The sequence below is a fragment of the Somniosus microcephalus genome, chromosome 6 (genome assembly GCF_052327205.1).
Source record: "Somniosus microcephalus isolate GS21.2 chromosome 6, FLI_Smic_1.0, whole genome shotgun sequence".
NCBI lineage: Eukaryota > Metazoa > Chordata > Chondrichthyes > Squaliformes > Somniosidae > Somniosus > Somniosus microcephalus.
Window position 1 is genome coordinate 38,302,390 of NC_140992.1, and position 72,089 is coordinate 38,374,478.

General features: G+C 48.1%; 1 protein-coding gene across 1 annotated transcript; it reads left to right on the forward strand.

Moving 5' to 3' along the window:
• Positions 1–9,579: 9,579 nt before the first annotated feature.
• On the forward strand, positions 9,580–51,863 carry LOC147115625 (receptor-transporting protein 3-like). The gene is made up of 3 exons (XM_085990051.1): positions 9,580–9,889; positions 48,486–48,665; positions 51,539–51,863. The coding sequence occupies exons 2-3, from the start codon at positions 48,490–48,492 to the stop codon at positions 51,861–51,863; spliced, it is 501 nt and encodes a 166-aa protein (XP_085846177.1). The 5' UTR covers positions 9,580–9,889; positions 48,486–48,489.
• The last annotated feature ends 20,226 nt before the right edge of the window (positions 51,864–72,089 follow it).

Genomic DNA, 72,089 nt, shown 5'->3' on the forward strand with positions numbered 1-72,089 from the left:
GTCCTTGGCCTCTTGTACTGTTCCACGGAAGCTCAACGTAAACTCGAGGAACAGCACCTCATCTTCCGATTAGGCACTCTGCAGCCTTCCGGTCTCAATATCGAGTTCAACAATTTCAGATCATAACCTCGGCCCCTATTTCATTTTTACTTATATTTTTCCACTCCTTTCCTCCCCCCCCCTTTCCTTTTGTTTCTCTCTCACACCTGGCAGCTATCTTTTGCCCTGCCAGTACACTTTACACCTAATCCCAGCCTATTACCATCTCGTCTAGCTTCTAATCTCTTTTACTTCTTTTGGTTCTTTTATTCTTTTGTCCGATCGCAGCCCTGCCTTCGATCTAGTTCCTTTTCTCTCCAGTTTTGAAGAAGGGTCAAACCCGAAACGTCAACTCAAATTTCTCTCCACGGATGTTGCCTGACCTGCTGAGTTTTTCCAGCATTTTCTGTTGTTATTTTAGATAGTTAAAAGCTTGTTAAGCAAGGTTTTACCCCTGGTTGGTGCCATCCAATGTCAGACTGCTCTCGTGCAGTCTCAGATTGATGGCACGCAAGCACTGACTGCTGCCCTCGTCGCTGGGTCGACCGCAGTCCACCGGGGATCTCACGGTGCTGCAGCAGGCCAGCAATCTGTGCTCGAGCAGATTGCTCCGGATGCTGTGGTTCTGCCCCGGGGGAATGCCAGTGTGTCGATCAAGCAGGAAAGTGCTTGTGATGAAATATTCCACTCACCACTGCCTGTGACTGAGATCGGTTTCAGTGTCATTTCCCTTCCCCCAGACCTCATTGTATTGTGTACTGGAATGTGCTGTATTGTATACTGGAATGTGCTGGAATGTGCTGTGTGTAGGGCTCCACCCATACCTGGCCCCGTTTGTAAGCTAGCTTCAGTCTGGCCTCAGTCTCCAGAAGGAAGACATCTCTCTCTCTTACGTGTTACTTTCTAAGTTAATAAAAGCCTTGTTTTTGTTCTGCTAACTTCGAGTCTCGGAATTATTGAGGCACATCAGTGCTGTCCTCTCTCAGGATGACAGCATTCCTGCTGCCACCACGGCCACTCCACCATTGCACTTGCCACAGCCTGTAACCCAGCCAGCCCAGACAGCTGCCGCCCATGCAGAGTTGGTGCAGTCTGTAGCCGGGCCCTCCAGGCCCAGAGCTGGTCAAGGGCATCCTGCAAGGCCCTCTGCAGTCTCTAGATCTGAGATTCAGCAGCCTTCAGCCAGCCTTGCTGCAGCCACTGGGGCCCCTTTATGGAGGAGCAGTAGGGTTGAAGTGCGGAGGGATGGAGATCACCAAGGAAGGCCCAATAACTGAAATGTTTGCACTAAATGGGGGGAGTGTTTCTCAGACATTTGATTGTGTTTGTAAACATGTTGTTCAATCTGTTACGATGTTCTCGCGTGCGCTAAGCACCAGTTGTTTGTTAAGAAATTGTATTGTTTGTCTGTTACCAGTTGTTGTTAATAAGATACAGTTGTTCACATTAATAAAAGTGTTGTCTCTATGTTACAAATCTGATCATCTTTGTCACTGCAACCTTGGCTGCTGATAGGGGCTGAGGCGTGGCTGCGATGATGTGGCTGTGGAACCCCAGTGCCAAGTGATGCCTCACTCATGAGAAACGCTGTCAGATCAGGCGTTCACGGAGGGTCCTTGCAGAGGCAACGTTGCACAGCCCCCTCCCACGTTGTTGCAGCTCTTCCTCCTCCTCCTCCGCCTCCTCGAACTCCTCTTCTCCCTCGTCCTCCTCCTGAGGAGGTCCAGTCATCTCTGGTGGCAATGGCTGGGTCCGGAGAATGGCGAGGTTGTGCAGCATGCAGCAGACGACTATGAACAGCGACACTCGATCAGGGGAGTACTGCAGGGCTCCTCCAGAGCGGTCAAGACACCGGAACCGTTGCTTCAGCAGGCCGATGGTCTGCTCAATGAGGTTCCTGGTGGCACTAGGCTTTCATTGTAGGCAAGCTCACCAGGAGTGTTGGGGTTACGGAGCGGTGTTATCAGCCAGGTGGAGAGTGGATATCCCTTGTCCCCGAGGAGCCAGCCACGAGCTTGATGCAGGGATTCAAACAGTGCTGGGACACCAGTCTGGCACAGGATGAAGGCATCATGGCTGCTGCCAGGATAGCGGGCATTCACAGCGAGGAAGCGTTGTCGGTGGTTGCACACCAACTGCACATTCAGGGAGTGGTAGCCCTTCTGGTACGGAATACCTCTGCATGTTCATGAGGTGCCCACGATGCCACGTGGGTGCAGCCAATGGTGCCCTGAACTATGGGGAAACTCGCTATTCTAGCAAAGCCACATGCGCATTCATGCTGTTTCTCTCAGCTCAGGGGGAATGCGATGTACTCCCTTCTCCGTCTGTACAGAGCATCAGCGACCTCCCGGATGCAGCAATGGACTGCGAACTGGGAGATGTTCGCAATATGCCCTGTCGACGCCTGGAAGGAGCCACTGGCGTAGAAATTGAGGGCCACTGTCACATTCACTGCCACCGACAGAGACGTCCTGGTCCTGAACCCAGGCTCGAGCTCTGAATCGCAACTTCCTGATACACTGCTCCTCTGAGAGATAGATATATGAGAATTGTTCTCTGAATATCCTAGGAGGGTAAGGTCTTGTGTGGAGAGGCCTGTTGGCCCTCCTCCCTCTGCCCATGTTTTGCACTCTCTCTCTCTCTCTCCGCCTCCGCTGTCTCCGATAACGAAGCTGGAGGTCGAGCCCCCGTGCCATTACAGCCCCCATTAAATCTTCAAGTGTTGCTGCAGCAAAGGTAACAGAAATGGGAACCTGACAAGTTTCTCTGCCAACTAACAGTCCCTCGTGTGGAAGTGTGAAGTCCCTCCAAACACGTCTCTCCCTCTCCGAACGTGCGTAGGCAGAATGGTTTGCCGACGGGAGAACACAGGAAGTGCATGCCTTTAAATAGCGCTCCCCCCCCCAGTTCCCAGTCGACTGTGCACCGTCCCCCTGTAGCTGTCGTTCCTGCCACCAGGCACTGGAGCAGGGGGCGCGACCCAATTTCACGTCCGGGGCGCTGCGCGCATGGATGACGTCACAATCTCCAGGCCCAGAAGATTGTGGCGCTACTGTTTAGTGCCGCCACTAACCGGCAGCCGAATATCACGAGCGGCGCTACAATCACTGGACAGGGACGTTAAGTGGTTAGTGCCCTGTTAGCGCCCGCCCGGAGGCGCTAACGGGTGGCACTAATCAACTGAATTTCGCCCCCTTAATATTGTGATATTACATTGTCCCTTTAAAAAATCTATTAATTTCCCCAACTCTGTTGACTTAGGCTTATTTATGGGTGAGGAAACTGAAACTGAAACTAAAACAAAGTGCTTGGTGAACTGCAGTTATCTGTTTTCAGGCAAATAGAAATTAAAAGTCTTCCATCAAGCCCAGGAAAGGGAGGGAGAGGGAGAGGGGGCTGGAAACTGCGTGGAGGAGAAGATAGATTCCTGGTGCAGCAGCAGGATATGAAAGCTGCTGCTGCTTCGGCTGCTCTTTCTTAAAGGGGCAATGACAGCATCGGAGGAAGATGGCAACCTGGGTGACAAGGAGGGTGACCGCATCAAAAAAATGAGCAGCAAGCTTCAGTGAGCCGGGCCTTAATGTCCCCGTAATTGAAATACAGAGCAAACAGTGGAATGATTGTTTAATCATCTTGGTTGTACTGGAATGTGATAGCTGCTATTGAACTGACAGCACCCTTCGATCTTGTGATTGACTGGGGTCAGTAAAGGTGACCAAGAAAAGAAATATCTGAGGATCTATTGCTATCTCTATGGCAACAATCTGGAGACATCTTGTAATTGGACGGTACTAACTAACCGAAGAGTTAATAAAATGATGGTTTTGGGCACCTCTTAAATAAATGCTAAATGCTTAAACAACAATTGGGGGGAGAAATTCGGTATCGCCCCATTTGGGGCGCCATTATCGGTGCAAAGTTTAGCACCTGGCACGAATTATCGCCTCCGACTGCAAACTTGGCCTCTATCGCCCCTGGAGGTGATTGGAGCGCTAAATCAGGGGCTACACACCTCTCTTAAGGCGCTAACGCCGAGGAGCGAGGCGCTACCTCAGAGCGCTGGCGAAGCTCAGGTGATGTCAGTTAGCAATGGAACACAGACAGACTGGTGCCATCCAGTTCTTATAGGGGAGGGTCGATCTTGCTCTCGAGCCACACCCTGCTCATTGCAGCCCTGAATCTCAGCCTGGAGAGACCTGTACATCAATTGTGCTGGAACCAGTAATGGATAGGCCCAGGGAAAGAGCTCGGCGCTTCAGCGACCGGGCCTTGGTGGCTCTGGTTGGCGCTGTGGAGCGGTGATGGGCAGTGCTCTACCCACAGAGTGACAGGAGGCCATTGCCCCACGAATACAGAAGAGTCTGGAGGGAGGTGGCTCTGCATGTCTCCTCGAGGAGCCTGGTGCCGAGGACCTACACCCAATGTTGGAAGAAGTTCAACAACCTCACTCGGGTCGTCAGGGTAAGTGGCTGCTTTTCAATAACTCTACATCCCTCCATCTCAACTTCACTCCGTGCCCAGAGAGTTTAAAACCCCCAAATGCCCAACACTCATCCAAGACCTATGGCCATCTCATAAAACACACACGCACATTCCACACCTTGCATACATTAAGGGCTATTCAACTATGGGAGGCACATCAGGCAAGCACATGGCTGCATACATTAAGGGCTATTCAACTATGGGAGGCACACCAGGCAAGCACATGGCTGCACATTTACTCAGACGCCGTCCTTTTTCTTGCAGGCCAAGCAATCTCATAACAGGCGGCAGCAGCAACGCACGAGAGGAGGACCGGTTGACCTACACACCCTCAGCGATTTGGAGGCACGCATGCACAGGATCATTGCCAGCCAAGTCATAGGTGCCGTGGCTGCTGGAGAGGTCGACCCCCTTGGGGACAGCAATGGTATGTTCATCAGCTTTCTCTCCTCTCTCATTCCACTTGCCCCTCAACACCAGCCTTTTACACTTTCAATCCAACTTACTAAATGTCTCCAGTCCTTGCTCCCTCATTGCCCCCCTGTCCTGACACTAAAGCCAGTCTTGTACCTCCCTGCTTTCAGATAGTGAACCACCAGCTGACCAGCCTATCCCTCAACCAACCAGTGGCAGCGACGCCCCAGGCGAGGAGGAAAAGGAAGCCAGAGCCTCACCACCTGCGTCTCCTGAGGGAGCCCATGCCGACATGGGACCACATCTTCCCTAGAGGAGAGCGGGGGGTAGGGTCTGATGAGGGCGAAGCTCTGGGACCCAGCGGGCTACAGCAATGTCATGGCAGTAGGGAAGCTCGGGACCATCTCCCCGGAGGGCGGGTAGGGAAGCGAGTCCTGCTGCACTGGACTCAGAGGAGGACCGCATCATCGCGGCCATGAATAGCCAGGCCTTGAGCATGCACACTGAGCTCGTGGGTGCAATGGCAACGCAACGGCTTAGTGCTGCAATTCTGTCATTGGCTGGTGCCATCCAGTCTCAAACTGGTCTCATGCAGTCTCAGATTGATGTCACGCAAGCACTGACTGCTGCCATCCTCACTGGGTCGGCCACATTGCCCCGGGGCTCTCATGGTGCCGCAGCAGGCCAGCAATCTGTGCTCAAGCAGATTGCTCCGGATGCTGATGTGCTGGCCCGTGGGAGTGCCAGTGTGTCAGTCAAGCAGGGAGGTGCTGTCCTCTCTCAGGATGACAGCATTCCTGCTCCCAGCACTGTCACTTCCCCATTGCACTTGCCACGGCCTGCAACACAGCCAGCCCAGACTGCTGCCGCCCATGCAGAGTTGGTGCAGTCTGCAGCCGGGGCCTCCAGGCCCAGAGCTGGTCGAGGGCGTCCTTCAACATCTGTAGTCTCTGCATCTGACATTCAGCAGCCTTCCACCAGCCTTGCTGCAGCCTCTGGGGCCCCATTGCGGAGGAGCAGTAGGGTGGGAAGGGGGGAAGTGCGCAGGGGATGGAGATCACCCTCGAAGGGCAAACAGTAGCAGGTCTAAATAAATGGTGGGAATGTTTGTAGTAAAGGTCGAGGTTCGTGTGATTACATTTGTTTACTGTTTTGCCGTTTATCCCCACCTTGTGAGAACCAGTTCTGTTAGTTCATGATTTGTTGTGTTTGTTTCTAATTGTTTGTCCTGAATAAATGACACATACAGAGTTTGTGAAAGAATAAAGTTGTATTCAAAATGTACATTTTTGGCCTTTGCAATCATTCCAACTTTGACCGGCAATAGGGGGGGCGGGTTGCTTTCCATCATGTTGTTCTCCATGCCAGAAGCCATCTTCTAAGTAGGGGCCTAGAAGCAGCTTCTTATCAGCCATTGACGGACGGCCCTTGCATTGGCAACATTGTGTGCCTCCCTCCCACGTTGGTGCTGCTGCTGATCATCCTCCTCCTCTTCCTCCTCCTCCTCCTCAGGTGGTGCACCAATCCCTGGGGGCATTAGCTGGGTCCTCAGGATTGGCAGGTTATGAATCATGCAGCACACAACTATGAAGAGGGAGACTTGCTCAGGAGAGTACTGCAGGGCTCCTCCTGAATGGTCCAGACAGTGGAACCGTTGCTTGAGCACACCAATCGTTTGCTCAATTATGTTCCTGGTGACCACCTCCTTGCTGAAGTGCAGCCTGCACAAACACTACTCCTCAGACAAATGAATGTAGGAGAATTGCTCCCAGAATACCCTGGGAGAGTAAGGTCTCCTGTGCAGAGGCCTGTTGGCCCTCCTCCCTCTGGCCATGTTTGCCACTCTCAGCGTCTCTGCTGCCTCTGATTCTGCAGGTGCAGGACGACGCCCCGAATCAATGCAGCCCCCATAGTCTCTTCTAAATTGCTGCAATGAAGGTCAAATCAAAATGAACCTGCAAAGTGCTGCTCAGTACCCAAAACTCTTTCACAGAGCGTTGAATCTCTCCAGAAGTCTCTCTCTCTCTCAGAATGCATGGTGCACCGCTTCCAAGACAAATATATCCTTCCTTAGATAAGGAGACAAAAACTGTGCACAGTACTCCAGGCGTGGTCTCACCAAGGCCCTGTACAATTGTAGCAAGACTTCCTTACTCTTATACTCCAACCCCCTTACAATAAAGGCCAACATGCCATTTGCCTTCCTTATTGCTTGCTGTACCTGCATGCTAGCTTTCTGTGTTTCTTGCACAAGGACACCCAAATCTCTCTGAACATCAACATTTAAAAGTTTCTCACCATTTTAAAAAATATTCTGTTTTTCCATTCTTCCTATCAAAGTGAATAACCTCACATTTCCCTACATTATACTCTATCTGCCACCTTACTGCCCACTCACTTAGTCTATCTATATCCCTTTGCAGACTCTGTGTTCTCCTCACAGCTTACTGTCCCACCTAGCTTTGTATCCTATCCCACACCAAGTCCTGCTTGCCCATCATTCTTATATTTGGGGGCCTACATTGGCTCCAGTTCCTCCAATGCCTCAAATTTAAAATTCTTATCCTTGTGTTTGAATCCCACCATGGCCTCACCCTTCTCTATCTCTGTAACCTCCTCCAGCACTACAACTCCACCCTGGCAACCAAACTCTCCATTTCTCGGACTATGGCCCCCTGTGCACCCCCCGCCTTCGCATCACCATTGTGGCCGACTAAGCCCCAAGTTCTGGAATTCCCTGCCTGAGCTCCTCTGCCTCTCCATTTCTCCTTTAAGACCACCCTTAAAACCAACCTCTTTGAATATATTTTTGGTCACTGCTCCTGATGTCTTCTTCTTTGGCTCAGTGCCCATTTATTTCTGATTATACCCCTGTAAAGCACCTTAGGATATTTTTCTAAGATAAAAAGGCACCACGTAAATGCATGCTGTTCTCTTTTCAGGGCACAACAGGCTGCAATTATATGTCACAGATGAGTGCAGCATACCCCTAGCAATGGTACTGGTGATGACCAATCATGTATAGACATGTGCTTCGTTGTACCTCTGCTGTTGTTCAGGCCATTTTTAGTGGGGTCAAGTATCCATGGAAGCAAGGGGTAGGCTTTATTACCAACAAGCCATCTGTTAGACATGATTTTCTGTCCTGAAAGGTCAGTGAGGAACGAATTTCAAAATCTAAATGTCACTACTTTCAGCATATATCACATTGCTGTGTAGAATCCTTTGCATGTTGTCACACATAATTTATATATTCAGGAAGTGGAAGCACTTCATGTTAGGATGTTTAGGAGATTTACGTAGGAGCTCAAAAAGCAACATGGGTGCCATCTATAACACGGTGGACCTTGGGAAAGCCAGCAATCCCGTAAATCTGGATGGCTCTATCTCGCTGCTTCCTTGATGTGATGAAAAAGGTGATGAATTCCCCAGTTCTCCTCTAAAGTGCTTCAATCATCTGATGAATGTATGCCAATACTGCACTCTAGCTGATGTTACATAGATCCCTGCGCCCCTAGCTGCAGGTCCTCATGCAGGAGGTGGCAGAGCTCTTCTATTGCTTCTTTGCTGAAGTGCTCTCTTCTTACTTAGGTTCTCATATGACCTGTGTTGCCAATTTTTCTATGGGTGGGGTGGGCACATTTGGTGGGATCCATCTTCTTTAAATCCTGCCTGACTCTCCTTCCCTCCATCCTGTTCTGCTCCTCCTCCTCTCTAATAATGGCATAACAGCGTATACCCCTAGGGAATGCCATGCCTTCTCCTGAGAGGCCCTCACTGTGGATGGGAGGGGACAAAATCTCCCGTTGGTCTCACACTCTCAGAAACAGGCAGAAGTAAGTCCAGGTCTGTGTAGACAGAATGCCAAAATAAACTGCTGCAAAAAGTAATTCCAGCTGCAGAAAATGCTACTGAAATTCACCACACTCTTCAAACTCACTTAGTCCTCACTTCCAGTGACAACAGCTGTGCTTTGTAATTCTGAGTCTAACTTACCGTGAGTGCATTGCAAGTGTAAAAGCAGGGAACTTGGAACTGTAATGAAATTGGCCCTCGTTATAATATATGTAAATAAGCTCTCTCAGCAGGCGAGGGAAGGAAGGACCAAAATGTACAAGGAAATTCAGGGGGTTTGATTTTAGGGCAGAAAACTTGCATAATTGAGTTCCGCCCCATTTTCCTCCGAAGTGTTTCTCCAAAGTGTTACTTGCTTTTATTGCACACTGACTTTCCACTGAAAACAACGTGGAATTTAGAGGCCAGTGTGTCCGCGACCTCTGCAAAATGAAAGAACGGGTTAAAAAAGAGATCACCGTCCTTCCCAATCACGCCAGCATTGTGTTCTAATGATGAGTCTGTCCCCCCACCCACACCACCCAAAATGTTAAATCATCTCCCCTACGTTCGTACACTGATAGACTCATCCCACATCACCAGCAACCCCTGCTGTAACTTTTGAAGTTACTGAAGTCTATTTAGAGACCAGAGGGCTGCAGAGTGCACAGATGAGAGATGTGATATCAGAGGGAATTTTTAATTAACCCGTTTTACACACCGGCTGGTTTCACTTTCCACTGAGGTCAAAATCGGGCGGGGTTTAAAAGGGGAAGCCCCTCAGTGTCCCACCAGGGTGATTAAGTTAAGAATACCCCGATTGTTACTGAGGTTTACTCTGACAACTCTAATTTAATCCATGCAATTTTTCAGAATTGCTTTGGAGAGAGTCATCAAAGTAAACTAAAGGCTCTGAGTCTACAGTCATGTGATTTCTTGGAAATTACATAACTAAAGTGAAACCTATCCTTGCATTGAGTAACTCCGCCTTCCGGAATGCATATCAAAAAGAGAACAACTCGTCTCCAGAACAAAACAGCTCAATCCATTCTAAGAAAAATTGCTTTCTGATCAAATTGTTTCTCTGTGCTGGAGGAACTTATTGCCAAAGAGAAAGGTAAAGATCTTTTTTTCTTCATTATAATGGTACCTTTTTTGTCGATGTGTCCCTTTTAAGCCTAAACAGAAAGATTTACTGTGTTATGTCCAAGGATAGGGCAACGCGGTGGCATGATGGTTAGCACTGTTGCCTCACAGCGCCAGAGACCCGGGTTCGAATCCGGCCTCGGGTGACTGTCTGTGTGGAGTTTGCACATTCTCCCCGTGTTTGCGTGGGTTTTCTCCGGGTGCTCCGGTTTCCTCCCACAGTCCAAAGATGTGCGGGTTAGGTTGATTGGCTATGATAAATTGACCATTAGTGTTAGGGGGATTAAAATACGTGGGGTTACGGGGATAGGGTGGGATATGTGTCGGTGCAGGCTCGATGGGCCGAAATGGCCTCTATCTGCACTGTGGGGATTCTGTGATTCTGTGATGTTATTTAGTTGTTTGGAAAATGTATAGACTCCTAGGTGTGGGGGCCACCATGCCTGCTAGGACTGTAACTCGTGCTGCCTGAAGGGAGGTGGCACAGGCACTGAGTGGCAACTTCCTCAACACCCAGAGCTTGTTAATTGACTGTTAATTGATGCTGGCAAGGTAATACTGGGCACTCTCTCCTTTCCTTCCTCTTTTCTGAACCCTCTTGGAGCAATACGTCCACAACTTCCACAAGCAGTGCAGCAGAGAATAAGGTCAAAGCAGGGAATAATGGTAAAAAAATTAAATTAAAGGCTCTTTATCTCAATGCACGAAGCATTCGTAATAAGATAGACGAACTAGTGGCACAAATAGAGATGAATGGGTTTGTTGTAATAGCCATTAAAGAGACATGGTTGCAAGGTGGCCAAGGTTGGGAACTAAAAGTTCCAGGGTACTTGATGTTTTGAAAAGACAGGCAGAATAGAAAAGGAGGGGGAGTAGCCCTGATAATAAAGGATGACATAAGGACAGTAGCGAGAAAGGGTCTCAGCTTGGAAGATCAGGAAGTAGAATCAGTATGGCTGGAGATAAGGAATAACAAGGGGCATAAAGCACTGGTAGGAGTAGTTTATAGGCCCCCTAACAGTAGCTATACTGTTGGACAAAATATTAATCAAGAAATAGTAGGAGCTTGCAACAAGGGTAATGCAATAATCGTGGGGGACTTTAATCTTCATATAGACTGGACAAATCAAATTGGCAAAGGTATTCTGGAGGACGAGTTCATGGAATGCATTTAGGACAGTTTGTTAGAACAATACGTCATGGAACCAACCAGGGAACAGGCTATTTTAGATCTTGTATTATGTAATGAGACAGGGTTAATTAGCAATCTCATAATAAAGGATTCTCTGGGGCAGAGTGATCATAATATGATAGAATTTCACGTTAATTTTGAGAGTGACTTGCCTAAGTCCGAAACTAGTGTCTTAAACTTAAATAAAGTCAATTACATAGGTATGAGGGGTGAGTTGGCTAAGGTAGATTGGAAAAATAGATTAAAAGGTATGGCGGTAGATAAGCAGTGGCTAGCATTTAAAGAAATATTTCATAATTCTCAATAAAAATACATTCCATTGAGAAACAAAAACTCCACAGGAAAAGTGATCCATCCGTGGCTAACTAAAGAAGTTAAGGATAGCATTAGATTGAAAGAAGAAGCTTATAATGTTGCAAAGAATAATAGTAAGCCTGAGGATTGGGAGAGTTTCAGAAACCAGCATAAGTTGACCAAAAAGGGAAAAAATAGAATATGAGAGAAAACTAGCAAGAAATATAAAAGCAGATTGTAAGAACTTCTACAAGTATTTAAAAGGAGGAGAGTAGCAAAAGTAAATGTTAGTCCCTTAGAGGCTGAGACTAGAGAAATTATTATGGGGAATAAGGAAATGGCAGAAACGTTAAACAAATATTTTGTATCAGTCTTCACAGTAGAAGACACAAAAAGCATACCAAAAATAGTGGGGAACCAAGGGTCGAATGAGGGTGAGGAACTTAACGTAATTAGTATAAGTAGAGAAAAAGTACTAAAGAAACTAATGGGACTAAAAGCCGACAAATCCCCAGGACCTGACGGCCTACATCCTAGTGTTCTAAAAGAGGTGGCTGAACAGATAGTGGATGCATTGGTTTTGATCTTTCAAAATTCCCTAGAATCTAGAATGATCCCAGCGGATTGGAAGGTCGCAAATATAACACCGCTATTCAAGAAAGGAGGGAGAGAAAAAACAGGGAACTACAGGCCAGCTAGCCTGACATCAGTCATCGGGAAAATGCTGCAATCCATTGTTAAGGAAGTGGTATCAAGTCACTTAGAAAATCATAACATGATTAGGCAGAGTCAACATGGTTTTATGAAAGGGAAATCGTGTTTGACAAATTTATTAGAGTTTTTTGAGGATGTAACTAGTAGGGTAGATAAAGGGGAATCAGTGGATGTAGTATATTTGGATTTCCAAAAGGCATTTGATAAGGTGCCACATAAAAGGTTATTACACAAGATTAGGGCTCATGGGGTTGGGGGTAATATAGTAGCATGGATAGAGGATTGGTTAACAGACAGAAAACAGAGAGTAGGGATAAATGGGTCATTTTCAGGTTGGCAGGCTGTAACTAGTAGGGTGCTGCAAGGATCAGTGATGGGGCCTCAGCTATTTACAATCTATATTAATGACCTAGATGAAGGGACCGAGTGTAATGTATGTGCTGTCTGATCACTGTTGTCATGTTTATGTGTGTTCAACCAAGGGCTGCTGTATGATCACTGTTCATATATTCAGTGTATGTGGTACTGGGGTCTGCTATGTGACACATGTTATGTTCCGTATGAGATGTACTGCTGTCTGCTGTGTGATCCTTGTTCAGATGGGCAATGTGCGCCATACTGGGGCCTGCTGTATGAGTCTTGTTCTTATTTCGTTCAAGGACAATTCAAAATATTTTCTTAATGGTGAGAGGCTGGGGGCTGTGGCGGAGCATAGGGATTTAGGTGTCCATGTACATAAAATCACTAAAAGCTGGTGCGCATATACAAAATGTACTCAAAATGGCTAATGGAGTGTTGGGCTTTATCTCAAGGATGTTAGAATACAATGGGGAGGAAGCTATGTGCCAGTTGTGGAGAGGCTTGGTCAGATCTCATCTGGAATACTGTGTTCAGCTTTGAGCACCGCACCACAGGAAAGATATATTGGCCTTAGAGCAGATATAGGGCAGAATCACCAGAATTATACCAGGGCTTAAAGGATTAAATTATGAGGACAGATTGTGTAAACATGGGTATTCCCTGAGTTTAGATGGTTGAGAGGTGATCAAATTGAGGTCTTTAAAATGATAAAGGGATGTGATAGAGTAGACACAAACTATTTCCTCTGGTGAGGGAAACTGGAACAAGGGGACATAATCTTAAAATTTGAGCTCGGCCATTTAGGAATGAAATCAAGAAGTACTTTTTCACACAAAGGGTGGTGGAAATCTGGAGCTCACTCGCCCAAAAAAGGCTGCAGGTGCTGAGTCAACTGAAATGTTCAAGGCTGAGATCGCTAGATTTTTGTTAGATAAGGAAATTAGGGCCTTGGATCAAAGGCGAGTAAATGGAGTTGATGTACAGATAAGCCATGATCTGATTGAATGGCAGAACATGCTCGAGGGACTGCATGGCCTACTCCTGTTCCTACGCTCTTGAGACCTTGTCCACAAGGTCAACCTCCAAATAAAAGGGCTGCATCCTTTGAGTAATGTAACATAGCTGTTGCATTCTCAATTCTGCACACCCACACGTGCAATAACGCTGCCTGTGCATGAAAGATTGTGCAGTGAGCATACTTAATTGAGCCATGGAATCCAGCAGGTTTGGCCTTTCACTCACCAGCAGGGGTGCATCCCGGAGCAAAGGTAATTTTTCATTTGGGGGAAGTGGCTGCGGCCATTTTAACTCCCCGCCTGGTTTCTACCGGGCACGCTAGATTAAAATCGGCCCTGGTGATTTAAATTCCACCATAGCACGCAAATAATTATATAAAGCTACCAGATTGTCGCTTAAAAACCCAACCAGTTCACAAATGTCCTTGAGAGAGGGGAACCTCTCAACCCCTACCCAGTCTGGCTTCGGCACAAAGGATTGCTTCATGGGAATTCCCCTTATGTTTTTTTGGAGGATGAAGAGCAGTAACAATGGAAGGATGCCAAGTAGGGCAGGCTGCACTAGCAGACAGACTGTGCTGACCCTCACAGCTGCATTTACTGGCAGGAAGTCACCGACCTGAATTTGTTGGAGGAGCTCTGCCTGCAAATGCTCTGAATCACAAGGGAAGTGGTTAAAAAAAAAGCTTTAACATCTGCTGCAAGCATATCTGCAGCTTAGTGTGCCCCATGAGCCTAGCACTGCTAGTGGCAGCCATGGTCAGTCGTGCCCGCAAATTATGTGCTTTCACCTTCTTCCAGGAATATAGCCCTCTGGAGAGGCTGCACTGGAGCAACAAGCAGGACCACCTTATCTATCACCTTATGCAACACCACCTCCCCTTTGCTAACATCAAATAGAGGACTTAATTGTTGAGTCACTCCATCCCTTTGCCAAAGACTCAATTCCTAACACCACATTTATTGTGCCAGCCACTTGGCTTGCCAGTCAGTTTTGCTATACAAACAGCCTTTGCAAAGGCTCAAACATACATTAGAAGCTTTTGTAAAGGCTACCAACAGTTCTGTCCACATATTAAAGGTAAGTGGGCACATTCCTTTAATTTTACCAGGACACTTAATGGTTGCGCATGTTAATAATACAGTTAACCAATGGAGAGCTCATTGAAAAGTTTCGCCTGCTGTCAGCTGTGGCTCAATTGGTAGCACTCTCACCTCTGAGTCAGAAACTGTTCCCATTGGCGGAAGGGTCGAGAGCCAGAGGACACAGATTTGAGGTGATTGGCAGAAGAACCAAAGGCGACATGAGGGGAAACTTTTTTACGCAGCGAGTGGTTAGGATCTGGAATGCACGGCCTGAAAGAGTGGTGGAGGCAGATTCAATCATAGCTTTCAAAAGGGAAATAGATAAGTACCTGAAGGAAAAAAATTGCAGGGTGGGGGAGTGGGGCTAGCTGAGGTGCTCTTGCAGACAGCCAGCATGGGCTCAATGGGTGAATGGCCTCCTTCAGTGCTGTAACCATTCTATGATTCTATGATTCTAAGATTGTAAGATTGTGGGTTCAAGTCTCACTCCAGAAACTTAGCCACAAAATCTAGGCTGACATTCCAGTGCAGTACTGAGGGAGTGCTGCATTGTCGTGGGATGTTGTCTTTCAGATAAGATGTTAAACCGAGGCCCCCTTTCCCTCAACCACTAAAAAAAAGAATTCCTACAATATAACAGCGACTACACTTCAAAAGTGCTGTAAAGCGCTTTGGGACGTCCTGAGGTCGTGAAAGGCGTGATATAAATTTAAGTTCTTTCTTTCTTTAACCATGACTAGGGAAAGTTATTTATTGCTCAAACTGTTCTGAATCTTGACTGGCTCCAAAAGATTTTAGGCAAAATTGAAGTACTATACTTGCTGTAGGAAGAGATGAAAGCCATGTCAAGACAAATTACTCACCTATTTATGAGCAGCAATTGCAGAAGGTCTGTCTTTTTTTAACAATCTGACCTTTGCCTTCTTAGCAAGGACACCACTAGACATAGCAGAAAGAGAAACGTTGAGCTCTTATTCAGGCTTGTGTTGGCTACTGGGTTGGTTGTTACCTGAGGAATGCAGCGTGGGATTGTCGAATATTCGGGGTAATTTTAACCACCCACCCCCCGCAAAACAGGTGGGTTTGGGTCGGTGAGAAATTAAAATTAAAAAAATTTCAAACCCAACTCCAAACCACTTTCAAACCCGCTCACTTCCGGTTTTAACAGAGGCAGGACAACCAATCCACTCGCACGAGGTAGGTTAGTCGGTAAAAGCTTTTAAGAAGGCTGCATGCCTCCATTTTAATAGGATTTCTATTTTCAACTTCTGTTCGCTGGATTTCTCTGGCCTTGGGAACAACGGCAGGTAAAAGGAGGCGAGACGGGCTGGATCCATCAGTTAAGTCCCTTTGCAGCACTGCTTGTGGGCAGGAGGAGCAGGAGTTTTTTTTAATTCACTTATGGGATGTGGGTGTCGCTGGCAAGGCCAGCATTTATTGCCCATCCCTAATTGCTCTTGAGAAGGTGGTGGTGAGCCGCCTTCTTGAACCGCTGCAGTCCCTGTGGTGAAGGTACTCCCACAGTGCTGTTAGGTAGGGAGTTCCAGGATTTTGACCCAGCGACGATGAAGGATCGGCGATATATTTCCAAGTCACGATGGTGTGTGACTTGGAGGGGAACTTGGAAGTGGTGGTGTTCCCATGTGCCTGTTGCCCTTGTCCTTCTAGGTGGAAGAGGTCGCAGGGTTTGGGAGGTGCTGCCGAAGAAGCCTTACCGAGTTGCTGCAGTGCATCTTGTAGATGGTACACACTGCAGCCACGGTACACCGGTGGTGGAGGGAGTGAATGTTTAAGGTGATGGATGGGGTGCCAATCAAACGGGCTGCTTTGTCCTGGATGGTGTCGAGCTTCTTGAGTGTTGTTGGAGCTGCACTCATCCAGGCAAATGGAGAGTATTCCATCACACTCCTTACTTGTGTCTTGTAGATGTTGGAAAGGCTTTGGGGAGTCGGGAGGTGAGTCACTCGCCGCAGAATACTGTAGGGGGTTTTGCACAGGCGTGTTTGGGTCAGTCAGCTTTGCCTCTGACTACCTCCTTTGAGCGGTTCGAATCGCTCGCCCCCTGGGTTCTGGACACCGGACTTAGATACAGGCAGCGATACAGAGAAGACTCGAGTAGACAGGTGGTTGGATGCAAACAAAACCAAGATTTTATTGAAGAGGAAAACTTGACACAATCTTATGGAAAAATTACTGGTGTACACTTCTACAGGCAAAAATTACAAGAGAGTCATAATAATACTATACATACAGGGAAATGGGGAACACACAGCACATCGAGGGAAAACAACTATCTTAACAATCCCCTTATCCTTATCTCACCCCCTATACCTAACTAGGTTAAGCTATGAGGGGTCAGAATTTATGCTCACCAATCAAAAGGGTTTGTTAGACTCAAAACAGCGGTTGGGTTCGGGGTTCGCTCTTGGTGCTCTCTGGAGCCTGCCGTCGTCACGTGGGCTCCGGGCGCTGCAAGGGCGTTGTCCAGGTTCGAGTACCCCAAAGTTGAAGTCTCTGCTTGGGTACTTTACCTTGCAGGGATGGTCCTTCGTCGACAGCGTGAGTTTGCATGAAGATAGTCGCAGGTCAGCTGAGGCTGAAGGCCCGATGATTCGAAGCCTACCCTCAGTTGGTCTTCCTCAGGTGGCCTTCTCTCCGGTGGTCTTCCCTCCTCCCCTCGTCGCGTCCCGCTTCGCCTGGCCTGAATTGTCCGTGTTCGCCCGACCCGGTGTCGGGGCGAGTCCAGATAGAGTGGGAGAGGGCACGGGCAAAGGCCAGGGGGTAAGCACGGGAAACATAGAAACATAGAAACATAGAGATAGGAACAGGAGTAGGCCATTCGGCCCTTCGAGCCTGCTCCGCCATTCAATGAGATCATGGCTGATCTTCGTCTGAGATCATAGCTGATCTTACCAGTTCAGTACCCCGTCCCCGCCTTTTCTCCGTAACCCTTAATCCCCTTAGCCTTCAGAAATATATCCAATTCTCTCTTGAAAATATTTATTGAATTAGCCTTCACAGCCCTCTGTGGCAGGGAATTCCACAGGCTCACCACTCTTTGAGTGAAGAAATTCTTCCTCATCTCTGTTTTAAATGATTTGCCCGCTATTTTTAGACTGTGGCCCCTGGTTCTGTGCTCCCCGGCCATTGGAAACATTCTCTCTGAATTCAGCCTGTCCAGGCCTGCCATAATTTTATATGTTTCGATGAGATCCCCTCTCAATCTTCTAAACTCCAGTGAGTACAAGCCCAAACTATTTAATCTCTCTTCGTAGGTCATTCCCGCCATTCCAGGTATCAGCCTGGTGAATCGCCGTTGCACTCTTTCCATGGCAAGAACATCCTTCCGCAGATGGGGCGACCAAAACTGTACACAATACTCCAGATGCGGTCTCACCAGCACCTTGTACAGCTGTAGTAAGGTATCCCTATTCCTATACTCGAACCCCCTTGATATGAAGGCCAACATACCATTTGCCTTCTTAATCGCCTGTTGCACCTGCATGCTCTCCTTCAGTGACTGGTGCACAAGAACACCCAGGTCCCTCTGCACTTCCCCATCTCCCAATCTATTGCCATTTAGAGAATAATCTACCCTCCTGTTTTTACCCCCAAAGTGGATAACCTCGCATTTATCCACATTATAGTGCATCTGCCACGTATCCGCCCATTCCCCCAACCTGTCCAAATCGCACTGTAGCCTCCTGACATCCTCATCAGAGCCCACCCCTCCTCCTAGTTTAGTGTCGTCAGCGAATTTGGAAATATTGCATCCAATTCCCTGATCCAGATCATTTATATATATTGTGAACAGCTGGGGTCCCAGGACAGATCCTTGCGGCACCCCGCTGGTCACTGCCTGCCACTCCGAAAACGAGCCGTTTATTCCAACTCTCTGTTTTCTATCCGCCAGCCAGTTCTCTATCCACGTTAATACTTTGCCCCCAATCCCATGAGCCTTAATTTTGCATGATAATCTTTTGTGTGGAACCTTATCGAAGGCTTTCTGGAAGTCAAGGTACACCACATCCACTGGCTCTCCCCCATCTATTTTACCAGTTACTTCCTCAAAAAATTCCAGCAGATTAGTCAAACACGATTTACCCTTTGTAAATCCATGTTGACTCTGTCCGATCCTTTCCCCATTTGTCAAGTGCTCCGCTATTTTATCCTTAATAATGGACTCTAGCATTTTGCCCACAACCGATGTAAGGCTTACTGGTCTATAATTCCCTGCTTTCTCTCTACCCCCCTTTTTAAATATTGGGGTAACATTAGCTACCCTCCAATCCACGGGTACTGTTCCCGAGTCAATGGAGTTCCGGAAGATGATCCTTAGAGCATCTGCTATCTCCAGGGCCACCTCCTTAAGTACCCTAGGATGTAGTTTATCAGGCCCCGGGGATTTGTCGGCCTTCAGTCCCCTCAACTTACCCAACACCATATCCCTAGAGATACTAATTTCTGTCAGCTCCTCCCTCTCATTAGTCCCTATGTTTGCCGATATTCCTGGGAGGTTATTTGTGTCCTCCTTTGTGAATACAGAACCAAAGTATGAGTTTAATTGGTCTGCCATTTCCTTATTCTCCATTATATATTCTCCCGAATCGGACTGCAAGGGACCGACTTGGGATTTTACCAGTCTTTTCCTCCTGATATACCGATAAAAGCTTTTGCAGTCTGTCTTTATGTTTGCTGCAAGTTTACTTTCGTATTCTATTTTCCCCTTCCTGATTAATCCCTTTGTCCTCTTTTGCTGTATCCTGTACTGCCCCCAATCTTCCGGTCTGGTGCTTTTTTTTGCCAGTTGATATGCCCTTTTTTTTTATTTTATGCTGTCCCTAATTTCCCTCGTTATCCACGGTTGAGTCACCTTTTTAGGTTTATTTTTATGCCAAACCGGTATAAACATGTTCTGGAATTCTTCCATTCTATCTTTGAATGCTTGCCATTGTCTATCCACTGTCAATCCCCCCAGAAACACCACCCAATCAATCTTACCCAATTCCCGTCTCATACCCTCGTAATTCCCTTTATTTAAGTTCTGGACCTTAGTCTCTGATTCAATTTTCTCACTCTCCATCTCGACTGAGAGCTCGATCATATTATGATCGCTCTGACCCAAGGGGCCTCGTACAAGAAGATTGCTGATAAGTCCCTTCTCATTGCACAATACCCAGTCTAAAATGGCCTGATCTCGAGTCGGCTCCTCGACATATTGGTCCAGATAACCGTCCCGAAAACATTCCAGGAATTCCTCCTCCTCAGAATTTTTACTAATTTGGGTAGTCCAATCAATATGTAAATTAAAGTCACCCATGATGACAGCTGTGCTCTTATCGCACGCTTCTCTAATTTCCCTTTTTATGCCTTCCCTCACCTCCATATTACTATTTGGAGGCCTATATATCACACCCACTAACGTTTTCCTCCCCTTGCTATTTCTCATTTCTACCCATACAGATTCCGTTTCATCCGAGTTAATATCCTTCCTTTCCATTGCATTAATCCCCTCCTTTACCAGCAATGCTACCCCACCTCCCCTACCTTTTTGCCGATCCTTCCTAAATATTGTATATCCCTGGATGTTAAGTTCCCAGCCTTGCCCACCCTGCAGCCACGTTTCTGTAATCCCAATCAAATCATACTTGTTTACCTCTATTTCCACAACTAATTCACCCACCTTGTTCCTAATGCTTCTAGCATTAAGATACAAAGCCTTCAGGCTTGCTTTTTTCACACTCTCATTATGAATTAGTTTGGCCCTTTGTGTTTCTCTCCTTTGCTTATTGCTTCTCACCTTTCTACCATCTATTTCTGACTTCATATGACTTCCCTCTTTTCCACTACCTAGGTTCCCATCCCCCTGCCAAATTAGTTTAAATCCTCCCGAACCGCCCTAGAAAATATTACCCCGAGGACATCGGCTCCCTCACAGTTCAGGTGTAGACCGTCCCCTTGGTACAGGTCACTCCTCCCCAAGAACTGGTTCCAATGCCTCAAGAATTTAAATCCCTCTCCCTTGCACCACTGCTCAAGCCACGTATTTAGCTTATCTATCTTACTCTCTCTAAACTTATTAGCTCGTGGCACTGGTAGCAATCCAGAGATTACTACCTTTGAGGTCCTACTTTTCAATTTAGCTCCTAACTCCCTAAATTCAGCTTGTAGGACCTCCTCCCTCTTTTTACCTACATCGTTGGTACCTACATGTACCACGACAACTGGCTGATCCCCCTCCCCCTTCAGAATGCTCTGCACCCACTCCGAGACATCCTTGACCCTTGCACCAGGGAGGCAACATACCATCTTGGAGTCTCGGTCTCGGCCACAGAAACTCCTATCTATCCCCCTTACAATTGAATCCCCTATCACTATAGCCCTATCCCTCTTTTTCCCGCCCTTCTGTGCAGCAGAGGCAGTCATGGTGCCCTGAACCTGGCTGCTGGTGCCTTCCCCTGATAAGTCATCTCCCCCAACAGTACCCAAAACGGTAAACCTGTTTTGGAGGGAGATGACCGCAGGTGACTCCTGCACTACCTTCCTGCCTTTACCCTGCCTTTTGGTCACCCATTTACTGTCTGAGCTAGCCTTTACCTGCGGTGTGACCAACTCACTGAATGTGCTATCCACAACATCCTCAGCATCGCGTATGCTCCAGAGTGAGTCCATTCGCAGCTCCAGCGCCGCCATGCGGTCCGCTAGGAGCTGCAGCTGGACACACTTCCTGCACACATAGTTGTCAGGGACAGTGTCCCTGATTTCCCACATGGCACAGGAGGAGCATGACACGGGTCCGAGCTGCCCTTCCATGACTTAACCCTTACAATACCCTTTTATTTACTACGATTTAGCTTAATTATTGAATTCTACTTAGAATAAGTTTGTGAAAGTACTCACCAACCAGTCACCTACCTGTTTTCTGGTGTTGTATTTTCACTGCCGCCTCCTGTCCTGGAACCTTTTCCACCTAGGTTAGGCTCCTGAAATAAAATAAATTGAACCTACCTTTTCAACTTCCCCTAACCCCTAAAAGGTTAGAGGAGGTGGAAGGGTGGGAGACACTACACTGTAGTGTTTCGGGTTTAGCAACAGCTCCACCTATATAAGAGTTACTGGCCTCCTGCTCTCCCGACTGCACCAGCTGCTCCCTGGTGACGTCACACACTGATTACTTTTTACCTCTCTCCTCTGCTGTTGATTTGGTACGCCTCGCAACTGCCGCCGGTTTTTAAGCCGGGCTCCTCCTCGCTGCTCCCTGCTGCTCCGAGTGGTCGGGCCTCGCAACTGCCGCCGGTTTTTAAGCCGGGCTCCTCCTCGCTGCTCCCTGCTGCTCCGAGTGGTCGGGCCTCGCAACTGCCGCCGGTTTTTAAGCCGGGCTCCTCCTCGCTGCTCCCTGCTGCTCCGAGTGGTCGGGCCTCGCAACTGCCGCCTGTTTTTAAGCCGGGCTCCTCCTCGCTGCTCCCTGCTGCTCCGAGTGGTCGGGCCTCGCAACTGCCGCCGGTTTTTAAGCCGGGCTCCTCCTCGCTGCTCCCTGCTGCTCCGAGTGGTCGGGCCTCGCAACTGCCGCCGGTTTTTAAGCCGGGCTCCTCCTCGCTGCTCCCTGCTGCTCCGAGTGGTCGGGCCTCGCAACTGCCACCGGTTTTTAAGCCGGGCTCCTCCTCGCTGCTCCCTGCTGCTCCGAGTGGTCGGGCCTCGCAACTGCCGCCGGTTTTTAAGCCGGGCTCCTCCTCGCTGCTCCCTGCTGCTCCGAGTGGTCGGGCCTCCCAACTGCCGCCGGTTTTTAAGCCGGGCTCCTCCTCGCTGCTCCCTGCTGCTCCGAGTGGTCGGGCCTCGCAACTGCCGCCGGTTTTTAAGCCGGGCTCCTCCTCGCTGCTCCCTGCTGCTCCGAGTGGTCGGGCCTCGCAACTGCCGCTGGTTTTTAAGCCGGGCTCCTCCTCGCTGCTCCCTGCTGCTCCGAGGGGGAAGAGCGGTAGCCACGAGGGCGAGGGGCCGAAGAGCCAGGGAGCGGCAGCACCAGCACCAGCACAGCAGCAGAGCAGCAGGAGAGCAGAGCAGGAGTTCACCGATTGCTACCTGGGGGCCTTCAATTATACCTTCCTCGAAAACCCTTATCTGCCCGCCAAATCAGGTTAGTTCTTTGTTTTAATTTTGGCAGGCTAGTTAAAATAATGGCAGCAATCTATACTGACGGTTTTTAGATGGCCAGTAATTGCATCTACCGGCCCGATAATCGACTTGTATTGTCCTGAAAGTCCTTGATGGGCTTGTCCAGCCTCGATGGATGTGTTTAATCTGTTTCCGATTATGTATGCAGACTGTTTGATGGCTTTAACTGTAGGCCTCATTGAATTTAGATCTGTCTCCAATTCGGTCTAATACATAATTCACAGTTCTGTCTGGGTCCCAAAACACAAAGTTCTTTTCACAGAAAGCCTGCAGCCTTAGTTTCAATTTCTCCCAAGCTGTCTGTGCTGCAGAATCCATTTTGGAATCCCGCAGGCTTTCTGCCACGAGGCACTGACGCCATCTTGGGTACCCTTTTTAATTCAAAAATGTCCACGCAGGGTCCCTTTTATTAATAATAACCTTTGGGGAGATGCACAAATTTTGCAAATCTTACAATACCTAGCCTCTGACCTGCTCTTGTTGCCACAGTATTTATGTGGCTGGTCAATGGTGACCCCCAGGATGTTGATGGTGGGGGATTCAGCAATGGTAATGCTGTTGAATGTCAAGGGGCGGTGGTTAGACTCTCACTTATTGGAGATAGTCATTGCCTGGCATTTCTGTGGCGCTAATGTTGCCTGCCACTTATCAGCCCAAGCCTGAACGTCGTCCAGGTCTTGTTGCATGCGGGCATGGACTGCTTCATTATCTGAGGAGTTGTGAATGGTGCTGAACACTGTGCAGTCATCAGCGAACATCCCCATTTCTGACCTTATGTTGGAGGGAAGGTCATTGATGAAGCAGCTGAAGATGGTTGGGCCGAGGATACTGCCCTGTGGAACTCCTGCAGCGATGTCCTGGGGCTGTGATGATTGACCTTCAATCACCACAACCATTTTCCATTGTGCTAGGTATGACTCCAGCCAGTGGAGCATTTTCCCCCGATTCCCATTGACTTCAGAATGTTTCCTCCTGGCCAACAAGCTTACCTGCAAAACCCCCTGGGATCTGTCTGCTCCCCCCACGTGAACTCACCCCCCACCCCTGACCACTATCCCCACCCCTCCCCCCCACCGCAATCTCTCCCCCTGACCATCATCTCCACCCCAGACACTTACTGCAGACGTGGTTGTCCGGGATCGGGATGCTCTCCACAAACTCCTACATGCTGCAGTTGCGGCACACCACCAGTACTGCCATCCCTAGATAACCTTGTTTTAATTTATTTAATTAATTAAAGTTTATGGGGGGGGGAAATTCAGTTGCTTTGCGCCTCCTGTTAGCGCCCTAAGTGCAAAGCAACTAGTGCACTGGCGCGGCGCCGCCAACGTCTCCTGCAAAATTCAGCGGGAGGTTAGCGGTGGCGGTAACCGGTAGCGCCCCACGGCGCTGCACCGTTGGTGATGACATCATCGCTGTGCGCAGCGCCCCGCTTGCGCCCTGGCCATGATCTTCGGTAGTGCCCCCCGACTTACCGCCAGACGCTATGTGGCCGGGGAGGCACTATTTAAAGGCGAGGTGCCGGGTGGCCATTTTTGTTGCTGGCCGCCTGCCAGCACCTGCCTCCGCTCCCATCCCCAGCCTCCTTACCTCCTTACCCGCAACCCCGCCCCCCCCGGCCGCGGAGTGCCAGCTGCGTTCCAAGAGCCCGGTGACGTATGAAAACTACTAGGCACTTGGTCTAAGTATTAAACAAGACTTTAATCAACTGTTTTTCAACATGGAGATCTAGTTGTGTCCTTCACTAGTTCCTGTTCATGAATGTCCGGAGCAACCTGGGCCCATGCACAAGTATTTATACTCTCCCTGGACAGCGCCACCAGCAGGCCACCCAGTATCATTTCAGAAGTCATTTCCACATGAATGGCAAGATTCATGTCACCTGGCACTTCTCTTGAGTGCCAGGCTTTTTTGCTGGCACTCCGATCCCCGGGTGCCCAGCTGGGTCCTGGGTCACGCTGCGCAAGGGCCCTCCCCTTTAAGAAGGGGAGGAAGGTCTGCAATACCGCAGCACGTAGCGCCACGATATTCCCTCGCAGCGCCCCCAAGAGAGAGGCGGGGCGCTTCCAGCAGCGACCCGCTTCCCTCTTGGGGTGCTACCACTCAATTTCTGTTGCGGGGGCGCTAATTTTTCTGGGGCGCTGTGAAGTTAGTGCCCCTAATGGGGCACGACTCAATTTTTAGCCCTATGTATATATAACTTCGTTTATAGGTTAGTTTTTTAAATAATTACTTGATCTAGTTTAAGCTATAGGTAGATTAAATTAAATATTTACCGGTAACACCAACACTACAAGAATTGGAAACAAAAAGCAGCACCTCCTTTCCCCTCTGCTCCGAATTCCCACTTTCTCGAAATTCCCAATTTTAACACTCTGTGCCGATCACTCTGTGCGTCAGCAGATACTGTTTACTTTTATAAACCTAGGTGCCGCCCCCAAGTTACAAGTGCTCACTCGGCGCCCTGTTCAAAGTAATTAGCACCTATTTAAGACAAACACTTACAGCTGATTGACAGTTAACTGCCACTGACAGGCAGTTTCTGTTGACTACAGTTTATTTTACAGTTTTTAAAGTTCTAAGTTAAATTCAAAATGTTAAACTAAATTTCACTTTTTACAGCTAGTACTCACCCAGTACTTACCAGAGACTTCCACTCTCTCCAAATTCCCTACTGTAACACTGTGGGCTGGATTTTCTCAATGGAGGCGAGTTGGAGGCAGGACTGCTGCTTGTCATGTCAATGTCCCGCCTTCATCATCGTCTGACCAACTGGAGGGATTTTCCCCTGATTGAGCTTGCGGGCTCAGCAGGCCAATTAGGGAGGAAGTCACTTTGATTTGCTATCTGTCAAGACTTCTTGAAAGAAGAAATGTCAGCTCTGTGAAGCTGTCAAACACTGACATTCTCTCTAGTTTGATGAGCCCTTGTGTTCAGGACTCATCAAACCTTTCAACTTTGTCGATTTCAGGTGGCTGTTGGTTCGGAGGATCCAACAGCCAGTCTGTGAAATCGACAAGGAAGATGTCAGGTCTCCCGATCCAGGGTGGATGAAGGTTGTAGGCAGAAAACAAGGTAAGTGCACATTTTTAACACTTATCACTCACCTTACATACTTACCACTCCACACTTGCACCCATCACTCACCTCTACATCTTACTTCCAGGTGCCTCCGACCCCCGCAGACCTCCTTTACGTCTCCTCGGGGTTCTCCGAGGTCGGGAAGCCTTCACCTGTGAAGGTAAAATGGCACTAATCCTTTTTTCTGCCAGTTAAAAAGGACTTAATGCCTTTCCCGCCTCCAGGAGACGGGACCCGAAGCAGCACATCTTCCCGCCTCCTGGTAAAAGGGCACGGAGGCGGGATGGGGGCGGGTTTGCCATCCGCCCTCACATTCTGCTACTTTACCGGCAGTCCCGCCTCCATGCCCGCCTCCTCGGGGCTGAGAATATCTAGCCCTCTGTTTAAGTGCACTCTGTTTAAGACCACTCTGTGCAGACCACTAGATCCTCTGACAGCGATCTCTCCCTACTTGCTCCTAGAAACATAGAAACATAGAAGATAGGAGCAGGAGTAGGCCATTCGGCCCCTCGAGCCTGCTCCGCCATTCAATGCGATCATGGCTGATCATCCAAATTCAGTACCCGGTCCCTGCTTTCTCCCCATACCCCTTGATCCCTTTAGCCTTAAGAAATATATCCAACTCCTTCTTGAATATATTTAATGTATTGGCTTCTACTGCCTTCTGTGGTAGAGAATTCCACAGGTTCACCACTCTCTGGGTGAAGAAATTCCTCCTCATTTCTGTCCTAAATGGCCTACCCCTTATCCTTAGTCTGTGAGCCCTGGTTCTGGACTCCCCAACCATCAGGAACATCCTTCCTGCATCTAGTCTGTCCAGTCCTGTCAGAATTTTATAAGTTTCAATGAGATCCTCTCTCATTCTTCTAAACTCCAGCGAGTACAAGCCCAATCGACCCAATCTCTCCTCATACGTCATTCCTGCCATCCCAGGTATCAGCCTGGTGAATCTTCGCTGAACTCCTTCCATGGCAAGAACATCCTTCCTCAGATAAGGCGACCAAAACTGCACACAATACTCAAGATGTGGTCTCACCAAGGCCCTGTATAACTGCAGCAAGACATCCTTGTTCCTGTACGCAAACCCTCTCGCTACGAAGGCCAACATACCATTTGCCTTCTTAACCGCCTGCTGCACCTGCATGCTTAGCTTCAGCGACTGGTGCACAAGGACACCCAGGTCTCGTTGCACTTCCCCTTCTCCCAATCTATTGCCATTCAGATAATAATCTGCCTTCCTGTTTTTGCCACCAAAGTGGATAACCTCACATTTATCCACATTATATTGCATCTGCCATGCTTTTGCCCAATCACCCAACCTGTCCAAATCATCCTGGAGTTTCTCAGCATCCTCCTCACAGCACACACGCCCACTCAGCTTTGTGTCATCTGCAAATTTGGAGATATTACATCTAGTTCCCTTGTCTAGATCATTAATATGTATTGTGAATAGCTGGGGTCCAAGGACCGATCCCTGCGGTACCCCACTAGTCACTGCCTGCCACTCCAAATCTTTGCTTTCTGTCTGCCAACCAGTTCTCTATCCAAGTCAATACCTTGCCCCCAATCCCATGTGCCTTAACTTTACACGCTAATCTCTTATGCGGGACCTTATCGAAAGCCTTCTGAAAGTCCAAATACACCACATCCACTGATTCTCCCTCATCTATTTTACCAGTTACATCCTCAAAAAATTCCAGTAGATTAGTCAAGCACGATTTACCTTTTGTAAATCCATGTTGACTTTGTCTGATCCTGTCACTGTTTTCCAAGTGCTCTGCTATTACATCTTTTATAATGGACTCTAGCATTTTCCCCACTACCGATGTCAGGCTTACCAGTCTGTAATTCCCCGTTTTCTCTCTACCACCTTTTTTGAATAGTGGGGTAACATTAGCTACCCTCCAATCCATGGGTACTGTTCCAGATTCCATCGAATGCTGGAAGATGATCAGCAAAGCATCTACTATTTCTAGGGCCACTTCCTTAAGTACCCTAGAATGTAGATTATCAGGCCTGGGGATTTATCAGCCTTCAATCCCATCAATTTCCCAAACACCGTTTCCCTACAAATACTGATTTCTTTCAGTGCCTCCCTTTCATCAGACCCTATGTTCCCCGACATCTCTTATTTGTGTCCTCCTTTGTGAAGACAGAACCAAAATATGTATTTAATTGGTCTGCCATTTCTTTGTTGCTGCGTCCTTCTGCTGTAGGCCTTCCCGCATACCAATCAGGCCACTCCCGCCAATCAGGCTGGCTGTCAGGTGGGAAACCAGGAGAAAAAATGTAAAAGGTGCTGAAAGCTGCAGGACGTTCAGGAAACCCATACCTCCAGGTTTCCTGTTCATAATTCCTCCCCCGCTCCGAACGCATAGCCCCGTAAATATCGAGACCATTGCCTGACTGGTTAAATGAAGGAGACTAAGGTTTATGCCATTAATAGTGCTGATGTGTGAAACTTAGACCCCTTGGGAAACATTTTCCCAGGTGCGAAGGAGAGGAAGAAGGGGCAGGGCTCCAGGACGCCAGGTCTCTATCTCCTTTACTTTACCCAGCGATTTAATGGCGATCTCCTGGAGTCGTAGAAATGAGCACCGTACCGGGGTCCTCCAGACCAACCTGTCGGGTACTCGTTTGGAGGAGGACCTTAAGAAGAAATTGGCAGTAGCCCTTTCACCTGACTCCCTCAGAGCGGAGGATCTGAATAAGATATGGCAGTAAGGTCAGCGAGGCCATCTGAAATGCATGCATATTTGGCTCCCACTAAGAATGTGTGGGAGGAAATCACAATGGGACCCTATTTGCAGCAGGGAATGAGCAGATGCATTTTCCTTTTAATTGCCCTTGCCCACTTACCTGAATCACGTCAATGGTACTGATACTGATGGGCAGGAAATAATCGCTTAAATTCACCTACATTTCAGATCCCACAGCTGTTCCTTTAACCCCAGTCTCAGAAGAACACACCTACAGCATCAGTGTAAGACTTGCATTTTTACACCGACACAAACTAGTCTCAAACACTACCAAATTAATAGCAGTTTTTTTTCTTGTGGAACTAAGCCAGTCAGTGGCGGGGCAAAGATTGCCAAGATTATTTCACATAGGAAGTTTACAACCATCTGACAGATGAGGCTTTCATCCCAGCAACCTGGGCTAGTTTGGAGCTGAGGTTCCTAAATATAAAAGGACATCGTACTCACCAGCTACACCAGTCAAGTCTTCAAAAGTAACTTGTTAAAACTGCTGACCATACGTCGCAGATCTAATATGGATTCAGGTTCTACAGCGCAAATCCAATATTCAATAAGGTTTTATGTCATAAAATTAATACACCATCTGTTGTGTCTCCTTGTGTTCTTATATACTATATATATATTACAGACACTTTTAGTTCATTTTAGTTAGTGCTTTTTACTTAGCTGTATTCTTGCTTTTGTTACAGTGCTGCCGCATGGTGCGGAGTGATACAAGATGTCCGACGCTGCACTGTGCACTGCCCGTGCACAGTGTGCCACATAGCAATATAACTACACCATACCAAAGTAGTTCCATACCAAAGTAGTTCCATTTACCGATGTGATACTATAACAATGTGTAGGGGGTTTTGCTCTGCCCAATTACAGGGGTCTTTAGTGCCTGTTAATGTATTGGGCCTCTGTCTCCTTTATACCCTTGCAGCTTATGTTAGCCTGCAGGTCGGGTGTCACTAAACACCCTCTAAGGAGATAGAGAACAACAGCTTATAGAGGAGGACTAGAATACGGTGACAACCCGCACAGTTTATACCTAATCTGCGGGGTACTCCTGAGCCCAAGGGCTCCTGTAGTCCTCTCTCTTTTTCCCTAGCCTGCTGTTCCCTTGTTTGGCGGGTTCGAAGCGCCCTAATGCCCCTATCTGGTTCTAACTCCAGAATTTGGATGGAGAACGATGCACTTTAAACAGACACTCGGAGACAAGTAGTCCTTGAAAAAAACAGGTGACAACCAATTTTATTTGGTTCTACCACGAACGTAATAAACACACACACCCTATAACTATAAATACAATATGGGAGAGAACGGACATAACGAGAATGTTTTGCACTGTTTTAACTTTACCAAGTCCAATCCCACCAACCCACTTTCCTACCTAGACTAGACTGACAGTTGCAGGCCCTTGGATTATACTCACAGCCTACTTTGAGTGTGGTTGTTGGGTTGTTGCTGTTGTTGGTTGGTTTGTGCTTGATGGAAAAGGCTCCTGAAATAGCGGGAGTGAATGCCGTCTTCCACAGCCACTTCGGTCGTTGGTGTCTTCTTGTTGATGTCCCCGGGACGGGAGTCGGTATACGGTGCGGTTTAAACTTTCAGTATGCCGATTGAGTCTGGGGCCTGATGGTGGATCTTCTCATCAGCGTGGTTAGAGTTCTTTAGATGGTAGTTCGCCCCAGCTCGTCTCTCCTTCAGCTTCTTAACTCGCTCTCCTGCTCTTTCTTCTGGTCTTTTTTCTTTTCTAATAATCTCTTGGTTCTGTATTTTATACCCAATTCCATTTCGGCCTCTTCACGCCCAATTAAATTGGTGTTTACAAGTTCGAGGGCAGGGGTATTGTTTTGAGTGCACAGCGGCTCCTCCAAGTCTACTGTCCCATTGTGTCAGTCCTGGGACTTGATTATTTTGGGCCACCTCTTAACTGTAGTGATCCCAAAACTATTGTCCCTAGTCCGAGTTGATTAAGGTGATGATGGCCTGTACTCATAGCTCGATTAGGGGTGAGTCACATATCCTTGCTTCAGGCCCGACTCAGTCCCCTGATTGGCCTTTGAGAATGCACTTTGTTTCGATTGGCCGACCTCTATGGCTCGCTTCTGAGCCACAGTCCCCTGTAATCAGATATCCCAGCCTGCTTTTCGGGACCACTGCAGGGCAATCCAATTTTGGTCACCTTGCCCTTAGAGGGCTCCAATAAAACGTGGTTGTGGATTTTCAAACCCTACAAATATAACATCCCTCTTTCTCATAAAAACTAAAACATGACATTTAACAATTTAAATTAACAAATATTATATCTAAACTATTATTATCAACTACAAAGAATCGTGAGTTTTTTTTTATTCGCGATATCGCTCAGGTGGTTGGATGTTGTCCCTCCATCTTGTGGATTTGGTGGTGACCATTCCTCTCTGCGGTGTTTTGGTGTGTTCCGCTCTCGTTGTTGTTGTTGCTGTCGCCTTTGGAGTTGGAGTGTGCATGCTCGTGGTTGTTTGATTTGTAGCGCTTGTTTCTGGTGTTGTACTGCTTGTGGTAGCTAGTGTGGTCAATGTTGCTGATGTTGTCTGCTGCTTATCCAGTTCAGGTGAAGGTCTGATGTGGAGTCTGTTCCATCTGTATTGGTTACCAGGTTCAGTCTCTACGAAGTAGGATCTTGGAGTATCAGCTTTTCCAATGACCTTAGCTGGATTCCAGGTTTTCAACACTGGGTCTTGCACATGCACTGATTGTCCATTCAGCAATTCTGGTAGCGTCTTTGCATGTTTATCGTAATGTTTGCTTCCCACGATTTGTGCTTCTGCCAGCTTTTGTCTGAAGTCCTCCTGGTCCTGGGGAGGATGTATTTTTGCTGGTAGTGTAGTCTTAAACTTCCTCCCATTCAGCAATTCCACAGGTGATTTCATGTCTGCTTTCAGTAGTGTTGATCTAAGTGATAGGAGGGCAAGGTCTTGGTCTTCCCCCATCTCACTACTTTTGATGTGAGTTCTCTTGACAGTCTGGACCTGTCTTTTGATGAACCCTTGTCCCCTTGGGAAAAGTGGGGATGAGGTTACTATTTTGAACCCATACTTTTCTGCCAGAGCTCTGAATTCACTCGATGTGAACTGGGTTCCATTGTCACAGATTACCTTTTCCAGGATTCCTTGTTCAGCAAACAAGTCTTTCATCCTTCTCACAAAAGGAAACTTGGAATAGTAATCTGCCACTATGAGATACCATTCTTGATTGCACATGAAGAGATCTGCCCCAACAGTGTGCCATGGTCTTGACGGTATTTCACTAGGTATTATCTCCTCTTTCTGTTGTGCATTACTGTATTTCTGGCATATACCACATGCAGAGACCATCTGTTCGATATTTTTGTACATGCCTATCCAGTATACAGCTGATCTGGCTCTCAGCTTGCATTTCTCCATTCCCATGTGGCCTTCATGTATGAGATGGAGAAGTTGTGTCTGCAGCGTCTTTGGCACGATGATCCTCGATCCAGCAAGGAGAATACCGTCTTCTACTGCAATATCGTCTTTAATCGTCCAGTATTGACGAATTGTCGCCTGTACCTGCTGGATTCTCTCCGGCCACCCCTGTATTACTTGTTGTGTGAGTAGTTGCAATTCCTCATCTTTGCTAGTCTCATCTCTGATTTGACTGAGCTTTGTCGGGGTAACTGTGGTAAACCACTGTTTGTATTCCTGTTTGTCCTGTTTGTATTCCACTGTGTACATGCCTGGACATGCCTCGGCTGACTCCTCCCACAGGTCCTAGTATAAAGGTGACTGCTCCCCAGCCCTTGGTATCCTGGACCGGTCGACCACTCGAGGCAGACCTCCATTCTGTTGTTAATAAAAGCCTTTAGTTACTCTTCTAACTCTCAGTCTTTTATGAGTAATTGATAGCGCATCAGTAACACTCACTAGGTGGTGGATTTTTACTGTTAGACCCTCCACCTCGTGTTTCTCATATGGTGACAATCGAGACAACGCATCTGCTAGCACCATTTCCTTTCCTGGCTTATATTTAAGCGTGAAGTCATAGCTTTGGAGCCTTAGAAGTAGTCTTTGCAGTCTTGCAGGCGCTTTGCGCAGATTCTTCTTATAGATCTGTTCTAGTGGACGATGGTCACTCTCTATTGTAAATCGCCTGCCATATAGGTATGTATGGAATTTCTCGCATCCGTACACTACTGCTAATACAGGTAGACTATCCTTTATCCGAAAACCTCGGGACCAGCCGAGTTTCGGATAAAGGAGAATTTCGGATTTCGGAAGGTGGGTCGGCGGGGGTCCGCGGGGGGGTCGGCGGGGGGTCGTGCGCACGACTTACGCTGACGCTCAGCGTAAGTCAGTCGGGGTCGGGGCCGGCGGGGTACGCGGGGGGGGGGGTCGGCGGTTGTCAGGGCTGGCGGGGTCCGCGGGGGGGTCGGGGCTGGCGGTTGTTGGGGCTGGCGGGGTCCGCGGGGGGGTCGGCGGCTGGCGGGGTCCGCGGGGGGGTCGGCGGTTGTCGGGGCCCGCGGAGGGGGTCGCCGGTTGTCGGGGCTGGCGGGGTCCGTGGGGGGGTCGGCGGTTGTCGGGGCCCGCGGGGGGGGGTTGGCGGTTGTCGGGGCTGGCGGGGTCCGCGGGGGGGGTCGGCGGTTGTCGGGGCTGGCGGGGTTCGCGGGGGGGGTCGGCGGTTGTCGGGGCTGGCGGGGTCGGCGGCTGGCGGTTGTCGGGGCTGGCGGGGGGGTCGGCGGGGGGTCGTGCGCACGACTTACCCTTTATCCGAACTTCCGCAACCAGAACCCTCTAAAAACCGAAGGTTTTTTCGTTCACTTACGCTGAACGAAAAAACCTTCGGTTTTTAGAGGGTTTCGGTTTTCGGAAGTCCGGATAAAGGGTAGTCTACCTGTAGTTCTCTTTCTATGTTGGCGTATCTCGTCTCGGCTGACGTCAAGACCTTTGATGCGAAAGCTATCGGCTTTCCTTCCTGCACCAGAGCTGCCCCTAGTCCTCTGGTAGAAGCGTCTACTTGCAGAGTGACTGGTTTTCTTCTGTCATAATATGACAGACTTGTTTCCTTGCACAACAGTTCTTGAAGTTGTTTGAAATTCCTTTCGTGTGATTCAGACCATTGGTATTCGGCGTCTTCTTTCAATAGCTCTCTGAGATTTGTTGTATGTTCCGACATGTGTGGGATGAAAGAACTCATGTATTGGACCAAGCCGAGGTAACTCCTCAGCTCTTTCTTATCTTTGGGTGGTTTCATTTCAGCAATCGCCACAATCTTCTCTGGACTTGGCTTGACTCCCTCTGGTGTATAAATCATACCGAAGAATTGGCATTCCTTGACTTTAACTATGCACTTATCTGCATTTAACTTGATGCCAGCCTTCCTGGTATGCTCCATGGCCTCATGTAGGTGCATGTCATCTGCTCCATAGATCTGAATATCATCAGCTATTCCTAAAGCTCCTTCACAGCCTCTGTATGTCTCGTCTACTTTCTGTTGAAAGATATCTTGACTGACCTTTAACCCGAATGGTAGCCTCAGGAATTTGTAACGCCCAAATGATGTGTTGAATGTTGTCAGTGTTGTTGATTCCTCATCCAACTTCACGTTCCAATATCCATTCCTGGCATCTAGTTTTGAGAAAACCTTGGCTCCTGCCAGTGATGGCGTAATCTCCTCTAGCGTTGGGGTGGGATAGTGGTCCCTCTTTATCGCCTGGTTTAGATCTTTGGGGTCCAAACATATTCTGAGACGCCTGTTTGGCTTTTCTCGTACCACAATTGAGTTTACCCAGTCTGTGGGTTCAGTGACCTTTACGATCACTCCCTTTTCTTCCATCTCCTTTAGCTCTCTTTCAAGCTTTGTCTTCAGCTCGATGGGTACTTTTCGTGGAGCATGGATAACGGGCTTTACCTCTGGATCGATGGTGATGTGGTATTGGAAATCTCCGAAACATCCCACTGTATCATCGAAACATTCCGGATATATGTCTATCAAGTCTTTTTTACTCTTGATTTGTGGGCGGTTCTCCAGTGGGGTGTTGCTGTCTATCTTCAGTGACATTTTGGTCAGCTCGTGGTGCACTGAGATCAATCTCAACTTCTCGCAGCTGTTTAATCCCAGGATCGCTGGCTCCTCAGTGTCGGTGACATAGAACATGCAGTTGATGTTCTTTCTTTTATGTGTCCCTTTGATAAAGGTTATTCTGAGTTGTTTAATCTCACTCCCCCCATATACTGTCAGCGTGACATTACTTGCCTTTAAACAACTGCTTTTCGGGTAGCCATCTTCTCTCAGGTTTTCGGGAAAGATCTGCTGGTACAGTCTCAATGGGAGAATGTTGCTCTGAGCCCCTGTGTCCAGCTTCAACTTTAAGTTGATGGTTGTGGGCCGACCTTTGACCTTTTTTTTTATTTGGATGATGGTGTGCAATTCTCTCCTCGGAGTATTTTCCGCTCTGGACATCTCATGAAGCTGTATCTTTATGGTTTCGACGTTTAGTGCATTGTCGTGATCATCATCATCATCCTGCTCATCCATGGCATGGATATTGTGTTTCTTTCTCTGGTTCTGCTGTCCGCCTTTGTTTTTGATGTATGTTCCTCCTTTCTTCGTTCTACACCTCTTTTCCCAGTGGTTTAGTTTGCCACATGCATTGCAGCTTGTTCCATATGCTGGACATTTCCTCTTGTCTGTGTAATCGTGCGGTCTTCCACAATTTCTGCACATGTTTCCCCCGTTGTCATGTGCATGTCTTTGTGTGTTGTACTTTTCTCTCACTGCATCCACTCTGTTGTCCGTCTCAGAAGCCGTCCGCATGTCAGCCGTTTGAGAAACCAGCATTTTCATTTGCTGCTTCATGGCTTCATGAGCTCTCGCAGTATCTATAGCCTCTGTTATTCCGAGCTTTTCTTTTCCTATCGGGGCTTTTTGTACCTCTACATGCGCTGACCCCCATATTAGCTGGTCCACAAGCCTTTCCTCCATTTCCTTAAATTTACACTTGCTGGCTTCATTTCTCAGCCTTGTCAGGAAATTGTCAGCTGTTACACCGGGTTCCTGTCTTAGACTCTGGAATTTGTATCTGTGTATACGGTGATTGGATTTAGGCTCTAGATGGTTGCTGAATTTATCAAAAATTGTCGCTGGGTTTTCCTTTTCCTCTTCAGTCAAACTCCAGCTATTATACTTATAGTAATCTGGGCTGTTATGATTAAGGTTATCTACCAGGTGGTGCTGTAGCCAATGCTGCTGCTATGGTCAGGGGTTGCTTCCTGTTAAGGTCAGGGGTTAGCTTCCTGCTAAGGTCAGCAAAGGTGCAATGCCTGGAAGCAGGCCTGCCTGGTTGTCTAGCAGTCGTTCAATAAAGTACTCATATTAATCCTCCTACCTCGCCTCTTCAAGTTCCTTGTCTCACTACATGGATTTATCACATTTGGCGACGAGGTAAAACAGGACCCTGAATAAGAGAAGTCTGCCAGGACATTTAAACAACAAAATCACGAGCTGCAGTTAGCTACCAGTTGGAAGAGAGCATGGCTGCCACGGTAGGAATGGTCTCTGCTTTTGATATTCAAGCAGAAACTTGGGAGGAATACTGTGAAGTGTTGGGTTATTTTTTCAAAGCAAATGAAATAAATGATGCCGGAAAAAGGAAAGCCATTCTGCTTAGTTCAGTGGGAAGCCAAACCTACAGTTTGATGAAGAACCTGCTCAGTCCTGAAAAGCCTGGAGACAAATCATTTGTTGAATTAGTGGCCATGCTAAAAGAACATTTCAACCCTAAGCCTAGTGAGATTGTACAGCGGTTCAAGTTTAATTCAAGGAACAGAAAAGAGGAAGAGAGCGTAATGGACTATGTAGCGGTGTTGCGTAAATTGGCACAAGATTGCAATTATGGGAACAACCTGAAGGAAATGCTGCGAGATAGGCTAGTCTGCGGAATAATGGACGACCGAATGCAACAGAGATTATTATCCGAGACTGGGCTTACTTATGAAAAAGCATTGGAACTTGCTCTAGCCATAGAGACAGCAAACCGAGATGTAAAAGAAATACAGGGTTGAGACAGGGCTAATGCTAAACAAGTTGCAGGTCCGGCTGTTGTGCACAAGTTGAACATGCATCAGAAACCACAACGTGAGCATGTGAAGGCATGTTATAGATGCAAGGGCGATCACCTGGCGAGTGAATGCCGGTTTCTGGAGGAAAAGTGCTACAAGTGTGGGAAACAAGGACACATAAAACGAGCTTGCAGGGCGAAATCACCTGTGGAGGAATCCAAACCAAAAGGGGGAGGACAGCAAAACCAAGGGAGAGAAGTGAAAAAACATGGAGCACACCACATCAGCGGGGAAGCTGAGGAAGAAGAGGACATGTTCATAATGTATAGCATGTTAGAGAACATTCCAAAAGTGGCTCCTATCACATTGCAACTGACAGTAAATGACTCTAAGGTGAACTTTGAAGTGGATACAGGGTGCAGCGTGACCATGATGAACAAGGCAGAGTACTCAAAATTGTGGAACCGTGCAAAAGTTCCAGAGTTAAAGCCTTGCTCCCTGCATCTTAAAACATATACAGGTGAACGAGTAGCGACATTAGGTACAGCTAAGGTAACTGTGCAACACAGGGACATGGTGGAACAGCTACCTGTAGTTATAGTATCGGGTACCGGACCAAACCTGTTAGGTTGGGGCTGGATAAAAGAACTTAAATTAGACTGGGGAGCAGTACATCAAATAGATGCGGGCAAACAGTTGACTTTGCAAGAAGTGTTGAGTGAACATGCGAATGTGTTCAAGGAGGAACTTGGCATGTTTAATGGCCCCCCAGCTAAGATTTATGTAGACAAGGAGGCACCGCCAAGGTTTTTTAAACAACGACCTGTGCCTTATGCCATGAAGCCAAAGGTAGAGGCTGAGCTTGACTGTCTATTGAGAGAGAACATACTGGAGCCAGTGAAATGTTCGGAATGGGCAGCTCCCATAGTACCTGTTTTAAAACCGGACAATTCTGTAAGACTCTGTGGAGACTATAAATTGACAGTCAATCGGGTGTCCAAACTAGAGCAGTATCCTATTCCCAAAACAGAGGATCTCTTTGCAAACCTGGCTGGAGGAAAGAAATTCACAAAGTTGGATATGAGTCATGCCTACTTGCAGATTACACTGGATGACGAATCAAAGAAGTATGTCACCATAAATACACACAAGGGCTTGTTTACATATAACCGCTTACCGTTTGGTGTCTCATCTAGTCCAGCTATCTTCCAGAGGACAATCGAAGGTGTACTGCAAGGGATTCCACATGTTTCCATCTATCTGGATGATATTCTGGTGACGGGAAGAACTGACCAGGAGCACCTGAGCACTCTGAGAGAGGTACTACAGAGATTGGAGAAGGCAGGGTTCCGGCTCAAGAGGAGTAAGTGCACTTTCCTGGGGAATGAGGCAGTGTTCCTGGGACACAGAGTGGACGCCACCGGGCTCCATCCACTCGAGGAGAAGGTACAAGCACTGCAGGATGCCCCTGCTCCTACAAATGTGGCTGAGTTAAAAGCTTACCTGGAACTGCTGAACTATTATAACAGGTTTTTACCAAACTTGTCAACTGTGTTAGCACCTCTTCACAAACTACTGCACAAGGAGACAAAGTGGCAGCGGGGAGAGGAGCAGGGGGTTTCATTTGAACAGTCCAAGAAACTGATGCTGTCGTCGGATGTGCTGGTTCACTACAATGCAGAGAAAGACATCATTCTCTCTTGTGACGTTTCACCTTATGGGGTGGGGGCAGTTCTTTCACACTGCATGGAAGATGGAACTGAAAGACCAATAGGGTTTATGTCCCGAACTCTAACACCAGTGGAAAAAACTATTCCCAGTTAGACAAAGAGGGGTTAGCAGTAATGTTTGGGTTACAGAGGTTCCCGGTGCATATATAGCAGGAAGTTCACCATATGCACCGATCATAAACCTCTTCTCTCTCTTTTCAATGAAATGAAAGCAGTTCCACAGATGGCGTCACCCCGGATCCAGAGGTGGGCCATGACGTTGAGGGCTTATGAGTATGTCATCGTCTACAAGGCGGGCAAGTACCATGGGAACGCAGATGCCTTGAGCCGTCTTCCACTGCCAGGCACACCTATCCGTGCAGCTCCAGAGGACAGAGTGTTGATGTTGGAGGACACTGACACAGCACTTGTGACTGCAGAGCAAGTAAGAACATGGACAGGTAAAGATCCAGTACTGTCTAGAGTTTGAGAATATGTGGTGAGGGGATGACCACAGCATCCGGAAGGGGCTGACTTCACACCCTACAGTGTCAGGAAAACAGAGCTGAGTGTGCAGGATGGTTGCGTGTTGTGGGGAGCACGAGTGATTATTCCACAGCCAGCACGACAGTCTATCCTAGAGCAACTACATCAGTGTCATCCTGGGGTCTCGCGTATGAAAGCCTTGGCTAGGAGTTACTTGTGGTGGCCAAAGCTAGATGAGGAGATAGAAAATCTAGTCAAGACATGCAGCACTTGCCAGGAACACCAGAAGGCACCAGCAGCGGCTCCTCTCTACCCCTGGGAGTGGCCGGATAAACCATGGAGAAGATTGCACTTAGATTAGGCGGGTCCATTCATGGGGAAGATGTTCCTCATAATCATTGATGCACATTCCAAATGGATGGATGTTTATCCGCTAAATTCTGCTTCCACCACTACTACTATAGACTGCCTGCGTCGGAGCTTCAGTAATCAAGGGCTACCGGAGATCGTGGTAAGTGACAATGCCACTTGTTTTGTGAGTACAGAGACAAAAGAGTTCTTGAGAAAAAATGGTATAGTGCAGGTGACCTCGGCTCCATATCATCCGTCCTCAAATGGACTTGCAGAGAGAGCCGTACAAACATTTAAAGAGATGATGAAAAAAAGTGCAGAAGGGAGTTTAGCAGCCAAAGTGTCACGGGTTCTGTTCAGCTACAGAATAACACCTCAATCCACCACAGGACTCTCTCCTGCCGAGATGTTATTAGGTCATAGACTACGCTCCACTCTTGACCTTGTCCACCCAGACCTAAAAAGGAAAATGGAAAACAGACAAAACAAACAAAAAGAGAACCATGACAAAAGAACAAAGAGCCGAAGTTTTGGAGAAGGAGATGCGGTCCTTACCAGGAATTTCAGTTATGGACCCAAGTGGATTCCTGGCTTCATAGACTCAATGACCGGTCCCATATCATACAAGGTCATGTTGGGTGATGGTAGGGTAGTACGCAGACATGTAGATCACATACTTACCAGACAAGTGGAAATTGAAATGAAGGTTCCAGTTGCAATGGCTGAGGACAGGTTTGCCCCCAGTTATCCAAGTGCATCTGTGGTGCCACCACCAGGGACAGAGACAATTCCACAGGAACCCATTCGTCAAGAGGAAACCATCGTTGCAGAGTCAGATACTCCGAGTACTGCTCAGGAGCAGCTGGTGGCTTCACCACAATCAAGCAGGGACTTTACTGTCAGACGTTCACAAAGGTCTCGCAAGCCACCAGAGAGATTGATACTGACCTGTTAGATTTGTCAAGTATGGAACATGGTGAATGGAGACTTCTTATGTGACCCTTAGGAATGGTTGTTTGTTAAGAAATTCATACTGAAATCTTAAGGGAGGAGGGATATAGTAATCTGGGATGTTATGATTAAGGTTATCCATCAGGTGGTGCTGTAGCCAATGCTGCTGCTAAGGTCAGGGGTTGCTTCCTGTTAAGGTCAGGGGTTAGCTTCCTGCTAAGGTCAGCAAAGGTGCAATGCCTGGAAGCAGGCCTGCCTGGTTGTCTCGCAGTCGTTCAATAAAGTACTCGTATTAATCCTCCTACCTCGCCTCATCGAGTTCCTTGTCTCACTACATGGATTTATCACAATACAAATCTAGACCTTTTTCTCCTGTCCACAACAGAATGTAACTAACCTTTTCCTCGTTGGTAGTACCCTTCAGGAAGCTTTTGAATGTAAGCTCACATTTCTGTTTGAACTTGCGGAATGCTTCTACTCTATCGTCGGCTTCCCAGTTCATGAGGGGTTGCATTTGCACAGTCAGTGCAGTGGCAGCCGTCATTTTAGTTTCCCGTATGATTCACTTTCAATCACCGCAGACACCGGCACTCACAATCAGCTCATAAAATCACTTTTTGTCTTATTTGTAGTTCGTATAGCAGAATTTGTACTCACTTATACCGCTGCCACCATGTTGTGTCTCCTTGTGTTCTTATATTACAGACACTTTTAGTTCATTTTAGTTCGTGCTTTTTACTTAGCTGTATTCTTGCTTTTGTTACGGTGCTGCCGCATGGTGCGGAGTGATACAAGATGTCCGACGCTGCACTGTGCACTGCCTGTGCACAGTGTGCCACATAGCAATATAACTACACCATACCAAAGTAGTTCCATACCAAAGTAGTTCCATTTAACAATGTGATACTATAACAATGTAACACCATCAGGTACTGCATCATGCAGAAATAAAAAATACAGCACCACAGTGGTAAGGAAATTCACTACCCAATTTAATTCGTTTGAATATGTGACTTACTTTTAAAATGACAATGGACAAATACACCTTTAGATTTGCTGCTAGGGGTTTTTGGAGCCAAATTTTTCAGCTGCTCCGGTGAACCCCGGCTGTAACTTTGGGGAAAGTCCACCAAAACAGTCACTCGCTCTGGGCCACTGACGTAAGGTGGGGGAAGTGGTGCAAGTCCAAGGTCAAGGAGGAGTTTCTGTGCCTCAGCCCCACATGAACCTACTATAACTTCGAAGGTCGATATGCTGTACAAAGAGGCATACTGACCTCTTGAAGGGGGGAAGGGAGCTTCCTGAGTTGGTCCAAACTATAGGAGCGACCTGGACCCCTGAAGACTTCCATCAGGCAAATCTTCTTAGGGTTACTGCAGCCTCCTTACAAAGAGGGTCACTTGGAGCATCTTTTGAGTGGCTCCAGGGTGAGGGGTGGGGGGGGCGGTGGTGGTGGGCGCTGACACCCTTCCCTCAGACCTAGCAGTCTTAGGCCAGATTTCTTGGCAGTCTGGTGCAGGTGGCCACCCTAGATGTGCCCTTGGAGGTGCAGCCATCCTCCAGCCCAACAAACGAGATGACCTCCCATTGACTTTGCATACTCTGGCAGGTTCAGTGGTGGAGTTCACTGACAGATATGATCCTTGCATAACTGCCAAGATGGCACCCCAAAGATTTTCAGTGCCCCTGCCCTTTATTGCCTTTCTCATTCATTCGTTTTTTTAAAAATCGGTAAGATTTATTTAATGACCCAAGGGTACATTTACCGATCCTGTGCTCCAGGCAAGGAGCTAGACTTGAACTGAGTATGGGTCTGACAGGGCAAAGCACTGTAGCTCTAGTTCTCTGACTAAGGCTCCTTTTGAGTTCAGCTCTCCACTGGGAGTGCAGGATTGGTTAATTTAAGCACCTGTCATAGAGTCATAGAGTCAGTGGCCTAGAAATTCAGTGCCCTTAGCGCCGATTTTGCGGCGCTAGAGGGCCTAGCGCTGCAATTGGCGCCGGCGCCTAAATTGCCTGGGGCCCTTCCGCCGCGGTAGACCGGTAGCGCTGCACCGGCACCGATGACGTCATCGGTGTGCGCAGCGTCCCGGTTGCCATGCCGACGGGCCCCAGCGCCGAAATTCAGTTGCGGCCGCCTCGCCCGTGGCAGCCGCAACTAAGACTCTGGCAACAGAGTCCAACATGTTTTTGCGCCGGCGCATTAAAGGCCCCGCGGCGGCCGGCCGCTTTCCCGCCGGCCGCCTGGCCGCAGCTCCCTCCCCGGACTTCCCCCCCCCACCGCCCCGGAACAGAAGCAAGCCCGGCACTTGTCCGAGGTGCCGGGCTCATTTTTAAAAAGATTTTCGCGGGCCGCGGCCGGGTGCAGGCAGCTCCTCCTTAAGGGAAGGAGGAGGCCTGCACTTCCCGAACCTGCCGCACCGCAGCGGGCGCCGCAGCACCAGAATAGCGCCGAAATTCAGCGCGTTGCGCCAGTTTTCAGGCGCAAACAGCTCTCAGCAGCGCCGGCAGCCGTTTGGGCGCAGAACTATTGAATTTTGGGCCCGACCAGCGCGACTTAGCTCCGGCACTAACTTCCGGCGCTAAAGCCCTGGCTGCGCCAAAACTCAATTTCTAGGCCAGTGAGTTTTACAGCACAGAAAGAGGCCCTTCGGCCCATCGTGTCCGCGCCGCCCATCCACCCCTGTCCTGTCTAATCCCATTTTCCAGCATTTGGTCCATAGCCTTGTATGCAATGGCATTTCAAGTGCTCATCCAAATGCTTCTTGAATGTTGTGAGGGTTCCTGCCTCTACCACCCTTTCAGGCAGTGAGTTCCAGATTCCAACCACCCTCTGGGTGAAAAAGTTCCTCCTCAAATCCCCTCTAAACCTCCTGCCCCTTACCTTGAATCTATGCCCCCTTGTTATTGACCACCCTACTAAGGGGAAAAGTTCCTCTTTACCCTATCTATGCCCCTCATCATTTTGTACACCTCAATCAGGTCCCCCCTCAGCCTTCTTTGCTCCAAGGAAAACAACCCCAGCCTGTTTAGTCTTTCTTCATAGCTGAGGCGCTCCATCCCAGGTAACATCCTGGTGAATCTTCTCTGCACCCTCTCCAAAGCAATCACATCCTTCCTATAGTGAGGCGACCAGAACTGCACACAGTACTCCAGCTGTGGCCTCACCAGCGTTTTGTACAGCTCCATCATAACCTCCCTGCTCTTATATTCTATGCCTCGGCTAATGAAGGCAAGTGTCAGACGGGTGCAGCAGAGCATGCTGGTGACAGAATAGATTTGCAGCCTTCCCATTTACATTGCATGAGTGACTGATATGGCATCTGATGCTCATACAGATTGACTTATGATTATCTGCACTATTCCATGTGCATGCTACGTTAATATCACATGTCTAACTCATGCCTTTACTCACCCACAGGACCTTTGAAAGCCCCCCTCCCCACTGTCCAGGAGGAACAACCTGAGCCAGAAGACTCCTCAGAGAACCTGCAACCTCTGAGGGCGCAGCGTCAGCAGAATTAAGCGCACCCAGCACCAGCGCAGATATACACACCTCGGTGGGACCTTCGGGACATAGAGAAGTGTTGTCACCTGGTGTATCACAGCTAACAAGTGAGCATCAGCAGATGGTGGAGACACGGACAGCAGTGGAGAGTCCTCATCGGAGGCCGCAGGGCACTCCCAGCTCTGCTCAGCTGCATGTGGACCCTGTGCCTCCATGTCCATCCAGAAAGAGAGCGGTGCTGGAACTCCAGGAATAGGTGCAGGAGTCTCTGGCAGATTTTGTCGCCAGGGTTACTGCGAGTGTGGAGAGGATAGGGGAGTCCATGTCTAACAAGAGCAGTGCCTTTGTGGAGTCAATGGCGCAGTAACGCTCCACCACGGATAGGATGGCAAACTTCGTGGAAAGGATAGCTACGGTCATGGAGGAAATAAGTCGCCAGAGTCAGGAAAACATGGTGAATGTTTAGAATAGACTGACATCTCTGGAGGAGCGATGGGCAGCTATTGAGCAGAGAAACCAGAGCTTCATGGACGTCCTTTTGAGTCGGATACGGGTCCTCATGGCCACCTTGATGTGCAGCGAGGTGCTGTCAAGCCACTTGCTAGCACTCATAGAGTAATAGAGTTATACAGCACAGAAAGAGGCCCTTCGGCCCATCGTGTCTGCGCTGGCCATCAAGGCCTATCTATTCTAATCCCATTTTCCAGCACTTGGTCCGTAGCCTTGTATGCTATGGCGTTTCAAGTGCTCATCTAAATGCGTCTTGAATGTTGTGAGGGTTCCTGCCTCTACCACCCTTTCAGGCAGTGAGTTCCAGATTCCAACCACCCTCTGGGTGAAAAAGTTTTTCCTCAAATCCCCTCTAAACCTCCTGCCCCTTACCTTGAAACTATGCCCCCTGGTTATTGACCCCTCTACCTGCCCTATCTATGCCCCTCATAACTTTGTACACCTCAATCAAGTTCCCCCTCAGCCTTCTCTGCTCTAAGGAAAACAACCCCAGATTGTCCAGTCTCTCTTCATAGCTGAAATGCTCTAGCCCAGGTAACATCCTGGTGAATCTCCTCTGCACCCTCTACAATGCAATCACATCCTTCCTATAGTGTGGCGACCAGAACTGCACACAGTATTCCAGTTGTGGCCTAACTAGCGTTTTGTACAGGTCCATCATAACCTCCCTGCTCTTATATTCTATGCCTCGGCTAATGAAGGCAAGTATCCCATATGCCTTTTTAACCACCTTATCTACCTGTTCCGCTGCCTTCAGAGATCTATGTACATGTACACCAAGATCCCTCTGACCCTCTGTCCTTCCTAGGGTCCTACCACTCATTGTGTATTCCCTTGCCTTATTTGTCCGTCCAAAATGCATCACCTCGCACTTTTCAGGGTTAAATTCCATTTGCCACTTTTCCGCCCATCTGACCAACCCGTTTATATCGTCCTGTAGCCTGAGGCTTTCCTCCTCGCAATTTACCACCCCACCAATTTTCGTGTCATCTGCGAACTTACTGATCATACCTTTTACATTCTCATCCAAATCATTTATGTAGATCACAAACAACAAGGGACCCAGCACCGATCCCTGAGGTACCCCACTGGACACAGGCTTCCAGTCACAAAAGCATCCTTCGACCATCACCCTCTGCCTCCTGCCACTCAGCCGGTTTAGGATCCAACGCGCCATGGCACCCTGGATCCCATGGGCTCTTACCTTCTTGACCAGTCTCCTATGCGGGACTTTGTCAAAAGCTTTACTGAAGTCCATGTAAACCACATCCAAGCATTTCCCTCATCCACCCCCCTAGTCAGCCCCTCGAAAAATTCAATCAGATTTGTCAGACATGATTTACCCTTGACAAAGCCATGCTGACTATCCCCGATTAATCCTTGCCTCTCCAAGTGGAGACCAATTTTGTCCCTCAGAATTTTTTCCAAAAATTTCCCTACCACAGATGTTAGGCTCACTGGCCTGTAATTCCCTGGTTTATCCCTGCTACCCTTCTTGTATAATGGTACTACGTTAGCTGTTCTCCAGTCCTCTGGTATATCCCCTGTGGCCAGAGAGGTTCTGAAAATTTGTGTCAGAGCCCCTGCAATCTCCTCCTTTGCCTCCCACAGCAGCCTGGGATACATCTCGTCCGGGCCTGGGGATTTATCCACTTTTTGGCCTGCCAAAACCGCTAGCACCTCCTCCCTCTCGATGCTAATATGTTCAAGTATGTCACAGTCCCCTTGCCCGATTTCTATGTCTGCATCGTCTCTCTCCATAGTGAACACAGATGCAAAAAATTCATTTAAAACCCCGCCTACATCATCTGGCTCTACACACAGATTGCCACTTTGGTCCCTAATGGGCCCTACCCTTTCCCTGGTTATCCTCTTGCCCTTAATATACTTATAAAACATCTTAGGATTTTCCTTTATTTTGCTCGCCAGTGTTATTTCATGGCCCCTCCTCGCCCTCCTAATTTCTTTTTTAAGTATGCCCCTGCACTTTTTATACTCCTCTAGGGCTTCTTCCGTCTTTAGTCTTTTGTAACTGCCAAAAGCCCCCCTTTTATTTCTAATGCATTTTTGTATATCCCTTGTTATCCAAGGTTCCCTTTGCTTGTTGGTCCCACCCTTGACCTTTACAGGAACATGTTGGCGTTGTACTCTCTCTATTTCCCTTCTGAAAGTCTCCCACTGTCTTGATGTGGATTTTCCTATAAGTAGCTGCTCCCAGTCCACTTTGGCCAGATCCTGCCTTATCATATTAAAATCGGCCTTCCCCCAATTTAGAACCCTTATTTCCGGGCCGTCTTTGTCTTTTTCCATGACCACCTTAAATCTCACCGAATTATGGTCACTATCGCCAAAAATGCTCTCCTACTGACACTTCCACCACTTGCCCGGCTACATTCCCCAGAATTAGGTCCAGTATCGCCCCCTCTCTTGTAGGACTTTCTACATGTTGGCTCAAAAAGCTCTCCTGGATGCACTTTAAGAATTCTGCACCCTCTAAGCCTTTCACACTCTGACTATCCCAATTTATATTGGGGAAGTTGAAATCCCCCACTATTATTACCCTATTATTTTTGCACTTTTCTGAGATTTGCCTACATATCTGTTCCTCTATCTCCCCCTGACTGTTTGGGGGCCTATAGTACACTCCCAGCAAAGTGCTTGCCCCCTTTTTGTTTTTAAGTTCTACCCATATGGCCTCATTAGAGGAACCTGCTAATATATCATCCCTCCTTACAGCAGTAATTGACTCCTTAATTAATATTGCAACACCCCCTCCCCTTTTACACCCCCCTCTGTCTCGCCTGAAGATTCTATACCCCGGAATATTGAGCTGCCAGTCCTGACCCTCCCTCAACCATGTCTCCGTGATAGCAACAATATCGTACTCCCATGTGTTCAACAACAACTTCAGTTCGTCCACCTTATTTGCAAGACTCCTTGCATTAAAATAAATGCCTTCCAGCCCTGCCATATTCCCTTTTGCCTTCGCATATTTGCTCTGCCTTGTTTTTTTCTCTGTATTTGGCTGTAAATCACCCCCTGCTATAGGTCCACTCTGTACCCCATCCCCCTGCCAAGTTAGTTTAAACCCCCCCCAGCAGTGCTAGCAAACCTCCCCGCAAGGATATTGGTTCCCCTCTGGTTCAGGTGTAAACCGTCCGACTTGTACAAGTCCCACCTTTCCCAGAAGCAGACCCAGTGATCCAGGAAACTAAAGCCCTCCCTCCTGCACCATCCCTTTAGCCACGCATTCATCTGTTCTATCTTCCCATTCCTATACTCACTAGCACGTGGCACCGGGAGTAATCCAGAGATTACAACCTTTGAGGTCCTGCTCTTTAATCCTTCACCTAGCTCCCTAAATTCTTGCTGCAGGACCTCATCCCTCTTTTTACCTATGTCGTTGGTACCAATGTGGACCACGACCTCTGGCTGTTCACCCTCCCCCTCCAGAATGCCCTGCAGCCGCTCAGTGATATCCTTGACCCTGGCACCAGGGAGGCAACAAACCATCCTGGATTCACGTCTACGGCCACAGAAACGCCTATCTGTTCCCCTTACTATAGAATCCCCTACCACTATTGCTCTCCCACTCTTTTTCCCCCCTTCCTGGGCAGCAGGAGCACCCCCAGTGCCAGGAAGTTGGCTGCTGCTGCCTTCCCCTGGTGAGTCATCCCCCTCAACAGTATCCAAAGCGGCATACCTGTTTGAGAGGGGAATGGTCACAGGGGTCTCCTGCACTACCTGCCTGCTTCTATTGCTCCTCCTGGTGGTCACCCATTTCCTATCTTCCTGTGCAGCCCTTCCCTGCGGTGTGACCAACTCACTAAACGTGTTATCCACGAACCTCTCAGCATCGTGAATGCTCAACAACCCATCCACCCGCAGCTCCAGCGCCTCAATGCGGTTTGCTAGTAGCTGCAGATGGATGCATCTCTGGCACACGTGGTCATCAGGGGCACCGGCAGTGTCCCTGAATTCCCACATAGAGCAAGAGGAGCATATCACGGGGCTGGGCTCACCTGGCATGACCTTCCCTTTACTTAATTTAAATTAATTTACTATCACCAATTAAAAATATCTCTAAGGCGCTTGTATAGTCTACCAACAGTCCCTGCTACACCAGAAAAGACCCTAGTAACTATAAACTACAGAGTTTAAGTTTAAAAAAGAGAAATACTCACCAACCAATCACTTACCTGCTCCCTGGTGACGTCACGCTCTGATTACTTTTTACCTCTCTGCTGTTGATTTGGTCCCGCCTCGGTCTTCGTGCCGTTTTTTGCTTAAGCATGTCATGTGGTCACACAAAAAAATGTTTTTAATATGACAATAGGAAAATGGCACGAATGCCTGGAACAAACCCTTGGATTGACTTATTCACTAGCTATATGGAGGAAGAACTGGAATATGAGGACAGGTGGACATTAAATTTCAATTACAGTCTCCATTCAGATCTTGATCAAGAGCAAAGAAAAGCAGGTTGGAAGATTTATAAAACATCATCATTTGGCAGGTAAGGCATGATTTAGTTGGAGGTCAAATATACAACTGGGATGTACAACTGGGAGGTCAAATATACAACTCGAGGAACAGCACCTCATCTTCCAATTAGGCACTTTACAGCCTTCCGGACTCAATATCGAGTTCAACAATTTCAGATCATAACCTCGGCCCCAATTATATTTTTATATTTTTTATCCACACTTTTGGTTTGTGACTTTTCCTTTTTTTTTCTCTCTCTCCCACGGGGCAGCTGTCTCTCACTCTGCCAGTGCATTTCACACTTCATCCAGAGCCATTGTCTGTTTCTTTACCTGTCCTATTACTATCTCGTCTCACCTTGAATATCTCTTAATGTCTCTTCCTTCATCCCCTCCCCCATTTCCCAGCCCCCAAACTGCCTTTTAATCTTTTCATTTCCTGCCTTTTTTTCTCAGTTCTGTAGAAGGGTTTCGACCCGAAACGTTGACTCTATTTCTCTCGCCATGGATGTTGCCTGGCCTGCTGAGTTTTTCCAGCGTTTTCTGTTGTTATTTCGGATTTCCAGCATCCGCAGTATTTTGCTATCGTACAACTGGGATGTGTTGGTTTGTGAAAAAATAAATTAAAAGTCTGTTTCACATGGTCCTGCTACTACCCCATTTGTAGGCATAAAGCAAGCGGTAGCGAGTCAAAAATTGTCCACAGCTAATTTCCCTCAGAGTGATGCTGTAGGTATGAGGTGCTGCAGCTTCTGGGCCAGGCAATGGTAGAAATGCGCAGCTGTAGGAGCAACTGTTTGTCACAGAAAGATGATGCTCAAATAAGGAGTGCATGATGTACTTAGCAAATGTAATATATTATAAATACATATTCCAGTGTATACAAATGATTTCATTTGCTCACCACCACCTTCTCAAGGACAATTAGGGATAGGCAATAAATGCTGGCCTTGCCAGCGACGCCCACATCCCATAAAAAAAACAAATAAAAAAAAACTTGCTACCTAATCATCATAATACAATGTCAACATGTTAAATGTCACTGAAAAATATTATTTCAGCAATTATGATATATTGATATAATTGACAAGATATGGAACTCATTCCTTTGTAGTGATCTTTCCAATGGTTTTACAGTGTGGATAGTGTTGTTTGACTGTGACTAACATCATTGTCTTTTATCTCCATCTAACTATTAATTTGTTCACATGAGCTAACTTAACAATATTCCAGTCCTACTCGGGTTCCCTCCCTCACCTCTTTTTCCAGTACATTGATGACTGTATCGGTGCCGTTTCCTGCTCTCGCCCTGAACTAGACAATTTCATTCACTTTGCCTCCAATTTCCACCCTTCCCTCACCTTCACATGGTCCATCTCCGACTCTTCCCTTCCCTTCCTCGACTTCTCCGTCTCAATCTCTGGGGATAGGTTATTGACCAACATTCACTACAAGCCCACTGACTCCCACAGCTACCTGGACTACACTTCCATCCACCCCGCCTCCTGTAAGGACTCTATTCCATTCTCCCAGTTTCTCCGTCTCCGCCGCATCTGCTCCGACGATGCCACCTTCCACACCAGTGCTTCCGACATGTCTTCCTTTTTCCTCAACCGAGGATTCCCCTCTACCGTGGTTGACACGGCCCTCGACCGTGTCCGTTCTATCTCCTGCACTTCTGCCCTCACCCCTGCCCCTCCCTCCCGGAACCATGATAGGGTTCCCCTTGTCCTCACCTTTCACCCCACCAGCCTCCACATTCAACAGATCATCCTCCGCCATTTCCGCCACCTCCAAAGTGATCCCACCACCAAACGCATCTTCCCCTCCCCTCCCCTTTCAGCATTCCGTAGGGACCGCTCCCTCTGAGACACCCTAGTCCACTCCTCTATCACCCCCAGCACCCCTTCCCCTTTGCCTGGCACCTTCCCGTGCAAGCGCAGGAGATGTAACACCTGCCCTTATACCTCCCTCCTTCCCACTGTCCAGGGCCCCAAACACCCCTTCCAGGTGAAACAGCGATTTACTTGTACTTGCAATCTAGTATACTGTATTCGCTGCTCACGATGTGGTCTCCTCTACATTGGGGAGACCAAACGCAGATTGGGTGACCGCTTTGCGGAACACCTCCGTTCAGTCCCTAAGGATGATCCCGAGCTTCCAGTTGCCTGTCATTTTAATTCACCGCCCAATTCCCACTCAGACCTCACTGTACTCGGGCTCTTGCATTGTTCCACGGAAGCCCAGCGTAAACTTGAGGAACAGCACCTCATCTTCCGATTAGGCACTTTACAGCCTTCCGGACTCAGTATCGAGTTCAACAATTTCAAATCATAACCTCGGCCCCTATTACATTTTTACTTATTTTTTATCCACACCTTTGTTTTGGCCCTGCCCCCCCCCTTTTTTTTCTTCTCCCACATGGCAGCTGTCTCCCATTCTGCCAGCGCATTTCACACTTAATCTAGAGCCGTCTTTTGTCTCCACCAGTCCTATCACCATCTCGTCTCGTTTTGGATACCTCTTAATGTCTCTTCACTTCTCTTTTGTTCTCTCCCAGCCTGGCCTTTCAATCTATTTCATTTCCTGTGCCTTTCCAGTCTTGACAAAGGGTTTGACCTGAAACGTTGACTCTATTTCTCTCTCCACGGATGTTGCCTGGCCTGCTGAGTTTTTCCAGCATTTTCTGTTGTTATTAACAATATAAAAACTTGGTGAATATATCGGGAATGGGTTCTGTTTACCAAAAAGACACAGCATGGTTAAAGTAAATTCACATCCCAGCGGATATGCGCTCACATTATAAAAACTGTCCTAAACGCACTCAGAAACTACAAGACAAATTCAAAGCATGAAATTACAAATTCTTCAATAAAATTAACTACCCTCCCCTCCTTTTCAACAGGTTTGACTGTTCTCGTTGTTTCAACTCATGGTCCTCGGCCCATGTCGTTATTTTGTTTCATTACCGACTGAGAAGGAATCGTGGATTAGTATTGCTGCGCCTCTTCCGACAGCAGTGCCGAAACTGCCCGAACACTATCGAGCAAAAACCACAAATTAATCACACCCAAATGCAGCAAGTGTTTGATAGACTTGTCTTAAAAATCCTGAAAAACTGTTACGGGGAAGAAGTGGAAGAAGTTGAAAGGAAGCTGCTGCAGCGTAAGACTAAACCCCACGAGACGTCACTCTGTGAAGCCTGTGCCTTGGGCGTCTGCCGTAACTAAGTTGATGAGGTTGACTGAAATACATCTGCAAAGAACAGTGGGGTAGAGTTTCCGCTTTGGGCGCAATCGGGAACTTGCGCCCAAAATGCACTCGAAATTGCGATGGTTAGGTTACAGTACAAGTTGCCGATAAAAGAAGCGTTTGCCTACTCACAAACATAAAATCTTCCAAGAGCCAGCGCAATCAGTCAGCGTAATAGAACATAATCTTTTATTTTTTTTTCCCATTAAAAAGTATTCCTTGATGTATTTTAAGAGTGGTAACCTGATGCAGTTTTATTAATACAGCTGAAAATAGGTTAATCACCAAAAATAAGTATTTTTAATAAGAGTGTCCAGTCCTCCAACTGTACGTAACCTGATTTAGTATCACTGAAAATGACTTTAAAAAGCTTTGGTGAACCATTTAATAGTTTCATTGGTGTACATCACTCAGTTTCTCAGTAAATTAAATATTTTTTAATAGGAAAAAACTTTTAAAACATGCCTACTAATGCCTGTGTGCCTAAGAAAATGAGCGCAATTTCCCGAACCAGCGCACTTGGCGGAATCTTGGAAATTCGAGGTGGGGGTCGTGACTAGTTTTGTGGGTGGGGCCTGATCTGGGCAAGTTGAATCTGAAACCAGTGTAAAAGATCGCAGAAAACACAAACATAAGTGGTTTTGGGCGTAACTCACTTACGTTTAAAATTCCCCGATCTTTTGCACTGGTTCGGCCAATTCGCTGATTGCGCTGATATTACAAGCGGAAACAAAAGGAAACTCGACCCTATCATCTATATAAAATACATTTACTGGGCAAAACATAAATAAGGATCATTAAAGTCAATTTTTTATCAATTTCCACAATAAATATGTGGATTTCTTTTCAGGATGGTGAATCAGCAAAAAACAAATTTCTCCCAATTTTTTGGGGGGGGAAAACCAGTGTTCCCTGCAACTCTACTTCTTCTTCATGCCGAAAATTGTGTCCCAAGATCCATACACCATTCTGCGACCTGATTTCCAGCCTGAAAAGTATTAATAAATGTCTTGAGGTGATTTTCAGTGTAAAGAACAGGAAGAATTGTCTTGAGGTGATTCTGGATATTGAAAGAAAGAAAGGCCTAGATTTTCCACCAGATCTGAGGCAGTCGGAATCTCATTTGGGGATATGATCCACTATGTCCCTGCCTCCCCCCACCCCATTTCCTCTAAACTATGCCCACTCATTTGTGGATGCATGCAAATTAAATTAAAATGAGGGGAACAGAGCTTCTGCTGTATTTCTTGCTATTTGCATTGATTGAACGCTGTGCTGGGGCATCCTGTTAGGCCCCAGCGTCCAATGTTGTAAGATTGGTGGAGAGGGCTTGGAGGATTCATACGAAGAGGGGGCCTCTGCAAATCAGAATACACCTGTGCACCGGCTCCATCAGCACCAGGAAGGATTCTTTTAAAGATTGCAAGCAGCTTGCCGGTTGTCTCTTCCTCCCACTGTCGCAATGCCCTGAGGCGTGCTGCAGTATCTCCTCCCCCCACACTGGCACACCAGTCTGGTGCAACTCCCCAGCGGAGATTGAGGAACCGGCCTCCCGCATTCAAATGACCCATGAGCCAGGAATAAACTTGGGACCAGGGGCTATTGCCAAGGCAGCTCATCCGCCCACACTGCTGGATATAGAATCATAGAATAATAGAAACTTACAGCACAGAAGGAAGCCATTCGGCCCGGCGTGCCTGTGCTGGCTCTTTGAAAGAGCAGTCGTGCTTAGTCCCACACTCCTGCTTTTTGTCCGTAACCCTGTAAGTTCCTCATCCCCAAGTACCTCTCCAACTCCCTTTTAAAATTATTTATGGAATCAGCTTCCACCACCACCACCAAATCCTGAGTGAAAATATTCCTCCTCATCTCCTGTCTAGATCTTTTGCCAATGACTTTAAATCTATGACCTCTGCTTATTGACCCACTCACCAGAGGGAATAGTTTTTCTCTATCTCCTCTATCAAAAGCTGTCATCATCCTGAAAACCTCTATTAGGTCACCTCTTAACCGTCTCTGTTCCGAGGAGAACAGTCCTAACTTTTCCAGCTTCTCCTCATCCCTGGTAATATTCTGGTAAACCTCCTCTATACCCTTTCTAAGGCTTTTACATCTTTTGTGAAGTGTGGTGCCCAGAATTAACTACAATACTCCAGCTAAGGCCTAGCCACTGGTTTATAAGGTCCTAGCATGATCTCGTTGCACCCCCATTGGAAAATCCAGCCCAATGTGTTTAAGCAGAGACTTGAGGCAATCTCCAGAGCAAAGAGTTTAAGTGGCAACTTCTTTTTTGCAAGTCAGACTCATTTTACTCATTTTATTTCTGTGCAAAAAACCTTAGGTTCTTTACTGGCCATGGGTAATGTGGTGCAATCAATAGCAATTAAGTGAAATTATTATCATAACAAAAAAATAATTGGAATCATCTAGGCAATAGTGACCATAATATAATGGCCTAGAAATTCAGTTCGGACGCTATTGCGGCGCTAAAGTCGGGCGCTCGGCAAATTTAGCGGCCGCCGGAAAGTGCAGGCGAGCTCGCCGAAATTCAGTAGATTTGGCCAACTTTTTGGCCGAGCGCTGCAATAGGCGTTGGAACCCTGTGTTCAGGCGCTAATCCGGCGATGCGGCCTGATAACGCCGATTCCGGGCGCAGCGCAGGTGCGATCATGTGGTGAGTGTCAGCAGACACCCTGACGCCGGCCAGCTCTTAAAGGGGGAAGGGTCAACTTTGACTGCAGCCACGCCCTGCATGCTGTAGCCCTGCAACTAGGCCTCAGGACTGGTTGTGTACCAAATCAACGCCTGGAGGTAATGGAGAGGGCCCGTGAAAGAGCCCAGCGGTTCTCTGACCATGCGCTGGGTGTGCTCCTTCATGGGGTACGCAAGAGAAGACGGGTCGTGTGCCCGGCTAGTGGCAGGAAGGCTCCCAGGAGCCAGTTCAGGGAGGCGTGGACCAAAATTGCCCGGAGGGTCTCCTCCAACTCCGATGTTCCCAGGAGTGCGGACCAGTGCCGCAAGAAATACAATGACCTATGTCGGCTGGTCAAGGTGAGTACCCTTTCCAGTGTCCCCCTCATCCTTGCATGTGCACCTCCCATTAGGGCCAAAGGGACATCAAAGGTCTAATGCCCAGCCCTCCTGCCGCTGCAATGGCACTTGCATGTTAATCAATAGCTCTTTCTGCACTTATCACACTGTCCAAGCTATTCCACCATGGGAGGCCTCACACACAGCAACAGGGCACCACACTGTCCAAGCTATTCTACCATGGGAGGCCTCACACACAGCAACAGGGCACCACACTGTCCAAGCTATTCCACCATGGGAGGACTCACACACACCAACGGGGCACCACACTGTACTTAGACGCCCTCCTTTCTCTTGCAGGCCAAGCTGGCGAGGAACGCCAGGAGCCTGCGTGTCACTGGTGGAGGCCCTCGCGATTACCAGGAGCTAACGGTTCTGGAAGAGAGGGTGGCCCGACTCCTGCGTCACCCGGTGACTGGGCCTGTGGCGCTCGGCGACGCCGACCCTATACTGGAACCCACTGGTAAGGACAGGACCGGGTGCACCTCTCTCCTTGCCCTCGCGCATCAGATCTACATCCTTCCCCACTGGCCGAAAAATGCGCATAATGCACCAGTGCGGCCTCCCTCGCTGTCGGCCTGTCCTCACTCTAAAGCTACACTTGTGCCTTCCTGCTTTCAGCTGGTGAGGAGGAGGTGCTCCCTGAAGCCCAGACAGCCAGGCCCTCGGAGGAGGAGGACGTCGAGGAGCAGCAGGAATGCGCCACCTCGGGGGAACCCTCCTCCGCTCCAGGAGATGGCAATGAAGGGGAGACGTCTGGCGTGCCGGAGAGCCAGGGGGAGGCGGGGGAGGGGAGCCCCGAACCTGGTCCCAGTGGCATGGACGCACGCGGCAAGGCTCCGGCGGCACGCCAGCCTTCTGCCCAGAGGGGGGAGGCGGTGGAGGGGAGGGCAGAACCTGCTCCCAGTGGCGTGGCCGCACGCGGCAAGGCTCCGGTGGCACGCCAGCCTTCTGGCCAGAGGGTGGAGGCGCCCTCCAGTCCGGACTCGGACGTCGCCCAGGAGGTGCGCCTCCTGGACGAGATGTCGGCGGCGTCGGAGCGGCGGCACGTCGAATTCATGGAGGTGGTGGCACAGATGCCTCACGCCATCGAAAGCCTCGCACAAAGTGTGGTGGCTTTCGGCCAATCCCAGGCCAGGGGGCTGGAGCAAATCGCAGCAGCGCACGCCAGGGGGGTGGAGCTCCTTGTGGCAGCGCATGAGAGGGGGGTGCAACAACTCGAGGCAGCGCAGCACGCCAGTCGCCAGCTGAGAGGTGCTGGGCAGACAATGGCACTGCAGATGCGGGCACATGCCGGCGCAGTTGGGGCACTGACTTCTGCCACCCTCGCACTGGCGCGGAGGCGTCGCCAGGCCAGCCGCCGCCCTGCTGCCGCACACCGGTCTGGCGACCAACAGTTTGGCGCGCTTGCTCCCCGGCCAGGCCGCCCGAGTGCACGTGTGTCTGGTGAGCAGCACGCGCCTGGCATCACCCACCTTGTCCCCATTGGTGCAGGCGAGCCTGCCACTCCCCCAGCCAGGGTGCAAGGAGCTGCTGCAGGCAGTGAAGAGGGCCACCCACAGCTGCAGCAGCCACCAGCCGGCCCCTCCCGGGCCCGCCCTCGTGTAGGCCGACCCCCAAGGGCATCTGGCGAGACGCCTTGTCGCCCTGAAGATCCTTCCCCCAGCCTCGCCACAGCCTCACGGCCCAGCTTGAGGCGCAGCAGCAGGAGGGGCCGGGGCAAAAGACGGCTGTCGGCGGACTCGCCCTCTCGCCACACCGAATAGAGTGTGGTGAGCGAGGGTTTGGGTGATGCGGGGGCTTCTGTTCTGGGGGGCATTATGTTGTTTGGTTTTATGGGGGTGTTTGTGTTGTGGGGGGGGCTTGTTTTTGTTAGGCCAGTGAGGAAGGCCATTTGGATGTTGATGTTTTGTTAGTCCTCCCCAGGTTTTGGGAGTGACAGAAGTTTGTGACTGTTTTTTGGGGGTCTTCTCTGTTTTGCTCTTCCATGTGGGAAGGGCCCTGAGTTTTTGAAATAAAGATGTTTATTTATTCACCATGTGCAGGTGTCATGTTTCAAGTGGTTGTTGGGTTAACCGGCTGAGGGCTTGCGGAGCGGCTGCCTTCAGCTGCGTTCAGTGGCCCAGGCCATTCCCTGACAGGGGGCCTAGAAGTGTCGAGCAATAAGCCCCCGGCGGACGGCCCTTGGACCTTGTCGCTCCTTCCTGGCCTGGTGCTCCTCCTCCTCAGGGTCCTCCTGCTCGTCCTCCTGAGGTGGTGGGCCAATGTCAGGTGGCAGTGCCTGAGTCCTGCGGATAGCCAGGTTGTGGAGCATGCAGCACACCACGACGAACTGGGAGACTCTATCCGGCGAATACTGAAGAGACCCGCCCGAACGGTCCAGGCAACGGAACCGTTGCTTGAGGACGCCTATCGTTTGCTCTATTAGGTTCCTTGTGGCTTGATGGCTTTTGTTGTATGCCAGCTCCGCTGGGGTCCTGGGCGCGCGGAGCGGGGTCATGAGCCATGCGCACAAAGGGTAGCCCTTGTCCCCGATAAGCCATCCCCTTGGTGGAGGCTGTGCCTGGAACATGTCAGCCACAGTAGTCTGGCGCAGGATAAAGGCATCGTGGCTGCTTCCTGGGAAGCGGGCATTGACAGCTAGGATGCGCTGCCTGTGGTCACACACCAGCTGCACATTTAGGGAATGGTAGCCCTTCCGGTTGCGGTATTGCTCGGCATTGTGGATAGGTGCCCGCATAGCCACATGCGTGCAGTCAATGGCGCCCTGCACCATGGGGAAGGCCGCGATCCTGGCAAATCCGACTGCACGCTGCTCCTGCTTGTGTTGGGTCATGGGGAAGGAGATGAATTGGTGCCTCCTCGCGAAAAGTGCTTCGGTGACCTGTCGGATGCAGTGATGCGCGGCGAACTGGGAGATGTTCGCAATGTCCCCAGCAGCAGCTTGGAAGGAGCCGCTTGCATAAAAGCTGAGAGCCACCGTGACCTTCACTTCCACCGAGAGAGACGCCCTGGACATGAGCTGTGGCTGCAAATCTGCGTGAAGCAGCTGGCAGATCTCTCCAACCACCTCCCTTCTGAAGCGCAGCCTCTTAACACAATGCGCCGCAGTCATGGTGAGATATGAGACCTGCTCCCGGTATTGCCTGACTGGGTAAGGCCTACGTTGGCGACGCCTAATGGCCCCTCTGCGTCTAGGCATGCCTGGCCCTCTCTCAAAGCGTCTGCGAGCCCTTCGCACAAAATGTAGCAACTGAGGGTTGGCCCCCCATGCAGCCCCCATTACAAAGTTCCAAACAGCAAAATCACAAGGATGCAAATGTCAAAGCACTGGCTAGAAGCCAAAAATACCTCTCCTATGGTGTCCGAAATCAGTAATCTCTGTGCCTTGCTCTCTGTGCAGAAATCCAAAGCAGTAAAGTCATTGCAGCGAAATGGCTGGCTTTTATGGGTGAGTGGATGTGCCCTTTAATTAGCGCTCCCCGAATCCCACAGGGCCTCTGTTGAGTTCCATTTCACAGTTCTTAGCAGCGCCACGCCCACATCGGCCGGGCGCCACTGAATTTCCGGTTTGGGGCGCACAAACGGCGTTGCACGACGGAATTACGTCATAAGATGCGCGCGCAGCTGAGCGGGCGCTAACACTTTGCGCCGGCGCTAAAGCCCAGCTGAATTTCGGCGTAGGCACAGATCCGGCGGTGCCCGGCCGCTAAGTGGATAGCGCCGGAAATCTGGCGCTAACGGCTGGCGCAAACAGCTGAATTTCTAGGCCAATATGCTTTAAGATGATAATTGAGAAGGACGTGATTATGATGAAAACCAGTGTAATAGATTAGAGAAAAGCTGATTTTGAGGGGCTGAGAATAAAACTTGGGGAAATAAAATGGGCAACAATATTGGCAAACAACGGTGTAGAACAGCAATGGGAAACATTTATAATGGTGTTCAACAGAGTGCAGGAAAAATATATTCCGCTAAAAGAAAAGAACAAACTTAACAATAATGGGACTCCATGGATGAATAAAGCCATAATGGAACAATTGAAGGTAAGGAAAGAGGCATACATTAAGTACATAAACAGCAGAGGAGTGCATGATAAGGGAGAATATGAAGAGATTCGGAGAGAAGTCAAAAAAACAATTAGGAAGGCAAAAAGGAACTATGAAATTGAATTATGAAGGAACATAAAACAAAATAGTAAAATATTTTACAGGCACATCAATAAAAAAGGAAGGTTGGGATGGGAATAGGGCCAATAAGGGAGAGACAGGATAATACCACAGGTAACGATAGAGCGATGGCAGAAATATTAAATAATTATTTTGCTTCAGTATTTACCAGGGAGAAAGAACAGGAGGACATTACATTGGCTGATGAGATTAGTAATGAGATAAGTGCATTTAAAATAAAAAGGGGATATATTAAATAAACTAATCAAACTCAAAGAGGATAAAACCCCTGGTCCGGATGGATTCATCCATGCATTTTAAAAGAGTCTAAGGGAGAGATAGCAGAGGCATTACCACACATATTTAATAATTTGTTAGAAAAAGGTGTAGTGCCAGAGGACTGGCGGATAGCTAATGTATAATACCTATATTTAAGAAGTGGGTTAGAACATGTCCAGGAAATTATAGACTAGTCAGCTTAACAACAGTGGTAGGAAAAATAATGGAATCCCTACTAAAGGAGAAAATAGAAGAACATCTAGAAACCAAAAACATAGTAATGAATAGTCAGCGTGGATTTCAAAAGGGAAAGTCTTGCTTGACCAACCTCATTGAATTTTTTGAAGAGGTAACAGAGAGAGTAGACAAGGGTAATGCAGTAGATGTAATTTATCTAGATTTTCAAAAGGCCTTCGATAAGGTCCCCTATAATAGACTGATGAAGAAGGTCAGAGAATGGGGAGTCAGGGGACAAGTAGCAGAATGGATAGCTAGCTGGCTTCAAGATGGAAAGCAGAAAGTAGAGGTAAAGGGTAGCTATTCATAGTGGCAGAAGGTGGGTAGTGGTGTTCCACAAGGATCAGTGTTGGGACCACTATTGTTCACAATTTACATTAACGATTTAGACCTCGAAATCAAAAACACAATTTCTAAATTTGCGGATGACACCAAATTAGGGGGGATAGTCAATACTGAGGAGGACTGCAACAAATTACAGGAGGACATTAATAAACTTGCAGAATGGGCATATAATTGGTAAATGAATTTCAACACAGATAAATGTGAGGTATTACATTTTGGTAGGAAGAATAGGGAGGTCACTTATCATTTGGAGGGTGCGAGTCTAGGTGGGGTAGAAGAACAAAGGGATCTCTGAGTACAAATACACAAATCACTAAAAGTTGCAACACAGGTTAGCAAGGCCAGAAAAAAAAGCAAACCAAGTACTAGGGTTTATTTCTAGATGGATAGAATTGAAAACTAGGGAAGTTATGCTATATCTGTATCGAACCTTGGTTAGACCACACTTAGAGTACTGCGTGCAGTTCTGGTCACCATATTATAAAAAGAATATAGAGGCACTGGAGAGGGTGCAGAGTAGATTTACAAGGATGATACCAGAAATGCGAGGGTATACATATCAGGAAAGGATGAACAGGCTGGGTCTCTTTCCTCTTGAAAAAAGACTGAGGGGTGATCTAATAGAGGTCTTTAAAATTATGAAAGGTTTTGATAGAATGGATACAGAGAGAATGTTTCCACTTGTGGGGAAGAGGATAACTAGAGACCATCAATATAAGATAGTCACCAAGATATCCAGTAGGGAATTCAGAAGAAACTTCTTTACCCAAAGAGTGGTGAAAATGTGGAACTCGCTACCACAGGGAGTGGTTGAAGTGAATAGTATAGATGCATTTAAGGGGAGGTGGACAAGCATATGAGGGAGAAGGGAATAGAGGGTTACGCTGATATATTTAGCTGAGGAAAGACGGGAGGAGGCTCGAGTGGAGCATAAATGCCGGCATGGACTGGTTGGGTCGAATGGCCTGTTTCTGTGCCGTATGTATGTAATCCTATGTGTGAAATGCTTTGGAAAACTGCACTTAATTTTTTTAATGTATATTTAGTAATTATTTTACAGTTCAAAAATGTGTTCTAACTGATCCAAAAGCTGCCAAATCTATTATTTCTACAACCATCTGATTAAAATACAGTTCACTGAAATAGAGTATAATTATATATTTCAGAAATGTTCCAAATAAAAACATTTTTTTTACTGATTTTCTCCAAATTTACTTGGGTGTTTTGGGGTCCAATCATTTCCCTGATTTAAGGACCTAAAAAAAAACAGATTTGTAAATCGTCAATGAAAACCAACTTTAATGATCCTTAAGGAAATGATTTTCCTGGTCTGCTAATATTATACCACCATTGATTTCTGCCTGTTAAATGAAGAAGCATAAGTCAATTTAGATGCAGTGACCACTGAACTGTTGAATTAAGACTTGCCTTAAAGCAATAGCCAATGTAGACAATAAACCTTATTAAAAATATTCCAACGCATACTCCAGAGAACTCTAATCAGTTGATAACAAGTTAGTTCAAGGATACATCTGTGAATACATCATTCTTTTTAGAAAGCAGAAAATTGGTATGGAATGGTACAGATTTATAATTAGAAACTTCACTTGGTGGAATAGCAACAAGGGTTGAAACTATCGATAAGATAAGAAAGTAGGGGAGTTGTATCGGTCTATGGAAAAAGAACTGGTTAAAACTAAAGTTATTGCTAAAGGACAAGGGAAATAGCTTATTAAACTTCACCTTATATGGAGTTGTATTAGGTAATGCAGAACCGTGTGGATTATCACATAGAAGGGGTAACAAAAAGGTATTAAAAGTAGACGTTAGAACAGATACAGGAAACTTTGGTTTATCCGGAGGTTGTATGTCCGGAATACTCGATCTAACGGCAAAAATCAGGAGCCGTTTTCTGTAAGTTTTTTTAGATCTCGTTCTTTTTTTTTCCCAGTCAGCCACTGCAAGGTCTGTAGCTATAGCAACAGCTTCAGCTACAGACGCTTGCAGCTGCAGCCGACTCTTTAGAAGCTGTTGCTAAGCAACAGTGTTTGTTGTCAGATACAGAGATGAAAACCTCCGTATGCTTCAACATTAACTTTGTATGTCCGGCAGTTTTGATAGATCGGCAACACGCCGGTCCCGTCAGTGCCGGATATCACAAAGTTTCCTGTACTTAGAATTCGAAGGACTGCAGCCTGTATACCAAGCTTGGAACTGCAACGCGTTTAAGTCTCTGACTAAACTCGCAAGGTTTTTGTCATAAGTACTGCTATTAAGTGCGTGTTTAATTTCTGTATACTTAATAAATCTGTGACATCTGACATTCAATGTTGTGAACCCTATTGGTTTGAGTAAATTGTAAGTAAGAACATACACCTTCACCCCTCCTCTAACTTAAACATAAAACACCATTTATATGAAGGTAAACCTGTGTGATAAAGTGAGGGAGAATTGTGATCCTTAAGAATAGTACAAGAATAATTGTAATATTTGTTGTTGTGTACTGATCAGTAATAAACAATAAAGACTTCAGAGTTAATTAACTATGCTCTTTATTGTGCAATAGCAAAATACTGCGGATGCTGGAAATCTGAAATAACAGAAAATGCTGGAAACACTCAGCAGGCCAGGCAGCATCCATGGAGAGAGAAACAGAATTAACGGCTGGGATTTTATCATTGGTGGCAGGGTGGGTGCGAGTCAGGTGGTTGGCGGGTCCCGGTCCTGCCTCCGCTTTCAACCGGTTAAAAAATGCGATTTTGCCCTAATTGGGTAATTGAGTCCCTGCGTGCGTGCTCCCCTGGCCAATTAGTGTTTCGGGTCTGGAGCTCGCCTCTGCTGACGTCTGTGAGCCAGCTGCATTTAAGGGGCCCGAGCAGCCTTGGTTCATTCTCTCATTATTTGCTGCTGGATCTCCTTCTGACAGCTGCTGCCATGACTACCTCAAGGGCCAAGGCCTCTCCATGATTTGCTGATCACTCCCTCCCCATGACTACCTCAAGGGCCAAGGCCTCTCCATGATTTGATGATCACTCCCTCCCCATGACTACCTCAAGGGCCGGGGCCTCTCCATGATTTGCTGATCACTCCCTCCCCATGACTACCTCAAGGGCCAAGGCGTCTCCCCGATTTGATGATGACTCCCTCCATGCTCTTGTGGAGGGAGTCAGAGGTCAAAAGGAGGTACTCTTCCCATCCTCTGGGAGGAAGAAGCCACCACAACAGACCAAAGCTGTGTGGCTGCAAATTGCACAGGAGGTCAGCTCGACATCGATGTGCATTCGAACCTGGGAGCAGTGCCAAAAAAAGTTCAATGACCTGGTCCGCTCAGGGAAAGTGAGTATAACATTGAAGTGAGATTAAAAAATGAGCGTAACAGGGCACGTTTAGTAGAACGCAATTGCGGCAGCAAAATGTGTAAAGATGAGATGTACTAATTATTCGTATGTTTAATTGCAGAAATGACCATACCAGTTTAGAGAGATGAAACTTACAAAAAGAGACACTGACATAACCCTTTTCTGGAAAAACGAAACTTAGTAGTGGTCAAGAGAGAGAATGACTCGTTTCTCAGAAATCACATGACCTGATGACTCATTTCCAAGGAATCAGAGGGTCTACAGGCCCCTGCAGTGAAAAGTGAAACTTATGTTATAGGCTACTTTGTATAAGTTAGACACACCTAGTTAGTGATTAATGTATAGACTTTTAAATCGATTGGATCTCTGAAGAAGGAGGGATTGGAAAATGTGTATAATTGTGTGGACTTTGAGAAGCTTGTTAGAGTTCGATTCAGACGTGATCTGGAGGCTCTCCTCAGGCCTGAGTAAACCGTTTTGACTTCAATTAGTGGTCTGTCTTTCTTTCGACAAGCTAGTGACGTCGACTTTGTATATCACTTTGTCCGCACTTTGGGGGCTTACATCGAACATCACCATTACCCTCAATCTGCTCCCCATCTCCTCTCATCACCAGCACTCTGCATTGTCAACCTACTCCTCCACACCCCAGTTTACCCCTACATCACTTGCACCCTTAACCATCCCTCTCTCTCTATGTACACAATCTCTTCACTATTCGACTATGCTGCCCTCACACTCGCTATCACTGTTATGCAATGACAACAACTTACAACACACAGGGAGGGCCCTTGGTATTGGCAACTCACTCCATCTTTGTCTCCTAAGCATCTATGCTATGGCTTCTCTACACTCACTCCATTATTCTCACTCAATGTCTCCCTCATTGCAGGAAAAGAGAGCCCACAATAAGAGGGAGAGGGCTAGGACAGGAGAAGAGCCACCTTCCATTGCCCATTTCACCAATGCTGAGGAGGCGGCCCTCGAAATAATCGGAGGTGATGAAGATCTGGAAGTGGGGGATGGTCAGACGGGTGCAGCAGAGCATGCTGGTGACAGAATAGATTTGCAGCCTTCCCATTTACATTGCATGAGTGACTGATATGGCATCTGATGCTCATACAGATTGACTTATGATTATCTGCACTATTCCATGTGCATGCTACGTTAATATCACATGTCTAACTCATGCCTTTACTCACCCACAGGACCTTTGAAAGCCCCCCTCCCCACTGTCCAGGAGGAACAACCTGAGCCAGAAGACTCCTCAGAGAACCTGCAACCTCTGAGGGCGCAGCGTCAGCAGAGTTAAGCGCACCCAGCACCAGCGCAGATATACACACCTCGGTGGGACCTTCGGGACATAGAGAAGTGTTGTCACCTGGTGTATCACAGCTAACAAGTGAGCATCAGCAGATGGTGGAGACACGGACAGCAGTGGAGAGTCCTCATCGGAGGCCGCAGGGCACTCCCAGCTCTGCTCAGCTGCATGTGGACCCTGTGCCTCCATGTCCATCCAGAAAGAGAGCGGTGCTGGAACTCCAGGAATAGGTGCAGGAGTCTCTGGCAGGTTTTGTCGCCAGGGTTACTGCGAGTGTGGAGAGGATAGGGGAGTCCATGTCTAACAAGAGCAGTGCCTTTGTGGAGTCAATGGCGCAGTAACGCTCCACCACGGATAGGATGGCAAACTTCGTGGAAAGGATAGCTACGGTCATGGAGGAAATAAGTCGCCAGAGTCAGGAAAACATGGTGAATGTTTAGAATAGACTGACATCTCTGGAGGAGCGATGGGCAGCTATTGAGCAGAGAAACCAGAGCTTCATGGACGTCCTTTTGAGTCGGATACGGGTCCTCATGGCCACCTTGATGTGCAGCGAGGTGCTGTCAAGCCACTTGCTAGCACTCATAGAGTAATAGAGTTATACAGCACAGAAAGAGGCCCTTCGGCCCATCGTGTCTGCGCTGGCCATCAAGGCCTATCTATTCTAATCCCATTTTCCAGCACTTGGTCCGTAGCCTTGTATGCTATGGCGTTTCAAGTGCTCATCTAAATGCGTCTTGAATGTTGTGAGGGTTCCTGCCTCTACCACCCTTTCAGGCAGTGAGTTCCAGATTCCAACCACCCTCTGGGTGAAAAAGTTTTTCCTCAAATCCCCTCTAAACCTCCTGCCCCTTACCTTGAAACTATGCCCCCTGGTTATTGACCCCTCTACCTGCCCTATCTATGCCCCTCATAACTTTGTACACCTCAATCAAGTTCCCCCTCAGCCTTCTCTGCTCTAAGGAAAACAACCCCAGATTGTCCAGTCTCTCTTCATAGCTGAAATGCTCTAGCCCAGGTAACATCCTGGTGAATCTCCTCTGCACCCTCTACAATGCAATCACATCCTTCCTATAGTGTGGCGACCAGAACTGCACACAGTATTCCAGTTGTGGCCTAACTAGCGTTTTGTACAGGTCCATTATAACCTCCCTGCTCTTATATTCTATGCCTCGGCTAATGAAGGCAAGTATCCCATATGCCTTTTTAACCACCTTATCTACCTGTCCTGCTGCCTTCAGGGATCTATGTACATGCACACCAAGGTCCCGCTGATACTCTGTCCTTCCTAGGGTCCTACCATTCATTGTGTATTCCCTTGCCTTGTTAGTCCTCCCAAAATGCATCACCTCACACTTTTCAGGGTTAAATTTCATTTGCCACTGTTCTGCCCATCTGACCAACCCGTCTATATCGTCCTGTAGCCTGAGGCTTCCCTCCTCACTATTTACCACTCCACCAATTTTCGTGTCATCTGCAAACTTACTGATCATACCTCCTACATTCATATCTAAATCATTAATGTACACTACAAACAGCAAGGGACCCAGCATCAGTCCCTGCTGGACACAGGCTTCCAGTCACAAAAACAACCTACGACCATCACCCTCTGCCTCCTGCCACTAAGCCAATTTTGAATCTGAAGTGACCCATGAGAGGGATGTTGGTGGCAGGCAACTAGGAAGTGGGGGCTCCTCTCCAAGTGCTCACACTCCCATGCCACTGAGTAGCCCTCGGTCAGAGCCCCACCAGAGTCCTCACCCAACTGAGATGGGCGTCTCAGCCCTGCACAGGCGCAGGAGGAGCAGACTGTTGCCGAGCCCTCACAGGCTCGCAAACCCAGAGGGCGCCCGCCAAAGGTGTCAAAGCAGGAGCAGCATGAAAGTGAGCAAGGTGCCTCCACAACTGCTGAAGCCACAGGGGGAGGGGGGGGCACCACGTAGAAGCACACGTAAGAGGAAGATAAAGCACAATTAGTCACAAGGGTAGTCACTTGGGTGTTCTGTTATGTTGTCTTTTGTTTTATTTAATACTTGACATTGTCATCCTTTTGTGAATGGATTAAACAGAAGTGATGGCAAGCAGTTGAACTTCTGGCCTACGTGATCTGGAAAATGGAAGTTGAACATTGAGGGCTCAGGGTGACTTGCATTTGTAATGGTGGTGGTGAGAGTGATAGGAACCCACAGGTTCTTGTACATTGTGTATGGTGTGTTAAGAAGGTGCCAGCCACATTCGTTTGATTCGTCTACTTAAACAAATCAGACAAAGAGTGGTGCATCCCTTGCATCACGGGCAGCAATGTGCTCGCGTGCTGCTGGAACTGGCGCATCCGCCTCCGCAAGGTCTTCCTCCTCCTCCTCCTCCTCCTCCTCTTCCTCCTCCTCCTCATCTGAGGAGGCTATGCACTGAGCCACTTGGTCCTCAGGCAGCTGCAAGCCACGATGCTGTGCGATGTTGTGCAGTGCACAGCAGACCACGACAATGCTGGAGACCCTGGCTGCTGAATATTGTAGGGCTCCACCTGATCTATCAAGGCATCTGGATCGCATCTTCAGCAAGCCGATGGTTTGCTCAATGATGGATCTGGTCGAAATGTGGCTGGCATTGTAGCGCTCCTCAGCTTCGTTCGATGGTCTCCTCAACGGCGTCATCAGCCACATCTTCAGGGGATTGCCCTTGTCTCCAAGTAGCCACCCAGAAAGTTGATTTGGCAGATTGAAGAGCGGAGGCACACTAGACTGCCACAGGATGAACGAGTCATGGCAACTGCCAGGGTACTTTGCGCAAACATGCAAAATGTCCTTCTTGTGGTTACACACCAGCTGAACGTTGAGGGAGTGGAAGCCCTTGCGGTTGACAAAAACAGCTGTGTTGTGATGGGGTGCCCTAAGGGCCACATGTGTGCAGTCTATGATCCCCTGCACCCTTGGCAAGCCTGCCATATTTGCAAAGCCAACCGCACGCGCGGTTACACTTGCTTGATTCGTGGAGAAGTGTATGTAATTGTGAGCCTTGGCAAAGAGGGCATCGGTTACCTGCGTGATGCAAGTGTATGCGGCTGACTGGGAGATGCCGCTGATGTCTGCTGATGAGCCCTGGAAGGACCCTGAAGCAAAATAATTGACGGCGGTGGTGACTTTGACAGCCACTGGTAAGGGGTGTCCACCCGCTCCTCTGGGCTCCAGGTGTTGGTGCAGCATTGCGCAGATGTCACCCACTACCTCTCGCAAAAGTCTCAGCCTCCTTCATGCTCAGTCATGTTGAGGAAGGTCATCCTCGGCCTGTAAACCCTGTGTTGGGGGTATCTCCTGCGGCGGCATGCATCCCTGCGCTGATGCCTTCTGCCCTGTGCAGCATCAGGTGGCTGAGCAGGAGGTTGGCGCTCCTGCTGTTGGTGCTGCTGCTGTGCCTGGTTCTGCTGCTGCCGCGGCTGCTCATCCTCCAAATCTGAGGACCAGGATGAAAGGAAATAAATGGTTCCCATGCTGCTGGTAGATATCTCCGTTGAAGAAGCGCTCAGTCAATGTGGGGAGAGGGTTTTCCCAGGAGGTCACAGTGGAGATGGATCTCAGCTTCACCACTTCCAAGATCAGTGGACCTGCAAAAAGTTTTCTAAGACCTGAAAAAACAAAGTTCTGCCACCTGCAACTGACCCTTGGTGAGAGCTCTGTTTTTATGCTGGAGCTGCAGCTGTGAAGAAGGCAGCCACTTGTGAACCCGACACAATCAGCTGGCGTGGTTTGGGAACGATGTGGAACACGCAGAAAATGTGGTAAAATTTAAAATGACTGTCTAAATGGCATTATCCAGGCAGTTAACAAGCAGTTAACTGCCTTAAGTGCCTATCCTGCCGCTTGGTGGCAGGACCGAACGGGAGTCTGTGAGCCCGCCTTTGGCAAAGTTAAACGGAGACAGGTTGATGGCAGAATCGGAACCCGCCGTCATTTTTTTCAATTTAACCCACTGACCCGCCTCCAGACCCGCCCCCTGAGCGCTGGCAAAATCACGGCCAATGTTTTAGATCTGTGACCCTTCAGTTGTCTTGATTTTGCACTGCAGCTGTCAATCACAAAGCAACTTCCAACTCAAAATGAGCAATTCAATATTGATACAGTATATCATGATACTTTTTATAACAGATACAAATGTTTCCAAATGTTTAAAATTCAAAATTTGTGTCAGTTATCAAATTCTTTCCAATGGGTGAAATAATGAAACTAGTTAAGATGCTTTACAGTGATATGAAGGAAACTCTTATGACATTACATCATTTTTTTTATTCGTTCATGGGATGTGGGTGTCGCTGGCAAGGCCAGCATTTATTGCCTATCCCTAATTGCCCTTGAGAAGGTGGTGGTGAGCCGCCTTCTTAAACCGCTGCAGTCCGTGCAGTGAAGGTGCTCCCACAATGCTGTTAGGGAGGGAGTTCGGGGATTTTGACCCAGCGACGATGAAGGATCGGCGATATATTTCCAAGTCAGCATGGTGTGTAACTTGGAGGGGAACTTGGGGATGGTGGTGTTCCCATGCGCCTGCTGCCCTTGTCCTTCTAGGTGGTAGAGGTTGCAGGTTTGGGAGATGCTGTTGAAGAAGCCTTGGCGCAGTGCATCTTGTAGATGGTACACACTGCAGCCATGGTGCACCGGTGGTGGAGGGAATGAATGTTTAAGGTGGTGGAGGATGGGGTGCCAATCAAATCAGCTGCTTTGTCCTGGATGGTGCTGAGCTTCTTGAGTGTTGTAGCTACATTCATCCAGGCAAGTGGAGAGTATTCCATCACACTCCTGACTTGTGCCTTTTAGATGGTGGAAAGGCTTTGGGGAGTCAGGAGGTGAGTCACTAGCCGCAGAATATCCAGCCTCTGACCTGCTCTTGTAGCCACAGTGTTTATGTGGCTGGTCCAGTTAAGTTTCTGGTAAATGGTGACCCCCCAGCATGCTTATGGTGGGGAATTTGATGATGGTAATGTCATTGAATATCAAGGGGCGGTGGTTAGACTCTCCCTTGTTGGAGATAATCATTGCCTGGCACTTCTGTGGCACGAATGTTACCTGCCACTTATCAGCCCAAATCTGAATATCGTCCCGGTCTTGCTGCATGTGGGCATGAACTGCTTCGTTATCTGAGGAGTTGCGAATGGAACTGAACACTGTCAGCAAACATCCCCACTTCTGACCTTATGGAGGGAAGGTCATTGATGAAGCAGCTGAAGATGATTGAGCCTAGGATACTGTCCTGAGGAACTCCTGCCGCGATGTCCTGGGGCTGTGATGATTGGCCTCCAACAACCACAACCATCTTCCTTTATGCTAGGTATGACTCCAGCCAGTGGAAAGTTTTCCCCATTTCCCATTGACTTCAGTTTTACTAGGGCTTCTTGATGCCAAACTCGGCCAAATGCTGCCTTGATGTCAAGGGCAGTTACTCTCACCTCACCTCTGGAATTCAGCTCTTTTGTCCATGTTTGACCAAGGCTGTAATGAGTTCTGGAGCCGAGCAGTTTTGAGCTGCTAGATCTGTTCTGAATCTATCCCATTTAGCACGGTGGTAGTGCCGCACAACACGATGGTGGGCGTCCTCAGTGTGAAGGCGGGACTTGATCTCCACAAGGTCTGTGCAGTGGTCACTGCTACCAATACTGTCATGGACAGATGCCTCTGTGACAGGTAGATTGGTGAGAACGAGGTTAGCATATGGGCAGCACAGTTTTAGATGTGCTTAAGTTTATGGAGGGTGGAAGATGGGAGGCCGACCAGGAGTGCGTTGGAATAGTCAAGTCTCGAGGTTACAAAGGCATGGAGGAGGGTTTCAGCAGCAAATGAGCTGAGGCAGGGGCAGAGATGGGCAATGTTAAGGAGGTGGAATTAGGCAGTCTTAGTGATGGTGCAGATATGAGGTCGGAAGCTCATCTCAGGGTCAAATACAACACCAAGGTTGCAAACAGTCTGATTCAGCATCAGGCAGTTGCCAGGGAGAGGGTTGGAGTCAATGGTTAGAGAACTGAGTTTGTGGCGGGGACTGAAGACAATGGCTTCGGTCTTCTCAATATTTGGTTGGAGGAAATTTCTGCTGATCCAGTACTGGATGTTGGACAAACAGTCTGACAATTTAGAGACAGCGGAGAGGTCGAGAGAGGTGGTAGTGAGTTAGAGCTGGGTGTCGTCAGCGTACATGTGTAACCTAACGCTGTGTTTTCAGATGGTGTCACCGAGGAGCAGCATGTAGATGAGAAATAGGAAGGAGCCAAGGATAGATCCTTGGGGCACTCCAGATGAATGTTCCCTCATATTTCTTTTAGGGTGCGCAGCCCATTCACAATTTCGCACATGCTGTGCGGGACCAGCAAAGAGGTGTGCGGATACGCGGCCCCGCACCTTATAGGGAACGTTGCGCCAGAGGTAATGGTGCAGGAGCGGGAAGAGAGGCCATTGCAGGTGATTCTCTGGCTACAACTGGATAGATAGGAATGGAACTAGGCGAGTGCAGTCCCACCCAGCTGGATGACGGAGAGGCGTTGGAGGAGGATGATGTAGTCAACCGTGTCAAAGGCTGCAGACAGGTCGAGAAGGACAAGGAAGGATAGTTTACCACGGTCACAGTCACATAGGATGTCATTTATGACTTTGATAATTCTCTATTCCATTTCTACTCTGACCTTTCCATCCTTGGCCTCTTACACTGTTCCAATGAATCTCAACGCAAGCTCGAGGAACAGCACCTCATCTTGTGATTAGGCACTTTACAGCCTTCGGCCTCAACACCGAGTTCAACAACTTTAGATCATAACCACCACTTTTGCAGACAGCAGGTACTGGTAATGGAGCTGCTGTAACAATTAACATCCCCTTTTGCTTTGCACCATCACCTGTTTTATCACCTAATTACTCCTGCCCTCCACCCTATCACAGACCTTCTCTTTGTTCTTTGGTCCCTCCCCACCTCTCTCTTTCCTTGGCTCTGCACTTGCTTAAAACTGTTAAATCTCTAACTTCTAATTCTGATGAATGGTCATCGCACTCAATCGTTAACTCTGTTTCTCTCTCTCCACAGATGCCTTTTCTAATGAACCCATACAGAGACACTGGGTTGCCCCAGTAACACCGAATAAAAACCAAACATACGTGATCCCCTCCCCTCACTTTTAAAGGGCCACAACTAATAAAGAACATAAGTAAAAGGGAAACTTATGAACTTCAGTAATAATATTATGCACACTCTAACTGGTATCCTGAGTGCATCTCGCTCAATACTGGTGAGGGCAGTGGTTCCTCTGGGGAGTACAGCCAGAACCAAGTCCACGGCACCATGGGTGGCTCAGCTGTACAGGATGGGAGGCGGAAGGTCAGAAAAGCAATAGTGATATGGGATTCAATAGTTAGGGGAAAAGACAGGTGTTGCTGC

What these genes read in the sequence shown, in the direction of transcription:
- LOC147115625 (XM_085990051.1), top strand. Translation starts at nt 48,490, where the DNA reads ATGGCACGAATGCCTGGAACAAACCCTTGGATTGACTTATTCACTAGC. An exon ending in AAAACATCATCATTTGGCAG is followed by an intron (nt 48,666 to 51,538) that starts GTAAGGCATGAT and finishes CCTTTTCAACAG; the next exon opens with GTTTGACTGTTCTCGTTGTT.